Consider the following 72,089-nt stretch of genomic DNA (forward strand, 5'->3'; position numbering starts at 1 on the left):
GGCGTGGGATAGTTGTCTTTTGGACAAGCACGATTTATATCCCTATAGTCGATGCATATTCTTATTGTTCCTTGTTTTTTGTTAACCGGAACAATATTCGATACCCAATCCGTTAACGGGATCGGATAAATGAAACCTGCTTTCAACAACTTTTCGACTTCTGCTTTAATCGCAACTGCTTTCCTAGGGTGTATCTGACGCAGACGTTGCCGAACGGGTTTAGCGTCTGGGTAGGTCTTAATCTCATGAACAACAATGGAGGGATCAATTCCTGGCATTTCCTCATAGGACCAGGCAAACACGTCGCGGAATTCTTGAAATAGGACCTTGTATGTTTGAATTTCGTCATCTGTACACGAGGCACCTATATGAATGTTCTCAATAATTCCGGTTTTGACTGAAATGTCAATGGCAATAGTTTGGGAAATATTTCCCAAATTCAACTCTGAATCAGGATGTTTCATGGGATTCTGAGCGTCCTTGACATATTCAGCTGTAAAAATTGATGAAAAATCATTTTCAAAGTCATCACCCTCAGGTAAAAACGAAGATCTATGATGAAGATCTTCCCATGGTAGATTGTCTAGACTTAGGACTTCGCGAAGCTATTCGTCAGATGACACAACGTCAGGAAATGTTATCCATTCTGAGGTTGATGTGAAAAGTGATTCCTCACGGACCACATTCATTTGGTCGATTTGGGTTGAACGCGAGTCGGTAAAAGACTGCACGGCTTCATAAGCAATTTCATATGGACTCAAAGGCATGGCATCACCGAATGAGTCTATCTCAGATTCAGATGGGACAATCCAAGGATCATCGTAAATAATAGTGTCTGAAGTAATCATATGAATGAAAGCAAATGAAGGGTCTGCATTGATTGGAGGGAAAGGAAAAGTTCCCAGTAAACCGGAATCTTTAACTAATCCTACACCAACATTCTTGTAAGGGATAGTCGTTTTACCAACATGCTGGATACTCTCTGAAGAGGCTGTGTCAGATGAAAAGTAAGCCAGCTGGTCTATCGTCACGATCTTACCATTGTGTGGAAACTTTATAACTCTGAAGACCGATGACACGACCGCTGTCATAGCGTAAGACCAACTATGACCCAAAAGAAGGTTGTAGTCTAGAGGGGCATCAACCACCTCCACATCCAGACTAACGGTTTTTCCTTCAACCCCTATAGGCAAATCCTGTAGAATGCCAAACGGATGGAACCCACGGCCATCAAAGGCCTTAATAATCATCGGGGATTGGTTCAGTGAAGGAGAACCAAGCGATCTCCAACACTGAATCGACATAATACACGTAGAAGCTCCTTCATCAATTACAGTCCAATGAATAGGCCTGTTTTTGACTATCACTAGGATCTGGAAAGCCATCTGATGAGGGAGACGCGGTGTACTATTTTCTAGATCAAAGATTATCAGGTTCGGGTCCTGAATATCAACAACTCCTATAGCCGACAAGAGTAATTTTCGTTGTGCTGGACATGATTGCAGCACTTCCAAAGCCGACATTGCTGAGGGTGAAACAGCTAAATCCTCAACAATGTTATAATTATGAGCTGCTCTCGCATGTGGATTGAAAGTAGACTTTCGAAGTATACCCTTGGCGGGCGGTTTGATTACCAAGTCCGGGTTAGGTTTCTCGATCTGTAGTGGATCGGAACCGGGAGCTGAGGTTGATGGATTAGAATGAGAAGATTCTGCTTCTTTGCCATCAACAGGACTCTTACTACCGTAATCTTGCGATCGAGTCGCAATCCGTACATGAGACATCATCAATATGGGTTCTTCACTGGCACTCGAGGAAGAACCTATCATTTTACTCTCCTGCTTTGGAAATGGATCTTTCAAAACAGCAGGAGTTGGGGAACCTTTAACGATTTTCACAACCTCTACCCGATGAGGGCAATCTCTTGTGAAATGATCTTCTTCACAAATTAAACAAGGATAGCGAGGTTTGCGCTTTTCGTCATTAGATTCCGACTTCTCTTTTTTCTCCTTTGGAGCCTTATCTGCTTTATCCTTCTTCTTGCCTTTCTTCTTCCCACCGTTTTTTGATTTAGCCGTAGATGACTCTACAGCGTGAATATCGGTGGAAATTTCAGGAGAAGACTCTCCTGTCGGGGAATTTGGTAAGGTTATAATGGGCGAAGAATTCTTTGAAGATTTCTTCTTGCTTTTAGTATTTACCGTACCAATCATGCCATCAGTAGCATGAGATCCCGAAGGAGCAGCAGCGATTTGATTTGACTTTGGAAGATCTGGGATCTTTTCATGTAACGTACCTGACTGAGTGTAAACTAAGTCAAGGTACTGCGCTTGAGCAATTACTTGCTCTTCAGTAACTACTCCGGCCTTAGCTACATCTTCAGTAATCTTCGGTAATAATGATTTAACAAACCATTCAGCTAAGATTTGGTCCGGAATAAAAACTTTCACTAATCGCCGTCGACGTCTCCATTCATGGATATGGTCGGAAATATAAGTGGACGTCGACTGTTTTAGTGAAGTTAGTAGTTCTGTGCCATTATCATATCTGACCGGCAACTGAAAATGAGTTAGGAACGAGGTAGCTAACTGACTAAAATTGTAAAAAGAGGCCCGAGGTAGCTAATTTTACCCAAGATACGGTTGATATTGATAAACCGGCTATTGGACAGCAGGCCCGTATTGGTACTGTCCCTGGTACGGTTGATAAGCGAATTGCGGTTGACTAGTGACAACTGTACTTAAACTAGGCTGTCCTACAGGCATCTGAACCGTAGTTTGAATCGTAGATCCAGACAATGGGAAAGATGTCTGAGGAGTAGTTGTAGAGACAGTAGAAACCAGAGCTGTCGATACTCCAGAAATAAGTGTGGTGGAAGGAGCAGATGTTGCGGTAGTTGCAGCAGTCGTTTGAGATGGAGTACTAGGTGCAATTGGCGACTGAGTAACTACCGAAGGTACAAAAGTTTGAACATTAGACTGGACTGGTTGCTGGGATGGACCAGCAACTAAGGATTGTCCAGCTTGAGATGACAACTGTACGTTTGGCTGCAACACTTGTTGACCTTGCGATGGATTCCACACTATGTTCATTCCAAGGTATTGACCCATGACAGGTTAAGGATATTGAGATCCATAACCGGATTGAGGGTAGGATTGATAACTGAAAGGCACAGTTCCCATACCTTGAACATATGATTGACCTTGAGGTGGTTGATAACCTTGACTCGAGTATTGACCTTGAGGTTGATACCCTTGAGGTAAATACTGATACTAGGGTTGACCTTGACCTTGAGGTTGATACCCTTGAGGTAAATATTGATACTGAGGTTGACCCTGGGGTACATATTGAGGCTGGGGTTGACCTTGAGGAATGTATTGTACTATGGGTACATACTGTCCTTGAGGTTGCCCCCCAGACGCAACTTGTGTACCTTGAGGTTGCCCCCCAGGCGTTACTTGAGGCTGACCCCCAGGCGGTAATTGGCCACCTTGAGATTGAGAACCGGGAACTGAACCTGACATCATATAAATGTCTCCTAAACCCAACGGTCTATTACCATTGTTTCCAGCTAATAACCCATGTTCAATGGGTTGAGGAGATGCTCCCGCAAAAGTACCAGAAAGTGACTGATACCCGGAAGGAACAGAAGGACCGCCGTACAAGAAAGATTCAAGAGATTGATTGAACACGGACGACTGACTAGACATATTTACAGGAGTATAAATACCTCCAGGTGGAAAAGGAGTTCGAGGTGGAGAAAAACCTATCCCTGAGTTGTCTAAATAATTGGTTAACAAAAGGTACCAAGTAGTACTTCTAGGAGGACTGTAAAAGATAGATTCACGCTCTCTGAGATCAATAGTAGGTTGATCTTCAAGGATAGATACGCCTAATTCTTCCTCTGGAGCAAGTTCTTCAATAGCTATCAAACCAGCAGGAAGATTTTCGGTGATGACTCTTTCTACCCTAGGTGAATCAGGTGCACTAGAAGTTGGAGTAACAGGTTCAGATACTTCAGGTTCTTCGCCTATGTCACTAGTAGATGAAAAACTACCAGCAAGCTCGGAAACTGCAACTGCTTCAGGATTATAACCTGTTTCTAGACCTTGGTAATCTGAATGGACTACCAATGACGATTCTCCTTCTTTAGGTGAACCTACTTTACTACCACTAGGAGTTACAAGGACCTTTAAACCTTCGTAATGACTCGGAACCTCTTCGGGAGGTTGGCCTCGAAGTCTACGAGACCTCCTCAACAAATCAGCCACGGTGACAACTTCAGGAGACTTGCCCCGAGATCCAGGGGACTGTCTCGTTAATTCAGCCACAGTTAAAGACTTTTAACTACTGCACACGCAAACAAAGTAAAATCTCAAAGCAAACTGCCTAAAGTCTCTAAAGAACCAAACAAATTTGAATCACATGCCTGAAGAATCTAGGGCGTCAAACCAAGCACAAACAGTAGCCTTCCGGACCAAAAACGCTAGTTGGAGATGAAACCCAACATCGCTGGATTCAGTACAGAAGTGGCGGGTGGAACAGTTACCCCGACAACCTGCTTAATGAATAGACCGGCACAAGTTCCTCCACTTTAACCGTCTCGAGTGAAGTGAACCCCCTGGAAAATCCAAGTGAGTCTAGCTGATGTCTGCTCCAGGTACAGTGAGATCTTCCCTCCACCGTCACCTCGGTAGAATCCTAAAGATAATGGTCACTAAGGTTACCAACAGCAACAAATGCACCTGGGGGAACAGTCTACACTCCGACAGCACGCAAGGGCAGAGTATCAAGCTCAATCCCCTTGCTGGCTCCTTGACAATAATCCAAGGTTTACCGACAAGTGACCCCTGGCTCCCCGACAATGGTTAATCCGAGGTTTACCGTTTATAATACGTGCGTGTCTGGCGTTGTTCCCAACGAGGGAGGATTGATCCCCTCACTGGTTCGGACACGAGCTCATGCTTCTCCTTTAAGATTAGCTTTCCCAGAGTACAAATGAAACAATTGGATTTATTCTATCACAAGATAATCTACTTGTTTGGTTTTGTTGTCTTGGAGAGTTAATTACTCTCCTACTCCAAGACACTAGCCTGATCTATATTGGTGTTTCAGAGCCCTAGTAAATAAAAGTTACTAAGTTGATTTTACTTTAAGCGTTAATTTTATGGTTTTTCTTAAAGACAAAAGGTAGTGGAGATGAAACTGGTGGTGTGTAGACTCGACTCGCAACCACTACAAAGATGCACCTAAGATGATTTACACTACTTTTCTTTTTCAATGAATCTCCTAGCTAAGAGAGTTGGAAAATGCAAATTTTATAGAAACAACTTTCTTGGCAAAGACAATCAAAGAAACAATGTCTTTCTCTTTTCAAAACATACAACTCATGACCACTAATTACTTCACGAAATTTCCTTTCTCTTCCAAAAGACTACAAATGTTACCAAAGCAAACTTTTTCCAAAAGAATTTTTTGTGTTTTTTCTATATTAATAAAGCATGTAAAACTATTTATCAAATCAAATTTAACAAATCTTAAGACAATCAAATCAAATTCACTCAAAAGAAAATTAAAAGGAAATTTACCTAAAAGCAAAAAATAATGAGGACAAAAGCCTATAAGGATAATTCCCGGATGTTTTACTCAGTCAAAATGCAACTAAGGATCAGTTCATGCAGAATCATAAACTAATCAAAAAACAAAATCGAAATCTTTTTGTTCTTTTTCTCAAGGATGAAATTCAAAGCTTTAACCAACAAACTTTTCAAGATTCGCAAAGAGAAGACACAAAGGTAGGTCTCTCACAAGGGTGACTTCTATGACAGGCCCGACTCCTAAGAGGACTGAACAAAACCAAGGAGATCCAAAGTTTGACAATCTCTAACGCCAAAGTCACTACAGGACCAGTTAAAAATCAAACCCTAAGGAAAAATCCCTATGAATTCCACCAAAACTCTCGACACTAACGGGACAAGTTCAGGTGAAGATCTCTGACAGTAAACCAATGGATCTGGGCAGTAAAAACAAATTTAAAACAAAATCTAAAGAGCAAAAAGAGGAAAAATGAAATTTTCTCAAATTTGACAGGGGTACGCAGGTGATCTGTTGACACAGGCACGGGTACGCCCTGTGCACAAAGACGCAGTGCATACAAGTACGCACTGTGCCAAACTCAGAGGCTGCGTACTGCTGGCAAAGCTAAGAAAAATAAAAATCTAATTTGACTCTAAGCTAACCCACCCAAACACACAGTTAGACAGCCAAAAATCAGAAAACAAGCGATTTTTCTCAGACCAAAATATCAAATAAAAAAGAACTCAAACACATTCATGGATTCCCCAGTGGAGTCGCCATTTTGTCATGCGGAAAGAGTCGTTAGTGCGGACACAACCGACCTCCCTAGAAGCCTAAGACTTTCTAGTGACAAACAAGACAAAGAAGAGCAATCCTTCTCTAAATATGCATTTACAATATGAGAAATCAAGTGTTTAGATCCTACCTGTAACCCAACGCTGTTGTAGTAGTCCAGCTTCGTTGATCCGGATGAGCTCCTCCTTTTCTTCGAAACCTACATTCACTAACAATCAAACGATTAAATAGCACCTGAATATCACATAAAATAAAACATATTTAACATATAGACCAAGGAGTATATGAAACAACTCATAAATAACAAATTGTTGAGAAGAATGGACTTATTTGTATTAATAGGTAACAAAAGGAACCATTACAGCCTGAGCCTTGGTGTTGTGCAGGTCCCTCCCAGGGTCCAAAAGAGTTCTCCTTTACTCTGATCAGCTCACCCACTTCCAAATGAAACAAGCAAAGATGGTAATCTCTCCTCACAAGCTTCTACAAGGAAGTCCTAATTCCAGCAGCATCTACCCTTAGGAATGTTCAGCTTTCAACCTCCCCTCCCTTTGGCCCAATGCCTGTATTTATAGTGCTCTAGAGGAAGTTATTCAGGTCCACCATCAATGGGATAAGCCCCTCTTTGGATGGGATAGCTCCCCTCTTGATGGGATAAGTTCCTCTTTGGTAGGGATACATGAACCATCTGGAGGCGCTTCATACACGTCAAACAAGTTTCTAGAAGACTCTAGAAATGACGACAAGTAACTTTTTTAAGATGAGACTCGCGCCTTTTGACCTTTACAGGGGTACGTACCTACCCCTTTACATACAGAGCGTACAAGTACGCAGGTATTATGAACTTGGGTTGCGTACACGCAGGTAAGGCTAAGAGAAACTGCGTACCAGAGATAATTGACTTTAAATGACTTTTCTCTCTTTCTTGAAGTTTGACATGAAGAGCAGAGGCATGAGACTTGCCAAGGAGGATAGTATGATAGTGGATGGAGCCATACTAACTGCAAATAGTCATGGTGACATTTTTTAGTGTAACACCCATAATTAAAATTTGTTTTTTTAATTAGAGTTTTGGGATCCGATGGAGGTGGCGGGGATCATGGATGACCACCTAATATATCTATATCTATATCTATATATATATATATATATATATATATATATATATAGATATATATAGATATATATATATATATATATATTAACAACTAATAGTTGTTTTTAAATATTTTGAAAATAAGGGATATTGGGCAATTTAACGAGGTCACAATTTCGCCCATTTTCAGGAGCCAGATTCCATGCTCGGCACTGTGTCAATTTGGAGGACACTTAAAACTAGCCCACAGTCCAACTTTGACCAAAAATTTGACTAGCTCGTTATCCCTCATATGAGCTCAGATCGACGAACCGTTCACACCGTTGTGATCATGACGACAATATCTACGCTTTGGTGATGGTTCAAAAGAATTTTAATCACTTTGATTTTTGAGCATCCATAAGCCCTCTTTGTCCTTTGTGTGTCCCTGGAGCCACCTGGATCAATCCTCCCCACTGAGGAGCTTTTGGTCCTCCAAAAGCATGAAAAATAATCCGCAACTTCTCTGTACCTCGTCTGCATCACAAGCGTCCTGAAAAGGTCCCTCTTCCATCTCCTTCACCTTCGTTCTTCGGAGCCTTAAGCGATAAGCCGAAACCTGCAACCTCTGCAACCTGTAGTACATTGTTTTGAAAATTACATGCTTGTCTTACATGACCAACCAATGACCCAAGCATCTCATACTTGCCACAAGTTTATAACACATACTCGATGGTCAAGTTTACATCAAAATGGAAACAATATCCCAGCTACAAAACAAGGCCAACATATCATTGTTGCTTCAACAAGTGATGGAAAACACATCATCACTGCAACACATGATTTATAAAGATAAGGCCAACCACTATTTTTGCTTTTATAAGTGATGGAAACATGACATCACTTTCATAGTTTATCATGTAACTCAAAATAAGACCAGACATCATTGTTTCTTAACAAGCTATGGAAAACACATCATCGCTTTTACATTTTAAAATGCAACAAATGATTTAAAAAAGCATGACCACGACAAGCTAACATATCTAGAAACCATTTTTCACTTATCACTGTGAATGGGTCATCCCCCTGTGGTAGTTTTTCTTGTCAAACAATTGTTTCACCTGGTTCATGCACTAACGCTTTGTCTTTTAGGCGCTGCTCTAGATGGAGCCTCCAACAAGTGGCTCTTTGATGGCCACCTTTGTTGCAATGACTGCAATACATCTTCTTCCTCCATATCTACTTACCATTTTTCTTTACCTGCTATTGAGAGGGTATTTCATGCCTCCTCCTTTTGTGTGCTGCTATTCTTTTCCAACACTTAGAAAAGGTATGGTTATGTAATCCAGAAAAGGTACATGTTTTTTGATGCCATGTTTTATGTTCATCTTTAACAACATGACTATAATCAAAATGAACATTCGAAGATCGAAACTGGTTATAGCTTTCCTTACCATCTTTGGTGCCATTATGATGATAAGAGCTGGCCTAAACTCTCTCCCTGCAATGGCCACTTCCATGGGATGATGGTGATGTGTTCTCATCATTCTCTTTCCTTGATGATTTCGATGATATTTCGGAAGAATTTGAAACCTTTGAGCATTCTCCTTCGGTGTATCCCAAGCCTCCAAATCGAGGTCTCTACTTAACCTCCAATGGTTGAGTTATGCCTTGGTTATTAACACCCTCTTCTTTTTCCTCCTCGTGCCTCATCCTGGTAAGGAGCCTCATGTTTTCCCCTATAATTGGTATCTCCATATCTCCAATAGAAATCATACTATGTGAAGATGAAACTGAAAGGAAATCAACCTCTTTTACCTCCTCTGTCGATTTGGAAAGAAATGATGAGAGCTTCTCATTATCTGTTGTTATTGGTTCACTAGTTGTCTCAGCGCATTCCCCAACTTCCTTTCTGACATGCCCAAGTCCTGCCTGATGAGGTAATTCTTCTACTTTGATGAGGTTGACAATGCCTTAGCCATTAATGCCCAAGCCTTTTCCTTCATACCCCATTCTCTTCAACAGTTTGGAGCCAATCCCTGTGGTATGATTTTCAAAAACAGTGAAATCATCATCAAGAAACATACATGAAGATGGAGAATTACTTTTTACCTCACATGGGTCACACTGCAGCTTTTCCAATGCCTCATCCTTAGCTTGCAACTATTGGAGCAAACTCTATTTTTCCTCTTTCTCTTCATGTAGAAGAATCTTCAATTCAACATTCTTTATTTGAAGATTCTATTTGTTGTGCTTTAGTTCTTCCAGGGTCTCTTCCGTGGCTCGCAATTGAAGCTATGATCGCTCCTTTTCCTCTGTCTCTTTCTGTAGAGCTTCATATATTATTTCCACCCTTTTGGAAATTTTGAGCATGGTCTCGTACATCACCATTTCATCCTCTGTCACTGCACGTTCCATTGTTCACACTTGCAATTCACATCCACACAAAGGCTGCTCTGATACCAAACTTGATCTGAGTTGACTCAACTCTTGGATTTAACCAAGACATTTTACTTTCATGATGTGATTAGGGTTGAATTTAAAATAGCATAATTGAACATATATGCATGCTGTAAAGAAGAAGGAACATGACAATCATCAACAACATAAAATAACAAGATGTTGATAATGGAGTTCGTCCAGGAGGGACTACGTCTCCAGGCCGCAGTGTCACGATGGTGTAGGCCACTACATTAAGTGTTGTCAATAGTGATGATGTACATAGGTAGCGATGTCACTATCATACAAGGAAAATTCCCTCACGCAAGAGTGACTCCAAGAGAGGTTCCGTTGCAGGAACTCTCATTCAAAAAAGACTCCTATCAGTATGACCTAAACTCATGCATGATGATAATGATCATCCTAACAACATGGCATAAAAGGGATCTCAATGCAAACATACATGGCAACACATGAGTATCCCATCAACATAATAACAAAGGGATATCAAACAAAACATGATGAATCATGACAACAAGTACATCCCACAAATGATTCTGCATCACATCAAGCAGGATCATGAAACAAGTAAGAAAACAAGATCCCACATCAAACATCAGACAAGTATCTATGTAGCACAATGCATCTCATAGGAAAAATAAGTACATGAACATAATGCATATACCTCACGTCCTGGGGCCATCTGAAGAAAAGGATGTCAAACTACTGAAGCTGGTCGTACCATTAATCTCGTGGCGTCGAATCGCATGGATTGATTGCTTGCACATGAATGCTAACACCTGCACTCCACTTTGAAAAGTAGTCGAAAATAGAATGATCAAATACAAAATCTAATTGCACATTATATTTTTGGCGTCGAATAGTGTAAAATCGACTGTCAAATTTCTGAATTCTGAGAAAGTGAAAATCTAGGGCTTAAGGACTCTTTTAGATTCCCCCTAGATTCCTCAAAGATTCCCTCCTCCGGGTCATCTGAAGATCTTTTGCTTAGATCAAAATTCTGATTGTGCCATTGGGTTCGTGTCACCGAGAGGTGTAAGATTGACATAAATTTTGTCCAATTTGGACACTGCAAAATTTTCACCCTCTTGGAAAATTGGCTCCATCATGGTTTCGCCTGTGCTTTCTCAGAATCATGGTTCCACCTGGAAAAATTAATAAAAAATTACATGTCTTGAAAACCATGCCCAAGGTGGACCCGTCTATGCTGCCATGCCTCCGTTCCGTTTTTCTACACCATCGTTCCGTCCTCAAATCCGTCGTTTCGTTCCGGTGCTTCCTCCTCCCTCGTGCAAATGAAACAAAGGGTTAAATATTAAAAGGTGGGTGGAGTTATCAAGGTTGAGCCCTGTGGCCCAATAGTGGCGAAGTCGTTTAGGAGGGTGGAGGTTCCGGTTTCAAATCCCCGCCCCACCAAAATAGTGTGATTAATTTTGGCGTGTTACATTGTTTTTTCGATGGCGCGTTAATAAAGTTTGGTGTGATGTTAAATGGAGCCGCCGCATGGTGGCGGGCCAGCCCATGTGGCTGGCGTGGGTTCGATACCCATTGGCTCCTCATTAAACTCAAGGCATATAATGGTTGGGTGTTGGGGTGTGGGCCAGGTCCACTGGAGGTGGCTCGCCCACCCGGTTTTAACGTTTAATATGGGAGTTGGTTGGAGGGCTTAGCAGGGTAATGGCCATCGAGCCATATTTAAATTTAAATTATGTTGTGAGGTTGAGGGAGGGCCGGCGGGGGTCATGGCCTATTGGCCCATAATTAAACTTTATTTTTTTAATTAGAGTTTTTGGATCCGACGGAGATGGCGGGGGCCATGGCTTGCCACCTAATATATATATATATATATATATATATATATATATATATATATATATATATATATATATATATATATATATATATATATATATATATATATATATATATATATATATCTATATATATATATATATATATATATATATCTATATATATATATATAGATATATATAATTTTTTTAACTAATAGTCATTTTTAAATATTACGAAAATAAGGGATATTGGGCAATTTAACGAGGCCATAATTTCACTCGTTTTCGGGAGCCAGATTCCATGCTCGAATTGGTCAATTTGTAGGACACTTAAACCTGGCCCACAGTCCAACTTTGACTGGCTAGTTCTTCCTCATACGAGCTTAGATCAACGAACCATTTGCATCGTTGCGATCAAGATGACAAGATCTACGCTTTGGTCCTAGTTCAAGAGCATTATGATCACTTTGATTTTTGAGATTCCATAAGCCCTCGTTGTCTTGTCTGTGTCCCTGGAGCCACCTAGATCATTCAGTGTCTTCAAAAACCTACCAGTGTTTGATATTGTTAGGAATGGAAGGTCTATATTCTACTTCAATTTGATAGTGCAATTGGAGAGGACTGGGTATTTTAAAAGAACGAGTAGAAATTGCCAAAGCATGAACATGAATATTTTCTTCTCTTGGGATTGATGTGATATTTAAGACTTGAAAACAATTATTTGCACAATCCAAAACTTCATTCCTATAAGCTCTAAGCCTAGGATGCTTAGCTTGATAAAGGTTTCTGATTTTTTTTTCAATCAAATTTGAATCACTATATACTACCAAGTTTTCAGCTTTGAGATTCTTAGCTAACTCCAATCCTAAAATTAGGGCTTCATATTTTTCCACATTGTTTGTGACTTCAAAATCTAATTTAAAAGATTGCGTTTTGTTTTTATTATTAGGAGAGATGAGTACAATTCCAACCCCAAACCCCATCTTTGGAGAATGCCCCCTCAAAATACATTTTCCAAATGTCATTGTTTAGAAGTTGAGGAGTATTGACAATTTCTTCAATGCCAATTTGAGGATTTGGAAGATCATTAGCAGCCAAAGTAAAGCATCAAAAGTCTTGATCAATTGCATAAATGGGATGATTAATTGCTTTATTTTCTTTACAAACTGTATTGATGAATCTTACTTCTCTATATAGCCTTAAATGTTCACCTCCATAAATTGGGATTGTAGCATAAGACATGTCCATTTGCATAATTCCCCCTAACTTGGCACAACAAGATCTTGACAGTAACATTCCAAATTTTGGGGAAATATCTATAAAAACAATGTCCAAGACTATAATCTTCACATGGATCTAACCAAGTGTTACAACTAAATCCTTAATTAATCTGAGGTAAGGTACTTTCTTGAAATTAAAAGTATACAGATCATGATATGGTTTAGTGATTTGTAATTGAAGTTGATCCATGATTACTTTATGAATTAGATTATGAGAAGCACCAGAATCTAACATGCAATTATATAAAAGGTAATCATGAATTTTTAAGGTGATATAAAAAGGAGGTACACTTTCATCAATCATATCTAAATTAGGACGAAAAACAACTTGAGTTTTTTCATCCTGTAAACTAATGATATCTCCCTCTGCATCAACACTTGAAGATTGAATCCATTTAGAGACTTGATGCTTATAAACTGTATTTTTGGAGAGTTCAGATAATGGGATTGGAATTTTAACTATCTCTAACTCTTTTTCAACATTAAAAATAATTGGAACAAATTTTTCAGAAGTATTCTATTCTTGTAACCGATTTTGTGGTTGAATTGATGATGTTTGTGTTGCAGCTAATTTTACTTGAGGTTCATCAAAGGTAACCCTTTTGACTAGTCTACCAGGTCCTGGTCTCGGTTTAAGGCTATACCTTCTATTTAATTCAACAATGAGGAATTTAGAAAAATCTTGATACTTGGAAATTTGAGAATTTTATTTATTTTGAATCAGAGACTGATCTTGTCTGATTGGAACAATAACATTCTATGATGATGTATCTTCAAAATAATTGATATGATTTGTATTTATATTAATAGTTTCTTTATGATCTTGATCATCAATCATTAGGGGAGGTTGAATTTATTGATCAGTGTTTGGTCTCTGCCAAATTTTAGGTTGAAAAGATCTTCTATATTAAACTTGTGGTCTCTTTTCAACTTGTTGGGTTATTCTAGGTTGAGTTTCCATTCTTGAGATTCTATTAGACAGATTTCTATGTAGAGAGGTTATTTCATCAATTTTGTGTTCTTCTTCTTTAGTTTTTTATGATGAGGCACCTTCTTCTCTAACTTTCATTCTCTTTTCAACCTTTTCAACTTTAGCTTTCATCTAGTAGATGCTGATCTATTAGCTTCAACTTCGATTGCATTAGATTGGATGTTTACTAAAGTTTCAGATTTTCTCTCCCTAAGAATTACAACAAAGTCATCTTCAAATTCTTTGGAAAACCTAACCTTAGCAGTAGTTGCTAGAGATTTTCAATATAGGGGCATCTTGTTATAAACTTTATTGAATCTCTTAATGAAATCGACTATGCGTTCACCAGGGTTCCTTTTCAAGTCTTCAAATTCTGTTAAGTAGTAAACAACATCCTTTTTGATTCCCCATTGATTTTTGAAAATGTTGACTAGTTCATCCCATGAATTAATGGAATTAGCTTGAAGTTGTCTAAACCATATTCTAACATTTCCTTCAAGTGATTGAAGAAAAAGTCTTGTGTAGACATATTCATGCTCAATATTCATGTTATCAGCAAAATTTAGAAATGCAGCTAAGTGATCTTCAATAGATGACTCTCTCTCTCCATTAAATCTAGGTAAATATTTTAAATACCCATCAGGAAAAGCATGAAGTTGGGCTATTGGTGGAAGGACTAAGGTTGCATAATGTGCTGCCAAAATTGGTTGAATACCATCCATTTGGTGTTGTGACAGAGTTATGTTTTTAGGAGAAACAACTTTACTAGAAGAAGGGGATAATAAAGGTTTGGGTTTCTGGAAGAATTGAGGATTAATAACCAACTTCTAAACTTCAGGTAAAACCTTTTCAGGATCCTCAAAATCTAGAGGATTAGTATAAATACTAAGTTCCTCATTAGATTTAGAGGAAGTGGATGGATAAGTATGTACAAAAGAAGACTTAAAATAAGAAAGATAAAGTTTAGGATCTTCTTCACTATCAGAAGGTTCCAAATGTGAATAAGGAAATTCAAAAGCCTCGAGTTGATGAACTAAATGTCTAGTTTGAAGATCTTCTATGCTAGAAAGGAGTTCTAAAACTTTTCGAGGAAGGTCTGATAATTCAACGGGTATTGGAGTTGACTGTAAAGGGTCAGATTGTTAGGGTACTTCATATAGAAAAGAGGTAGAAGTAGAAAGAGAGGCTTCTAACCTATGTCCAATAGATGCAATTCTAACTAATCTCTTTGGATCTGACAGAGGAGAGAAAATCTTTGGATATGACTGAGATCTAGTATGCCTACCTGAAGCCTGATTTAATATGTAGAGTCACTGGGTGAAGGATTTTAGCCTACTGACCTCTTATTCACCATTAAGAGGTAGGTATGATAGTTGTCCCAAGGAAACAAACTTCAATCTCCATTCCTCGGCAATGGCACCAATTTGATGTTATCTTTTGTAGACAATTCTAGGCTGAGGAACTGTGCCAAAGCATTTAAAGTAAGGTTTTTTATTTTAAATGGATGACCAATGCTATAAACTTTAAAACAAATGTAAATTATAAATATTTATGAGAAAATATAAGGGTTTATTCTTCATTCTTAACATAATTAAGCTTTAAAATGATTTAGAAAGCATAATTTAAGAAGATATATAATTCCTTAAACATTCATATTGAATATCTAATTTGTTATATACAATAAATGTGTACAGAATTTTTCTATAGCTAAACAATACATGTCCAAGAGATGACAGAAGGAAACAATTAAAATATTTAGAGCAATTAACTAAGACAGATAGTTTGAGTTAATTATTCTCTTTTAATAATGATAACTTTGTAGTGGTTTTCAGAGAGATTGACATTCAATCTAATCTTACCCAAAATTCTATGTTACATTGAACATGTGCAAAGAAAATAAAAAATAGAAACATAATTGAATAACTAGAAGAACTCACGGAGATACAAAAGCTGCTGAAAATGAAACTAGCACTATTCTATTAACTTTAGAAATAGCTTAGAAAATTACAATCATGTCACTAGTTCATCACAAGGGCTCAACCCTTGTTCCTTTGAATTGAAAAATACTTATAGAGTTTGACTCAAAATATCTAAACTTGAATTAAAATTTATTACAAAATATAATATCATCCAAAATAATTGGTATATTACAAAAATAGTAAATCTGAACTGATTTGAACACTTTGCACATATTTCAAGGGTTGTTGTTTGATGACTGTAGCAAGAAATCTTCTTATTTGTTCACTACTCCTTTTAATCTATTGTCTGCTCCTGAAATTTAACATTATGTTCTATTAGATGAGCTCACATAATTTATACCATCTCTTTTCATGAGGGATAGAAAACTTTAACAAATTTTTGTATGACTCATCAACTTCAGTATATTTTTCAAAAGTAGGCCTAGTTAGAAACATATGCTTAATTTCATGCTAAATTAATAAATCATAACTTAAACCTTCGATGAAATATTTTTCAGTTATGAGTCCTTTTATTTTGGAAAACTTAGTCTTTTCCACTGTTATCTCATGTAACCTATGTTGATAATATTCAATTGGAATCAATTTTCCACCTATACCCTGCAAACCTGGGAGTCTTTTCTGATGTAGAGAATTGAATTTTCGGTGAATTTTTTTTATCTGAACCTTTAAGTTATGAAATTTATTCTCAAGGTGTAACATCAAATTACTCTTGGTTAAAACTATTCTTACCTCCAAGACAACTTTAGTTTTGTCTTCAATCCTGAATTCTTCAAGCTCATCCTTTGTTTTGGAGTTTAAGACTTTAATTATTCTTACGACATCTCCTGGTTTGTTGTCTAGGTTTTGTTTTATTTCTGCTACTACTTCTTTTGATCTCTACAATAAATCTACTTATTCAAAAATAATTTCAATTGAAGGCCATAACTTAGTCACTAATATATTAATATCAGTCTAGATATTTTCTTTTGCCTGAGTAATAGTCTATACAATCAAATATTCATTCTCATAAATTTCTAATTGCTGAGTTAAGTTATAATTCTTTTGAATCTATTGATGATGCTCGACCCACCAACATTCAAGGGGGTCTCCTTGGTAAGAAGCCTCAACTAGATCTCAGACCATTTGGAGTAGGAGTCCTAGAATGGGTGGTAATGTAGTGCCTTAATCATGGTAGTGCACAAAGATAAGTATGATGACTTTGGTCGGAAGTAAGTGTGTGATGTTGTAGCGAGTCAAGTGAGATGCATGGGGGTTTTAACACATGGAGGGGAAAAGGAAGTGTGCCCCTTAGAAGCCTGTAATAGTACACAACCTAAAAGGAACACATGAGTAGAATGACATCACAAGCTAAAATGCGGAGTAGTCCACAAAACAAAGTGACGGATTAATCCAACAACACACCTTCAACCAGATTGATACAATTGCATACAAAGTAATTTATAAGAAAATGTGTAAGTTAAAAAACATATATTTCTAAATAAACCACAGTAATCCAACTATAATAACAACATATGCATGAAAACATGTTGTCTCAGTGATTATTATTATAAGTGAAAGTTCGCTCTACGCTATGGAGAAGCCAAGGCTCATCACAATACTCCCAAGCCTTCTCTAAGCCTAAGCCTAGCCAAAAGCATGGCTCCTAAAACCTTGGCGATCTCTAGCCAAACTTGGTTCTTATCCTTAGCTTCAATGAGGGAATCGATTGATAAGATCTTGTGCATTCTCACCATGATATTCAAACTCTTGTACAGCTATGCATATGAAGCTTGTATGCTACTAATGAATGGGGTGAGCTTCTCATAGTTTTGGATCAACGTCTGAATCCTTTCTTTGTCTAGCTCCGCCTATGGCTTCATCATCTTAGGAAAGTGAAGCGGGTCTCCTTTTTACCTCGTTTTCCATTCTTGCACATGGACAATACTAGCATGTATGTCCTTGAGAGTTTCACAAATATTTATGCTCCGTCGCTAGAAACCATATAGATGGACAATTGCCTTATGCATGGTGAAAAATCCATCATAGAGTTTCCACATGGTTGCCTCAAGAATTGATACTTCAATAAGTATCACTTTCCTCATCTCTGCCATTGTGAATCTCGCAATTTTTCAGAATTCTGCCTAGTTTCTTACAAGTTATTTGCCATCTACTCATTCTCTGCTAATAGGAGCTTGACATTTGAGCTTGTGGCTCCTGCATAAGCCATAGTGGCATTGACCATTGTGACTAGATGCTTTTTGACATATGACATTATCACCCTTTCCTTCATAAATTTAGGTGATGCGTGATCATCCAGGAAATACTTTCTCCGCACCTGTACAATCTTTTGTCGCAGATCATCAAATGATATATTTTACACATCCATCACCTAATCATCATTAAGGAGAACAACCTCTCCTAGCTCTCTCGAGGCTGGTTCTGATACTAGAGGTGGTGGAGACTGAGGGATGACCTCATATTCTCTCATTATTACATCAGTATCTTGGTACTGTGGTTCATGTCCCAAATCCATGTTCTTTGCTTCAACCATTTGCTCAATCTACTAAGAAAGCTCCTGATCCTACATCTTCTCACCTTCTTCTTCATCTTTTGGTCATTCCGACTCCTCAACCTATATGGGTGCAGTTTTCTCTATCATTAGCCCTTGCCCTTCTTCTTGTTCCCGTTTCTTCTCCTCTTCCCTCTCTCTCCTTCTTAGCTCACATTCTTCTGTCAACTTCTTATGTGTTTCCTACAACTTCCTTTATGCTTTCTCCAACCTTTTCTTTTCTCTCTTCCTTTTCTCTGCTCTCTTTATGCATTGTTGCCTATTTTCCTTCACTACCAAAGCTTCTTTCTCAATGAGAGGATATCCTTTGAACTTGTAGTTTTGCTCGACCTTTGGGTTCTTGAAAATATTTCTCTTACCCTTCTCCTACATCAGCTTATTGCTTATTGCTGATGTTGTTGTTGCTTCCTGTGGTGCTGCCACCGACAAAGAATATTTCCATGTTGTGTCTATACTTACTGGGTCATTGAGCTTGGAGTAGTTGGAACAATACCTCCAAGGGTCCTCCTTTACCCAACGACATGTCCCGTGGATCCATGGATAATACACCTTCACACAATGGTCCTTGAAAATAGCATGGGGATAATATGGATTGAAGTCTTTGGTGTCGAACTCAAACTTTTCTATCTCCTTACGTTCGACATGCGCATCTTTCAATCTCTTAATCTCGTACAACCCAATTTTCAAAGGAAGAGTAGGCAATGGTGCCTTATTCCTCCTATGCAACCCTACTGATAACCTTGTGGAGATGTGATATGGGACCTCTTGCATGACCAACTTGTCCATGGAATACCTTGGTAGAACATGCAAAGGCTTCTATTTGCCAAACATCTTAATGAAGGTGCCACTGGGTGAGGCATACCAATTTGCAATGTTAAGTATTTCCTCCATCGCTTCTTGGGACATGCAAGGTGGATCTTACTCAAATATCAACTTGTACACTAGGATGATGAAATCATCAACAAAACTCGTCATAACTCCTTGGTAGCTACACTCGAAAGGAAACTTACAATAAATGTTGATAGCATTCTCTTTGGGTGTCCATGTTCAACCCATGCAAGGAAAATGTTGTTGGGCATTGATTGTATCATGTAAATATGTGGACATGTAGAATCTCACTTTCTCATCATTGGGTAGATTCTAGGCATTAGTCACATGGAATTTCAACTGAAGAGCCAAGAGATTCGACCAGTTGAATGGCCTTCCGTCATTCACCAACTGGTCCAACACAACCACCCAATTATATGGAAAGGTCTCTGTGCTCTTTTGACCATATAATCAACATGCAAAGATGATCAAGAACTAGTAAGCCTTTCTTAGTGACTTTATCTTGTAAACATGAGTGGGTGTCTCTAAATTTTGACGGCTCTTTCATCGAGTGCTTTATAACATCTCTAGTCTTTACAAAGTTGTGGGTGGCATAGAAAATTGTATCCATACGGTTCACGGGTTGAGGTGAGTGATACATCTGATGATAGTTCTCCATCCTAAAGGTAGAAAGTTGTGTCCCACTGGAACTTCTCAATGCCATAGTCTCTAGATCTATGTATGAGACAATACGGTGGATGATGTTTGCACAAGGGAAGGTAGGGTACTTTCATGCAAACTTATGTAAGCCTGTTGTGCTATTCAACAATCCCCCCATTTGTTGATATAATAGCCGATATTTTATTAATAAGTGGGGACCCTCGCTGAAATCCTTCAAAAATAAATTTAGCATTTAGACACTTTCTTTTAAGATTTTTAGGAATAAAGCAAGATATCAAGTCAAAACCCTTTGAAAGCTAGCAATTCTCACCTTTTCACATACCGCTAGACCAAGTGTATCAAAAGCCTTAGTAAGAAGCAAAACCCGTGAAAAGCGATCAAAAGGATCACCACGCTTAACTTAGATATCATTGTTCTTTTCATTTAAAACTAAGATCTAAGGAATTTCCTATTAAATAAAGCCCGTATCACATATTGTCATTCACAAAGGGTGCACTCTCACAAATCATGTTGAAATGTGTGAAATGCGATATTGCGATAAGATGGCCAACCTTATTGCATCGTGTCGGAACACTTAAGAAAGATATGAAATCTTACGAACTGCACGATGTTGTGAAATGCAATAAAAGCTTGGACTCGATAAAGGCCAATATCATAAAATGGTGATTAAGTCTGCCGCGTGATGAAAATCACTTTGTAAGGTAAATAACTTTAAATAACAAAGAACACACCGCTTATCCTGCATCTCGCATCCGGCAGGAACCTAAGGAACTTTGAGAGGGCACACAATCAAACATGCGATAATGCATTGCAATCACAAAATCAGAATTCTCGCAACTTAAGTCTTCCACCATAAAAGCCACCCTTCCTATTTTGCAATGTGTTACATTAATGAGCAATAAAGACAACGATAAGGGATCATTAGTGATAGATTAATGGCATTTATGTTAAAAATCAGCTCGACGTGACACGACATATTTTCATCTGCATTTGATTAAAAATCATTTCTTGTCATCTTTTCAAGTTATCTGTATCATTCATTCATTGTAATTCTCACTTGTGTTTCTCTGATAACTTCTGATTTTCTCCTTTCCAGGAAAATCCACAGGGAGAATTGTTGGAAACAATGGGAAAGAAGGGAAAGGCTTCTATGTCTGAGAAATCAGAAATGATTCCTCTTTTCTCCAATACTACATGTAGCAGAGATGGAGGAACTACAACCTGAGAGGCCATGTACAACTTGTTAGAAGAGGAGCACCCCAGGCCACGACAGATTCCCAGGAGTCATCTGTTTCCTCCTATTTCGATACGGCATGCTCTTTCCTGCACCGCATAGTTTCATGACCAAAGATAATCCCATTTACTGACATGGTCAAATGGGTAATTGACGAAGCATACATTGTAGACTGAACATTCATGAATCATAGGAAAGAGTTCATGGGGTCTTTTTCAGCAGAGAGCCTATGACTCATGTACAAGTTACCAGAGCTGCAGAAGCTCTACAATAAACAGTTCGTTGAGAAATTTTCTAAGGAAAATGAAGACCCAATAGACATCATGTAAACTTGGACAAAAAATGAAGGAAATTTCAAATGGGATAGAATGGGTATGTACTCTACGACATCCATTTCTCCCCTCCTAGTTTTGCAGTAGCATTACTATGTAGATTGTCCAGTAAACCTGATAGCACTAAGTTCTCCCCAGAATGACTCCCATTGATAGATGTAGCAGTGAATGCAAAAATAATGAAATGGGCTTAAATTCTATCAGATAATTTGGCTAATGATATTATAGAATATAGAAGGAAGAGAAATTCTTCCCTAAGAGTGTTTCCCCCCTTTTTCATGATTTCTTTTATAATGGATGCAATCTGTTTTAATTCTAAATTTCCCAATATGGGATGGAAGTGGATTGTACAAGACCCTCTTCCCATCCATATGTACCATAAGATTTTATAGGAATCTCAATTTCACCCCAATTTTTATAAAATCTGTCAAGGAGTTATGCTACCCATCCATAAAGCAGTATACAATAGAACCACCCCTAGGTTTTCTAAAGAGGCCGAGATAGATATTTTGCCAGTAGCCAGATAGTTTGGGGAAGAAACCTTTACCTACATTAGAGTATTCAGGAGTATCGCTTCACCATATGTTCTCCCATATTACATCCCGGAAAAATTAATGTCTAGAGAAATAGCCTACCAAATAGCGGGGGAAGGTGGATTAAGCAGAGCATTGAAAGAGAAAAAGAAGGCCATTTGGCCTACATTCCAAGGGAAAATGCGGTGCATTTGTGCTACATGATTTTGGACATCATGCAAAGAAGAAAATATTATTAAATCTCTTAAATTAGCTACACTTCCAGGAAGGTAGTATGACCCAAACGTCACTGTTAAGAATTTTACTACTATGGTAAAAGTAAAGCCGTTCACCCACGAAGGGGATGCCTTTGATGACCTCTTCCTACAAGGATAAAAATATTCACAAGTGTTGCATTTAGCATCAGAATGTTTGACCCAAGATGATCTTAGGGATTTCCATGTATATAGGGAAAAATGGTTATTGAAAGTCCCATTGGACCTATTGTAGATAGAATCAATAAGGGAGCCAACACCCAATGTAAGCTTGGAGGACAACTCCAGAGAAAAATTTGAAGAATATACCCAAGAGAGATCTATGAATGAGTTGGAGCACTCAGAGAAGCAATCTCAAAATGGAGGAAAAACAAATAAAGAGTCCGAAAAGGACACAACTGGAACTACAGAAGAGACGCCGAGCAAACCTCAGTAAAGAAACAAGTAGAAATTGTCTCTTCTTCAACTCAATCAGGTAAAAGGTCAATTATTGACTTGGAACATGAATGGGAACAGTTCAATAAAAGCTTCACATAGATTCAAACACTAAGCAATCATCTGAGAGACAGACTCCTAAGAAAACCCAACATAAATCAAATATGGAAACGACAGAGGAAGGACTTAAGGGCATTGAGAATGTTGAAATCATTCCTGTGACTCCTACTTCAGAAATTGTTTTGAGAGTTGAAGAAATACCTCACTAGATGTATTTTATAGCCCTACCCACAAAGATGTAGTCAAGAGATAGAGAAAGAAAATAAAGTTGGACGCTCTAACTGAAACAACTTCCAAAAATGAACCAATGGACATCGTTTGGAAGGACTTGCCCATGGACCCATCTGAAAATCTCACAAAATTGTTGCAATACACAAGGGCCTATGCCACAAAAACTATTGAGAAAGTGACAGAGGTCCAAATGCTTCTTAAAGAAAAAGAACAAACAATTCTGTTGTTAGAACAAAAATTAGCTCAGGAAAAATTGAATCAACAAGCAGAATTACAAGTAGCCCAGCTCTAGCAGGAATTTGAACAGATGAGAATACAACTTCAGGCTAGCTTAGCAGAAATATATGCATGGATACAAGCCATGAAAGATAAGCTTAAGGATAATCCACAAATCGATGAGTTCATAAAGGAAGCACTCAGTCTTAATTCCCAACTAATGCAGCAAAAGGAAGTACTTTTCCAGAAGATCTCGCAGATAAGTCCTTACTGTGAAACCAGTGATAAGCTAACAAACCAAGTCGTTGACATGAGACTTGAGTATGACAAAATCCATAAAAGGATTTCCGATGTTATCACATGGCAAGAATCAAAGGATGGGAGAAAGGATGACCTATCGAAGTTGGAATAATCTCATAAAGACATCTTTTTCACAGATTGGGATTCTTGGTTGAAACAAGTGGAAAGGGAAACAACAATAACAACAACAAACAACATAATTGAATCCATCAATGAAAATATTCATGGCACTAGATAAAATCTTCATGGCACCAATTTGGTTAAGGAATGTAAACCAGGATTTCTTCCAAATGTCAAATAGTTAGAACAACAATGGAGACAGGCAGCACAGGAAAAGGAGGAGGCAATCAGATAGCTCAATAGGCTTAATTGGGAAGCATACTGGCAGTTTTTAGTGAAACCATATAGTCAGTGGGAATTTGAGATGCTTAACAACCTCAACACAAAAGATGGTGCCAACACTAACAAACGTTATATTTTCAGGGCAGTTAAAATCCGCGATCGACAAACCGACCCAGCTGAAGCCAATGACTGATATTTGCGATCTTAGAGATCAAGTGCAAAGGAGTTAGTCATTTAATTTATTTTTGTTTTAGTTTTGTTTTTGCACATACTAAGGAAGGTCGTTTAAACCTCATTAGCTATTTTTTGTAATAATCTATTTTAGGACCTATAGTTTAGTATTTAAACCTCTCTCATGCATTTAGAGAGGGTTCCAGAAATTTTATCAGAAACATTCTTTGAAAAATTTCACTTCTGTACTCTTGAGGTTTTGATTGAATGAATGGAACAAGATCTACTTTCTTTCAAATATCTAGCATGCTCTACTGAAATTCACTTTTGTACTCTTAGAATGAGTTGGGTTGATTGAGATTGGATTAATATTGTTGAAGCACATGAGCAAGACTCGTGATATATGGTACTTTTATCTTATGATCTTGTTTTATTTATATATTAGGAAATATTTCTTCTTTAAATTGTTTTATGTGTGAAAGTCAGAATTACAATTTAGCATTATTACACTTTCATATGATGTTAGAATTGAATCTATTCTGAATACATGAACAATTTTGTATGCGATATATCTTTCACAATCATTTTGTCTAACTATTTATCCAAAACAATTACTGTTAAACGATTTCATTTCTTATTGCAGTTGAATGATATTTATTATCAATTGTTGTAGGACATCATTGTAGATCACATATTGTATTTAATTCCCGGGTATATTATAGCTAGATAGTGTTAAATTAGGATATATGCATGTGTTTATTAGTTAGATTAGATTACACTTAGCATCATTTTCCCATTACATCATATATCACCTGATCAACACTATCAAAATCTTTTCTGGGAAACTGGTCCCATTATCCCCAGTCAGAGCCACTACAGCAAACAGAAAAGGAGCTGCTAACCAAGGTACGGACTGGGTGGTTATCCCCCATGTTGTTGCAATGATTTTCGAGGCTTCAACATTTTGGCACTAGAAGGAGGGAATAAATATGAAGTGCATGTAGATTCAAATCAATAGGCCAGTCTAAGAGTAAAACCCCCTCACCATCTCCTCCAACTTCTTGATCCCATTCTAAATCTCCAAATCCTAAGTGAGAAGTTGTAAAGAAACCTTTAGAATCCACTACTGGGATCTCAAAGAAGTCAGATCACTCTTATTCTATAGAAACCCTTGAAGTCCAATCTTTGATCCATAAGCTGCAGGGGATTTCAATATATAAAGAAGAATCCAAGTTATCCCAAGCTAGTGTTTGTTAAGTCCCTATAATACTAGTGTAACCCCTTATTGTTATTAGTACAACCCCCCTTATTATATTGTTGTGCCCATGTAGTCCCCATATTGTTATTATTGTGCCCCATAAAAGCCCACTATTGTTATTATTGTGCCCTTACATTATTATTGTTATGTCGACTCTGATTATATCATGACCCCTTAGACTCCTATATATAGAAAGGAGGTCTTTTCATTTGTATCATCTAAGGATTGTTCATTTGTGTAATGTAAAGGAGGTTTCCCCCTTGAAGAGGCTTATTTCCAAGGCGTTGATCTATATTTTCTATCTTTCTATGAGATGGCTTCATAACATTTGGTATCAGAGCTTTGGATCTAGGGTTTCACTGCTCCAAATAGGTCATCGTGGCATTTTCGCTATAACTTTTTTTCTGCAACGTTTCATAGGCCAAAATCATTCTGACTTTTGGGTCCAAATTTCAGAGCTTGTCTCGTTATATTTGTGGAGATATGATCTGAGGAAGTTATGGTTTTTGCAGACTCTCGAATTACATTCCAAACAGGTGGCCTGGGGAAAATTGTCATAACTTTTGTTTTGAACATCAGATTGAAATTTCATAAGACATTTCAGAAAGAGGACGGCCTATAGTTTTCTGTGTATCAATTTCAGGTACTAAGGTCAAAATAGTGACACGTGGCACGTGATACAAGTTCACTCTACGGAACTAGTCTATAATCAAGTCACCGTAGGAGATTTGGCATAACTCTTCCTTGGAGAATCCAATCTTGATCAGATTTGCGGGGTTAGAAAGAGGACTTAGAGGGTTATTACAGACCAAAAGTTCAAAACTTAAAGATCCAAAAGTACATATTTACAGTCTTTTCAAGATCGAGCTCCTAAAATCAAGAAAAAGCGATATGAGGAAGTTTGATGGCAAGGATCCAGTAAATTGGATACTACAGATGGAGAAATATTTTGATCTACATGGTGTACCATTTCTATAAAAGGTACATATTGCATCTAATTATTTAACACCAAATCAATTTTTATGGTATAAAGAGCTTTGTTCTTGTAAACCACTTGTCACATGGTCAATTTTCACGGAGGAAATGATAGCACATTATGAGGATACAAAGAGAAACACCTTCTTTAGCAAATTGATAAATATCAAACAAAAGGGTTCAATGGCAGAGCACATTGAGGACTTCCAAAAATTGAATATAAGGGTAAATGATATTCTAGAGAAGAAAATGGTTGATGTCTTCATAGGGACTTTAAAGGATAACATTCAACATGAGGTTCGTCTTTGGGAACCTGATTCATTGGAGAAGGCATTCAGGTTGGCAAGAAAAATTGAAAGTGAAATTATGGAAACAAGGAATCCCACCACTCACGATTATAATTATGGAAGTTTTTTTTATCCTAACCTTCCACAACCTACAAGGTTTACACCTCAACAATTGGAAGAAAAAAAGAGAAAAAGGACTTTGTTACAATTGTGATAGTAAATACACTAAAGGTCATAAGTGTGCTGAGAAGAAATTATTTTACATAGATTATGAAGAGGAGGAAGAAAAGGATCAAGAAACATCAAAAGAAGAGGATATACACTAGGAACCCACCCCAGAGAAAGAAGAAATGAATCTGACCATATTTTATAAAGCATTGGAAAGAATTACCACTCCTAAAACTCTCAAGATAGAAGGACATATCAATAAGAAAAAGGTTCAAGAAGTGAAAGATCACATTGAGAAAGAAGAAATGAATCCGACCATATCTTGTAATGCATTGGCCAGAATTAGCACTCCTCAAATTATTAATATAGAAGGACATATCAAGAAGAAAAATGTTCAAGAAGTGAAAGATCACATCGAGCATCAAGAAATGAATCTGACCATATCTTGTAATGCATTGGAAGAAATTACCACTCCTCAAACTCTCAAGATAGAAGGACATATCAAGAAGAAAAAGGTTCAAGCAGTGAAAGATGAAATCGAGCATCAACAACAAGTTCTCCAACCTTTAAAGGATAACGTTACTTTGGTGCCAAATCGAATGAAACAAGAGGAAGATCAACATCACAGTGACAGAAGTTTTGATGTAGGCAATTGGGTATTTTTATGGCTACATCTCAAGCAAGCTATTTATGAGAAGGAAATGTTGGCAATACTACATGCACTTAAGAAATGACGACCTTACCTAATTGTAAGACATTTCAAGGTAAAAATGGATCATGATAGTCTGAAATACATTTTAGAACAAAGATTATCTCTAGACGAACAAAAAAAATGGGTCACAAATATCTTGGGTTATGACTTTGAAATCATCCAGAAAAAAGGGAAGCAAAATGTTGTTGCAGATGCACTTTCAGGAAGGGATGAGGATGTGGAAACATTCTTTTGTGCTATTTCTATTATCCAACTAGATTGGATAAATGAAGTAAGGGATGAACAGAAGAAGGATGAAGAAGTGTGGCCACTCATTCAAAAGTTGCAGAAGATACCAGTTCAAACAATATTGCTACAACTTGACAAGGAAGGAAAAATCATATTGGAACCTGAAGCAGTCACAGAAACAAGAACCCGGTAGCTACGAAATCGATCAATTCCAGAGTATCTCATCAAGTGGAAGAACTTACCCACCGAAGATTCCATGTGGGAGGACAAGAATTGAATACAAAAGCATCAATAACTACTCAAGCATTGAGGACAACACTTTTTGAAGGAGAGGGGCATGTTAAGTCACTATACTACTAGTGTAACCCCTTTTTATTATTAGTACAACCCCCTTATTATATTGTTGTGTCCATGTAGTCCCCATATTGTTATTATTGTGCCCTTACATTATTATTGTTATGTCGGCTCTGATTATATCATGACCCCTTAGACTCCTATATATAGAAAGGAGGTCTTTTTATTTCTATCATCTAAGAATTGTTCATTTGTGTAATGTAAAGGACGTTGTCCCCTTGCAGAGGCTTATTTCTAAGGTGTTGATCTATATTTTCTATCTTTCTGTGAGCTGGTTTCATAATAGTGTTTCTTCTCAGTTTCCCTCCTCTCAAAGGTTAACTAGATCACATAGAAAAAAATTTGGATCCCCCCATTTGAATTCCCTCTACCAAATCGAAAGAGAGATAAGAAGACACAATTTGAATCCCATAGTGAGGTTCTCTCATCATCACCTCAAACACCTCATTCATTCTATCCACTTCATCACAAAATCAACCATCTTCCTCACAACTCAAGATAGTGGTTTACACAGGTACTGGAGCATAAGCCTCCTCTACCCAATCACCTTCAACTACCATAACATCTTCTTCTACATAGATACCTACTATGGCTCAAAGAACATGGACAAATCTAGGAGCTTTTCAGATTGCAGGACCCTTACATCCATTGCCTGCTCATGTAGAAAGGTGGTTACCAAAGTTCAATCCCAATGATGGCCTACCAGCTGAAGAACATATAAACAATTTTATGTTATCCATAAATATCAATGAAGAAGTAGAAGAAGATTCTATTGTAAGATTATTCTCGTATGCCTTACAAGGATCAACCGGATCATGGTATTTTTCATTACCATCCGGTTCCATTAATAGTTGGGATGCTTTTTGTTAGTGTCAGCGTTTGCATCTTGCCATAAGTGATCAAAAATCATCTTTTCATATCATTTTAAGGGTCCGATTCAGTTTATTTATTTATTTTTATCATTCCACTAGGTCATGCAAAAAATTAGTCGCTAATGGTAGTCTTAGTCCAAAAACATCACTCTTCCTTAAATGTGATTACTTGCTAGCATAGTTTCATATCTTGTTGACTGTACATCATCCATAAAGTTATTTTTATCATGCCATTTGTTTTAGTCATGAGGTCACTATTTCATCTTGAAATTCAGTCCTTCAAAGTCTCATTAGGTCTTTAGGATTTAAGGTTTCATTAGGTCATTAGGGTTGCCAAGGTTCCATTCCATTGCATAAGACCAGCAAGTAAAGGGTGATCAAATAACATCCCTTCACCATGAGAAGATGATTTGTAAAGAGAAATGCTTATTTCATTATGTAATTTTATGTCTTTAAAATGTAATAATTTCACCATCCTAAGTTGTTAACTCAGTGTTCCAAAGATGTTGGACCATCAAAAGATCATTTTTTCAAAGGAAATAGTCAAGTGAAAGGGTAAAGTTTCAAAGAGTTAAGTGCATACCAAAGGGAGTTGTCTTTTCCCAAGGGTGTCCAAATCATGATTTTCCACAAGCACTAAACCCTAATTTCTCTCACCCGTTGAGCTAGGGTTGGCTATGAAACAGAAAAATCTGAGTATATGAGGCATAAGGGAGGTCATTTCAGCGAGTATGAGGCCATTCCAACTCATACACATCATGTCTCCATCATTTTTCAATAAGTCATTCCAAGGGACAAATCATTTTCCACACACAGGGCCAGTTTTTCTTCATACTATGTTTCAGACCAAACAGGGTAGAATTTGGAAAAAGTGAGAAACATTTTTTCCACAATAGGCCAAGGAAGAAAAACCTCCTTCACTTCTTACACAGGTGTCATGGTTTTAGAGAAATGTCAAAAATATAGTTGTTACAAGAGAGTTTCTGGACTTCTGGAGTGACTTTGGGAAAATAAATATTTCTCCTAGCTGGAGTGACCAAATGACTTGCTTGATGAGTCAAATGATAACTAAACATAGAGAGATTTTCAATGAGCTATCATGAGCTCAATTTTGAGTTGAGGAAGACCTTCAAAAGTTGATTACAACATCACTGTGCATTTTGGTAGCCTCATTCTGCACATTTTGACCAGCCTTGGGAGCTTGAGATTTTGGCAGGGCAAATGAAATCCAAATTGAAAAATTCAAAATGTTCTGGAAATTAGACTCGATAAGATTTCTAACGAGCTATCCCGTGCCTAATTTTGACACCGGGAATTCAGTCAAAAATTGTCTTGAAGTGGTGCTATGCACTCGCTTTAGGCGCTGCGCGTTTACCCAGTGCTGCGCACTCCCTTCAAGCGCTGCACACTTCCTTCAGGCATTGCACACTTCCTCTGGGTGCTGCGCGTTTGTCCAGTTTTGCCCATGTTCATTCTTCAACATTTCTAATACGTCCTCAACCTCAAAAAAAGTAAGTATCCTCTTCAAAACCTCATTTTCCCTCTCCTCAAAGTTATTTCCTCAATGTCTAAAGAATGAAATCAAGATTGTTTTTAGTCTCACATGCAAAACCCTAGTTTTTCTCCTAGCCCTGATTTTTGCAAGCAAGCTTCCCATTTCCATAAGATACCGGATCAATACCTTATACCCCTTTTCAGAGACCTCTATCCCTACACCCATTAGACCCCCATCTACCTTTCCCTTTTCTTTTCTCCTTCCCAAACACTTGCATTCCCCTACCATTTACTTAGGTTTTCATAACAAAGACACCATGGCTGATGAAGAATATAGGCCACACAGTGCAGAAGAGAGATCAGATAGAGAGGGAAACATAGAGTAGAGAAGTCCACATAAAGGAGGTAAAATCAACAGGTTTGAGCCCATAGATCTCAAAGAGCTCCTAGCTTCTCCTATGAGAGTGACATCCTTCAAATGGTTAGCGTGTTTTGAGTTTTGTGAGCAGGTGAAAGTAGTCCAGTACCACCCTGAGTTGACTAGGCTTTTCATAACCAAAATTCAAGATAGCCGAGTAACTCTTGCAGGCATAACCTTCACATTGTCTGTTGCCATCATATCAGCTGCCACTAGGATTCCAGAAGTTGGGGAAAAATGGTTCAAGTAGGGTGAAATAGAAGCACACTTTTATGAACCATACATCAAACCTAGGTACAAAAGGAGAAGGACAAACTTGACACAGTTGCAGAGGCTTCACCCCATGCCTAGATACACCAAACATCAGCTCCTTGACCAATTTTGAAGACTCTTGGCACATTTTAGCAAATATTGTCTTTTTCTGTGTTTTTTGAGGCAATTTTATATCAGCAACTTGGTCAAACGCACAACGCCCTAGGCGCTGCGCACTTTTTGGAGGAATGGCCACCACCATTGGATTTAGAAGGCCCAATATAGTCAGGAAAACCATGTTTCCAGCCTTGGAAGGCAAAACTAGTTGGTGGAAAAAGAAAAAAACTAGCAAAAAATCACATTTTTGCCTCATTTTTGGACCAAGCACTGCGCATTTGACCAGTCTTGGGAGAATCCATTTTTGGAGGGTCAAATCAAGTTCATTTTGAAACCTAAAGATAGATCTGAAACTAGACAGGATAAGATTTCCAATGAGCTATCTTGGGCTCAATTTGGACATCGGGAAGGCAATCAAAAGTGGGTTTGAACATGGCACTGCGCACTTCCTTCAGGCGCCACGCATTTGGCACTAGCGCTGCGCACTTGACAGGCAACCAATTTTTTCACTGTTTCTCTCAGAAAATACTTTTCACCTGTGGGATTTTCAATTTTTACTGATGTAATTCATAATGATGATGAAATTAAAGAGTGTTTTTGTTACCTAGGGTAGATACATCAAATGAATGGCCTAAGTGGCATGTAATGAATCAGTTTGCTTCATATTAGGGATGAGTCAGTTTGACCATCCTAGTCTTTAGCTATTAGTTCGGTCTTTTGTGAAACTACTCCTCCTCTCATGGATTCGACCCCTGAGGCTAGGATTAGTTCTTTTGAGGCCTATATCATGTAGTTCCTTAGTCGTTATACAGGTTGGACCACTTGGATGCTCAGATCTTGATTTTACATCATTGTAAGCAGTTTGGCAAGGAGATTAATAAGATTTGCAGCTACTTTTATGGGATCCTTGTGGTATGGAGTTTTAGTATAGTTTCTTCTTTTGTAATCATTTTTTTACACGTTTTATGTATGACATAATTCATTTCATGCTTCTAGTTGAATGCTATCAAGTTTGATAGGTAGAATCCATTGTATCAGTGCTCTGCCTTGGGAAATCATTCAATATTTTATGTTTTCTACTGTTTGAGAAGGATCCATGATTGTCACATGCCCTTATTAGCTCCTCATCAGTATTAAACACCTCACACCATTAAGCCTAAAGTGCTAAAGCCTATGCCTACTGTGGAGCGATAAAAAGGTGTCTTTTGAACTCCTAATTACCTTCACATTAATTATCAACCCAGGGACAACTTTGTATTTCAAGAGTGTACTCAGTCTGAGGCGGCTATTTACTCAAGAGTAATGTTTTGCAGTATAGTGCTTAAAACCCAAAAGTAAATGAATGCTTGAAAAAGAGATCTAATTGGAACAACAAGAAACTGAAATGTTCTAAACTAAATTATTCATTCAAACAACCATCAATCGAGGATACAGTGGCAATAACTCATTCGTCTAGAAATTGATGGAATAGAGTATGGACCAAAGATCTGGGAGCTAAGCAGCGACTTGCTGACTCACTACAACTTTAGACCTTCTCTCACACCAAAGCAGCAATTGCAAGTAAATGGAATGGCAGAAAGTAAAATGAAATAGCAAAAGGAAATAGAACAGCAGTAAATGAAACAGCAATCAAAAGAACTAAATCTCGCGAGTCAAAACCAACTTACTCACACTCTGCTATGAAATAACACTCTTCACTCCTCAAGCAAACTGGATGGAATATACTTTATGAAACAACACTCATTAATGAATTATGGAACGACAATAATCGATCATATATGCACACCTCACACTAATATAGTAATCTGACAATTAAGGATAATACGGCTATGTTTCCAAATAGAATAACATTACTTTCGGATTCCCATAATCAGGATTTCAAATGAATCAAATGACAGTAATATTCAATACAGACGCTCTGTAACAGAAATAACTGGTTGAGACTAAAAGCATGCGATCAACTCTGAAAAGATTCAATTATACAATGCAGAGTCATTACACAGATTTCCTGAGAAAAACCATTAGTGCATTGATCATAACAGAGCATAACATAGCATATGAAAGATATATCAGATTACCGAGTAATAAAGATAAGTAAACCACGCATAAATCACAGTATAATGATACAGTAGAAATTGTAAAGATATGATACACAACAACAGCAGCGTACTCCACCAGAGGCTGGGCCCTTAGCCGCCAGCGGACACTGCTGGGTTACTTCAGAAGGAAAAAAGTGAACAGCAACGCCCAAATCATGTATTAATCATTAAATAGTGAAATCATTACAATAGTTGAAGCTTTGAGACTTACAGCATAAAACAATCCTTCCTTCCTCCTATCCTATCATGAATCCTTGCTTCTGAATCTCTAATTCAAATCATCAATTCGCCATCATTCGAATCCCCAAAGTCATCCTGAAGTCTCCCCCTCTCTGATCTTTGTTTTCATTTAAATAGAGAAAGATCAAAGAGCAGTTATAACATAGATAATTACAACATGATTTCTTTTACAAATTTGGGTTGATTCTAACCAGATGATCAACAAGAAAATATATTCCTTTCATCTCTCAACAAAAGCAAGACGAATTTGGGTTTGCAGCTGAGATTTGGAGGATGGTCGCAACAACAAATCTGAGAAAATCGTGCTCAAAGAACCCTACGTTTCTCTCTGTACAAGCCAAATTTGGGCAAACCGTTCTTTATCAAAGTTAATTGGGCCCGTTCTGGACAAAACCCATGTTCCAGATTTCTCAAATTCGTCTTCATTTGCTCAGAATATCAACCGCAAAACTGTCACTCCTTAAACCAGCGAATTTCTGAGTTGGCAGATTTAAAAATCAAATCTTCAATCTGGAAGTTACCTTGGAGGCTAAAAATGGTGAATAATGTTATAACCAACTTATTAGAACTATCATTGATAAAATAATGCATAATCATCAATTTATTAGAAATAAAGGAGAATAGATAATATTCATTCATAAGAGCATAAATCATTTATAAAATGGATTTAAATGATAAATTATAACAAATGATATGATGAAGAATAGTGGAAATGGGTGGGATAAGTGTTGAAAAGTGATAATAATAATGGCATATTAACGACCCAACATACCCCCACACTCAATATGTTGCATGTCCTCATGCAACGAAAACTGAATATATTGCATGTTCTCATGCAACCCAAAGACAAAAAATCATGTGTTAACCAAGCAATAACAATTTGAGAACAAATGAATGCTTCCTTAATTAATGAATATTCAATTTTAGCAATCTCGATGAAGGCATAACAATTTTTATATTGACATTCAACTATATGTATGAAGTTGCAACAAAATATGACATAGATAACAGCAAACTTCTTTAACCATTTTCCCAAAAACTACAAACCAGATTTTGTTGAAATGTTGCAAGTAGATTTGTAATATATGAAGGCTTCTATGATCCAAAAATCAGATCGTTTTGATGCATGGATCATGAGATATAAACAAAAGGGCTATAGGTGCGAGTGCATGATTTCCGCAATTTATGAACCAATATTTCTTGAAATTGTGTGGGTTTGTATTAATGATACATATGTGTTTTCCAAAAATTAGAAGAATTGAGTTCATAGTTTTAAAAATATGTGGAAATCAATTTCTGCACTGTGTAAAAATGAAATTGTATGCCTTAAATAAGGAAGAAAGTAGAAAACATTCATCATGCATAGCAATTCCTCCCCCTCTCTGAAAAATTAGCATGTCCTCATGCGATGCTAGAAAACAAAGAGAGGTGGTTGCTACCAGCTGTTGAATTCTATGCTTGGTGTAAAACAACATGAAATAAGGGAGGTTTTGAGAATGAATAAGAATAGCAATGGATGATAAAGAATATGAATGACGTGGTCATAAGAAAGAAATGAAGGAACACTCCCCCATACTCGGAAATGATATGCTGCTGAAAAATGGGAAGTGGTAAAAACTATGAAATGAAGGATGGTAAATAATGCTCAAAATGGATGTTCAGTAAATTCTCCTAAATTCGTAATAAATCAGAAAATTATGCTATTTTACCTCAAGTTTTACCTCCAAAAGAAAAATGTGGAATGACATATATGTATTGACAGTTGTTGAAGCTGATGTAGGCAAAGTTGGTGCTGAAAGTGATGCAAAAGGTGGAATCCAGGTAAGCACATAATGTCTGAAGAGTTGTTCATGTTCGCAAGTTGCTCGAGCCGCTTCTGTTAGTTGCAATAGTGTGGTCATGCTGTGAATATAATTTCCCCTGCATACTTGTTGTTCTCCTGTAAACAAATCATACTTGTGCATACAATGTTCTTGAATCCATAGTGTTGGTTTTGAATAGCAACAGATAAAATGCATGCAAAAATTTCAATTAGAAAAACTTATCAAATCAACAAGTTATGGCAGAGTGTAGTAATCATATCACATGCAATCCCATAATGCATACATTCCCCCCCTCCAATTGGAAAATGGGTTCCATAACCATAAAGCATATGAGAGGGGTGGTGCCGACGGTAAGGCAATGGAATGAACAATATATCAGTGAAGCAGAGTACACTTATCAATGATAGGACGGTGAAAATTATGGTTATATTGAGAGCAAAGTGTGTAAAGATAGTTATGAATAAGAGATAGGACGCTTTGGATTGATGATAGTTTATACAAAACGAAAAAGGACAACAATATGCTAAAAAGATGCTTTGCTGATGGTATTCTAGCTGAAAATGATGTGATTGATCATAAAACAATTTCTCATGCATAAAGGTTCAAAACAGGGAAAAGGTTAAGGAAATAACTTCTCTGATAAAAAGAAAAATAAGAAAAGGGTATTATAATAATAATTGACGATAAGATATAACTTCAATACCATAAGCAGAGCCGCTGCTGCCAGCAAGCGTCCATAGCCTCGGCAGGGTTGCTTTTTAACCCATATGAGCCAGAATCCTCAATTTATAACTAGAGAGTTTCAGTGTTGTTCTACAGAAGAGATCAATGTGCTGGCATGGTAACTAGATAACCACACTGCCATTCACTAGGATGTAGCAAGAGTGATCAAGCCGGCTCGTGATGAGACCTCCTGTTCCATGGATAATTTGGCTATCTAATGGATCATAACCCTGGTGTGGTGGCCATAACGGGAATGTCATTCTGTTACAGCCTTATGAACATGGTAGGCTGGCTCGTAATGAGACCCCCTATCCCCCATCTGCGAACAAAATTTTGTTATTATTACACCTGTTGATGATAAAAAGAGGGAGGCTTAGTACTCCTTAAGAGCAGGGATGGTGGAAGAAGTTGAACATGTCAATAGAAAAAAAATATACCCATAATCTCATTTATTACAGACAGAGAAGATTATAACCAGGAAGGGTGGAACCAGCATGGTATTAAGATGGTCAATCAATATCATGTTCAATAGAAAACAATGCAGTAAAGTGATATATAAATAATTGTATCCCTTCTGAAAAAAATCTATCATCAAGGAGCTGTCCGGTTAAAGATTATAACGTGAATGATATTAACTTTGCTTCAAAAGAACCCATAATTCTTGTCCTCATAAAAATAGTGTACTTCATGCCATGAAGGGGAATTAGTAAAATGTGGTTGAGATGGATTAGGAATAATCTCACAAGAAGAAAGAAGGGTTGCTCTTGAAAATAATCCCAAAGTGTTGCTCTTTTGCATGAACAGCAAAAACACTCAAAAAGTGGTGTTCCGTGTAGGAAACAGCAAAGAAAATGCACACCAAAAAAACAAAAATACACACAAAAAAAGCGTGAAAATGGAAATGCCGTTCCTTTGGAAAAAGGAACAGCAAAAACGCAAGTGCCGTTCCTTTGAAAAAGGAACAACAAATGCAAGTGTCGTTCCATTTCGAAAAGGAACAGCAAAAACATGAAAGTGCAAAAGTGCTGTTCCATTTCGAAAAGGAAGAGCAGCTGTTCCATTTCAAAAAGGAACAGCAAAACGTGAAAGTGCAAAAGTGCTGTTCCATTTTGAAAAGGAACAACAAAACGTGAAAGTGCAAAAGTGTTGTTCCATTTCGAAAAGGAACAGCAAAACGTGAAAGTACAAAAGTGCTGCTCCATTTCGAAAAGGAACAGCAAAACGTGAAAGTGCAAAAGTGCTGTTCCATTTCGAAAAGGAACAACAACTGTTCCATTTCGAAAAGGAACAACAACTGTTCCATTTCGAAAAGGAACAGCGAAACGTGAAAGTGCAAAAGTGCTGTTCCATTTCGAAAAGGAACAGCAGCTGTTCTATTTCGAAAAGGAACAACAAAACGTGAAAGTGCAAAAGTGCTGTTCCATTTCGAAAAGGAACAGCAAAACGTGAAAGTGCAAAAATGCGGTTCCATTTCGAAAAGGAACAGCAAAATGTGAAAGTGCAAAAGTGCTGTTCCATTTCGAAAAGGAACAACAAAACGTGAAAGTGCAAAAGTGCTGTTCCATTTCGAAAAGGAACAGCAGCTGTTCCATTTCGAAAAGGAACAACAAAACGTGAAAGTGCAAAAGTGTTGTTCCATTTCGAAAAGGAACAGCAAAACGTGAAAGTGCAAAAGTGCTGTTCCATTTCGAAAAGGAACAGCTGCTTTCGAAAAGGAACAACAGCTGTTCCATTTCGAAAAGGAACAACAAAACGTGAAAGTGCAAAAGTGCTGTTCCATTTCGAAAAGGAACAACAAAATGTGAAAGTTCAAAAGTGCTGTTCCATTTCGAAAAGGAACAGCAAAACGTGAAAGTGCAAAAGTGCTGTTCCATTTCGAAAAGGAACAGCAGCTGTTCCATTTCGAAAAGGAACAGCAAAACGTGAAAGTGCAAAAGTGCTGTTCCATTTCGAAAATGAACAGCAGCTGTTCCATTTCGAAAAGGAACAGCAAAACGTGAAAGTGCAAAAGTGCAGTTCCATTTCGAAAAGGAACAACAGCTGTTCCATTTCGAAAAGGAACAGCAAAATGAACTGTGAAAAAGGAACAGAAAAATGAATGGCTGAACCAAAAAGTGCTATTCCTTTAGAAAATAAATAGCAAAACGAAAATGATGTCCCTTTGAAAAAGGAACAGCAGGAACGACAAAAATGCACACAAATGCTGTCCCTTCAGAAAAGGAACAGCAAAATACACAACCATAAAATGCAAACACGCAAAGAATGAATTAGCTGTTCACTGCATTGATGCTGAGGATGAGTTGCACTTTGAATGAAGCAACACCTGAAACACAAAATATAAGAGAAATTAGAAAAAAAACAACAAAAAGCAGTATGTAAATAAATAAATTGAGTTACAACAGCTATGATGTTATGTCAAAAAAATGATCTATTTGAAAAATGTTTTGGCAACAGTGACAAGACATGAATCTTCAAATGAAAATCAATTCTTCATTTCTTCTATTATGAATCCATTGGGTAATGAGTTGGATGAAATTCCTTTGTTTCATTTAAAATTTCTTTCAAAAATCACTCGTCCATAAATTGACCTTCTTTATTTTCCCAAGACCTGCAAAAAACGAGTATCTACCTGCAATAAAACATTAAATCATGAAGAAAGAGAGGTGTACAGGCTCCCCTAATCCAAGAATTATGTAAAAAACTAACAAGTAGTTACTCTGTAGAACAAATCCACAGAGAAAATAACAAAGTAAAATTTATTTGTTACCTGCGGGAGAGCAGTGGCCAATCATACTAACCTGCAGTGTTTTAATCACAACTTCTTTGTTTTTCGTCGAAATTGAGTGATTCCAAAGCCAAATGAGAGCTAATTCAAAGGTTTATCTCCATTAGAAACAGGTTTTAAAGATTCAATGATATGATATGTCAATTTTAGTTAGAACAACCTGCATAATAGAGTCATTGTCGATTACCCGGCTTAGACCAACAGTTGATATTTCAAGCGTAACTTTTTCGTTTGATGTCGGATTCGAATGATTCAAATTGGAAATGAAAATAGATTCATTTATTTATCTCCAATAGAAACAGGTTTTGAAGACAAGAAGAATTGATAGGTCAAATATTGTAAGGAACAGCCGGAAAGGCATAGTTTTAAGAGTGCTGATTTACGATAGACAGACAGTATTTTGATCATAACTTCCCCATAAGATATCAAAAATGAGTGATTCAAATTGCATTGTAAACTAGATTCATAGGGGAATCTACCATAGAAACAGGTTTTAAAAATATGGTCATTTAGGCCTCCAAAAATTGACTGTCCCAACTCTGTTCCTGAGCTGCCTGCTAGATATCCGGTCAATGTTTTGGTTCTAACTTTTTTGTTTCAAATCCAAATTGAGTGGTTCAAATTGAGTTAGAAAGTAGACATCAAGGGCTACCTAGGGTAGAAACAGGTTTTAAAAATATTCACTTTTGGTCCCTCAAAACATGACTGTCCCGACTGTTTTTGCAGAAATTCCATCAAGCCCACAAGCCAAAAACATATGATATTCAAGCATTTTTTCAAATTGGTGATAAAAGCTAATATGAGTGTTTGTAGAGCTATTATTTCCATTATAAGTCATCTACATACACAAAAGAATTAAAAAATTATCACCAATGTTGATTTGCATAGCATGTTGCAACAAAAACACTAGTTTTACATGGAAAAACAAAATGCATTTATTTATTCCCTTATTTATTTTATTTTCTACACTAACCTATTTTGATTTGAAAAATGAATATGACTACGTATATGAGTACTTCCAGTGAAGCCATTTTCGAAATAAGGCTTCATGTATACACATACCCAAATTTGAAAAATGCATATTAATGAAAATTAGGGTATGAGAAGCCATCTTCCCTTGAAAAAATGATATCAAAAATTGTTGAAGCATGGAGTGATGTTGCAAACAAATGATGGAGTGAAACCAATCTTCAATGTATCCTTTATTTTCTTGATTTCCCATATCCATCATATCATGAAGTTCTTGAGCTTTTAAAATAGTTTGTTGATGCATAGTAAAAGAAACCTCATTTTCTTCCATAGCTTCTACAATTTTTGCATTTGAAACATTCTGAATCTCATTGTAGGTTTTCTCTAATAACACATGTGAGATAGAATCGGTGGGAAGGGTGGGTAAATTTGCCAGTTCAACATTGTAAGTATGTTGTACTGGTTTATTATGGTGAGGGTGTGGAATTAGTTGAGCAGGAAAATGTGTAAGGAATGGAGCATTTTGATGATATGGTTGATTGGGTTGTGTGAATGGTTTTGATGGGCAAGCAAGATATTGTGGAAGAGCTGGTGGAGAATATGGAGAATGTGCTTGTGCTACAAGATGAGGGAGAGTAGTCATGCAATCATAAGGTGAACCATGCCAAGCTTGTAGAGAAAATTGCTGGTGGTTATATTGAGATTGACATGGCTGCCCTAACACATTAGTATTCCATAATGGATTATGCAAGTAAGAAAGTGGAGAGGGAGTGTTTTGAACCATACCTGTAGGCCATGATTTCCGTGGTTTTGACCTTGTTGCAGCTTCCTTACCTCTTTGATATGCTACTTCCATCCTAGATAAGGAAGAGTGAGTATCTATGAGATGCTCCTTTTGGTCCTGAGGGTAAAACACTTCATCCAATTCTTGATTTTTATGAACCTGCAAAACATCCAATTTTTCATTTAGAGAGCTAAATTATAAAATCAACTTTAAAATTTTCAAATAACACATTGATTTCAGCTCTTATGTCTCCTATTCTTGTAGCAGATTTGGAAAAGAAAGAACAAACATCTCTAGAATTCTTACCAGCCTTGGAGATTCCTCTTGAATACCTTATGCACAACTCACAAACATCATCATATGATAACTGAAAAACATCACCTTTTCCTATTATATTTAAGCGTTCTAAAAATTCATCTTTGATCCCTTTAAGAAGGAGTGTTTTTAAGGTCTCTTTCTCCAAATGCTTATATTTTGATTTTTGAAGGTTGTATTGAAATCGATCTACGTAGTCCTCCAAAATTTCATCTTCCCCTTGTATCATTCCGAAAATATCTTCATTGGATTTGCAATAGTCTTGGTACTTCAAGAATATGTTCTTCATGTCCTCCCATGATTGGATGCAATTCCCACCTAGGCTCATGAACCATTGGAGAGCTGCTCCTTTTAGAGTAAGAGGAAACATTTTCAATCTTTGATCATTAGTACAATAATCATATCCTCTACAAAGTATTTCGAATTCAAATAAGAATGTATCTGGATCTTCATTTGCTAAACCATGAAAATTTGGTAAAGATGGGGGAATTATGTGCATTTGTGTCACTCCTCCTAGATCTTTGATCGGAAATTCAAATGTAGAAACGTGAGCCATTTCTTACCATAATATAAGATTTTCTTCATGTGTTTCTTCGAGGCTCCTTCTTCAAATGTTCCTGTCAATCGGTTAGTGAAATGGGTGGTGCTTACATCACCACTTGCGTGAGATCATGTGATTCATTTTTTTAAAAATTTCTATCTTTTTCCTAATCATTCAAAAATTCAAACATCTATTTCTACCCTAGGTTCTTTAACAGTCCTGCTGGAAAGCGGACGGGGGAGCAGGGCTTTTACATGCTCCGTACGCAGGTTCTTACCTTCCGTTTTTAAGATCCAACTCTTCCCTAGCAGGCACTCATCAGATTCACACTACTCTTTAGAAATGGCTACACTCTTCCCCGGCAACGGCGCCAAAATGTGGAGCGATAAAAAGGTGTCTTTTGAACTCCTAATTACCTTCACATTAATTATCAACCCACGGACGACTTTGTATTTCAAGAGTGTACTCAGTCTGAGGCGGCTATTTACTCAAGAGTAATGTTTTGCAGTATAGTGCTTAAAACCCAAAAGTAAATGAATGCTTGAAAAAGAGATCTAATTGGAACAACAAGAAACTGAAATGTTCTAAACTAAATCATTCATTCAAACAACCATCAATCGAGGATACAGTAGCAATAACTCATTCCTCTAGAAATTGATGGAATAGAGTATGGACCAAAGCTCTGGGAGCTAAGCAGCGACTTGCTGACTCACTACAGCTTTAGACCTTCTCTCACACCAAAGCAGCAATTGCAAGTAAATGGAATGGCAGAAAGTAAAATGAAATAGCAAAAGGAAATAGAACAACAGTAAATGAAACAGCAATCAAAAGAACTAAATCTCGCGAGTCAAAACCAACTTACTCACACTCTGCTATGAAATAACACTCTTCACTCCTCAAGCAAACTGGATGGAATATACTTTATGGAACAACACTCATTAATGAATTATGGAACGACAATAATCGATCATATATGCACACCTCACACTAATATAGTAATATGACAATTAAGGATAATACGACTATGTTTCCAAATAGAATAACATTACTTTCGGATTCCCATAATCAGGATTTCAAATGAATCAAATGACAGTAATATTCAATACAGACGCTCTGTAATAGAAATAACTGGTTGAGACTAAAAGCATGCGATCAACTCTGAAAAGATTCAATTATACAATGCAGAGTCATTACACAGATTTCCTGAGAAAAACCATTAGTGCATTGATCATAACAGAGCATAACATAGCATATGAAAGATATATCAGATTACCGAGTAATAAAGATAAGCAAACCACACATAAATCACAGTATAATGATACAGCAGCAATTGTAAAGATATGATACACAATAGCAGCAGCGTACTCCACCAGAGGCTGGGCCCTTAGCCGCCAGCGGACGCTGCTGGGTTACTTTAGAAGGAAAAGAGTGAACAGCAACGCCCAAATCATGTATTAATCATTAAATAGTGAAATCATTACAATAGTTGAAGCTTTGAGACTTACAGCATAAAACAATCCTTCCTTCCTCCTATCCTATCATGAATCCTTGCTTCTGAATCTCTAATTCAAATCATCAATTCGCCATCATTCGAATCCCCAAAGTCATCCTGAAGTCTCCCCCTCTCTGATCTTTGTTTTCATTTAAATAGAGAAAGATCAAAGAGCAGTTATAACATAGATAATTACAACATGATTTCTTTTACAAATTTGGGTTGATTCTAACCAGATGATCAACAAGAAAATATATTTCCTTTCATCTCTCAACAAAAGCAAGACAAATTTGGGTTTGCAGCTGAGATTTGGAGGATGGCCGCAATAGCAAATATGAGAAAATCGTGCTCAAAGAACCCTACGTTTCTCTCTGTACAAGCCAAATTTGGGCAAACCGTTCTTTGTTAAAGTTAATTGGGCCCGTTCTGGACAAAACCCATGTTCCGGATTTCTCAAATTCGTCTTCATTTGCTCAGAATCTCAACCGCAAAACTGTCACTCCTTAAACCAGCGAATTTCTGAGTTGGCAGATTTAAAAATCAAATCTTCAATCTGGAAGTTACCTTGGAGGCTAAAAATGGTGAATAATGTTATAACCAACTTATTAGAACTATCATTGATAAAATAATGCATAATCATCAATTTATTAGAAATAAAGGAGAATAGATAATGTTCATTCATAAGAGCATAAATCATTTATAAAATGGATTTAAATGATAAATTATAACAAATGATATGATGAAGAATAGTGGAAATGGGTGGGATAAGTGTTGAAAAGTGATAATAATAATGGCATATTAACGACCCAACACCTACCTTGCCCCATAGAACACCTTGCATTCTGACCTAATTTCCCAGACCTAAACTGCTTATCTCCATCTGATCCAGTGAAACACCAGCAAAATTCAATCAAAATATTCGAGCTACTATACCTAGCCTAAAATCCTTTACCTAATCTAGTTATCTTGACTGAGATCTTTAAGGAGAGAGCCCTCTCTCGGCCTAGTAGGGTAGCTACTAGGCTAAGCTTGGTTTGTGGTTACCCTGGAATTTCCACCCTTCAGCCTGAGGTCAATCTAGGTGATAACATAGTGGCAACCATACTGAGGAACGCAGTTTTATGTTCCTCAGGAAAATGTATCAAGTTTAGATTTGATTTTTGATGGTGGACAACGATTAGACACCAGAAGGCTAAAATCATTCACGTGGCGACTCTAAATCAGTTTCGAGATCAGATCCAAGGACTCCACTGGAGGATGAACCCAACCAACAAAAACATGAAAGGACTGTTGGAAATAATACTGAGAGGGGGGGGGGGTGAAACAGTATTAGAAATTTAACAAATTTTTATTTCCACAAACAAATTGATATAAGCTACTTATGTTAATTAAACCTGGGCATATACGCATCTGTGTTTAGAGAAAACCACATATATCTTACAGACTTATAATTTAGTTAGTTGATCTTAATCTGTATATCGGAATCATAAAACAGTAATCAAGTGCAGTAAACAGTATAGGAAATCACACACATGAACACAAGATATAAGGTGGAAACCCAATGTGGGTGAAAACCACCTGCTGCAATTCGTCTCTATCTTCATTTAATAAGAAACTTCTTTTTACAATATTTATGTACTGGTGTAGTCTTATACCGGTACGCAGGCTTCTATTTGCAGAAGGCTACAACCTTCTCTCGTTCTCCAAATTCTCCTGGAAGGGAGCTACAACCCCCTTAGCTCTTGTACTAGCTGATGTACTAGTACATAGCTACTGGCCTACAGAAGGCTACAACCTTCTCTTTTCTTCCAAGGACCATGTTTCATAAATTTTCAGACTGGATCCATCAATAACATCAATCAAATATTAAATATACCTGCATCAACCAATCTTCTTTTCACCAACCAATACTGAATCAGACAATCACTTCTCTGACTGTTGTAGCCAGAATACATTAACAATAACTAGAAACCAATCTTGAACCTAGAACACTGCAGCAATAAACAAAAGTAGCTAAAAAATATTTTATGAGACGTATGCTACTTTAGTATGTAGAACCTACGTGCATACCCTTCTATATGGAGGTAAACCTGCATATACGTTGTTTTGAATTACCGCACCAGCGTGTATACACACCTTTTCTATACTGAACCTGCGTACAGATCTGTAAAAGATAATTTACCCTTTTCAACTATTCAGACATCAGTTATACCCAGATTACCATATTTACAGATCAATACATGCACCAAATATAAAGGATCAAAATCACACAAAGATGCTTCTCATCAATCCTTAAGATCTTGACCCATCAATAGAACTTATCCTTCTTCTAGCGCTCAAGTTCCTCGATTCAGATCTAGCTATTCACCATAACCCAATCACTAGTATTCTAGATCTTCCTCTTCATTAGATATTCAATGCTTGAGTGCCCTTTCTTAATGATATCCTCCTCCTTTTATAGTCTTAGGCCTTACTCAATACCATGGTCCGAAGCAATACCTTGGACCAAATACCTGGAGTCAACACTTTGGTCAAGATACCTTGGATCAATACCACAGGTCAAAATACCAGGGTCCAAATACCATGGACCAAAACCAAGTTTTCCAACATGTACACGCTTTTCCTTGCGTGAAAGTGCATGTATACGTATACACGCCTTCTAGACTTCTAACCCGCATGTATACGCGGCTTGGTCAAGGGTAACCTATGTATATCTCTTTTCCTTCATTCTGAGAGCCTGAATTGTGATCTGTCATCTGAGTGAGTTGCCATCAAGGACAACACCTATGTCATAGCACCAAACCTTTGTCATAATGCCAACATCTCCCCTTTTGGACTTGATGGCAACCCCAAGTCACTCAAAGTCATTCTCCCCCTTTGTCATCAAGGGCAAAGGGTTATGCTCCCCCTGAGTACATGCTGAAATCTTTGCTCTGCTGTGCTATCCATGCTCCCCCTGACTGTAGGCAAGGTCTGTAAAACGATGCTCTACAAGAAAGAAAATGACTCTATACATCATAAATGACCTTCCTATCACCAAAGACTCATACATACATCCATCTCCCAACCAAGTGGGGATATACCAAAATTGACTCATCCACCCAACCACGTGGGGATATACCAAAAATTTATACATGATAAAACAAGAATATTACATCATCCATCCCAGGCATAGTGGGGAAACAAAATAGGTCATTACATGACCTTGATAATAAAAGAAATACATGACATGGAGACCAAATATCTAAGACAAGACTATGATAGTCATTAGCAACTATCATCAGCAACATCTATCAATCACCATCCAGACCTGCAACCATGATCTCCCTCTGCACTTGTTCCACTTGAATAAAAAAAAACTGTGAAATTGTACCAAGATCTTCTAAGGTAATGCCAACAATGCACTATTAGAAGTATATGCTCCCCCTGAACCTGTGCCAGATGATCATACCCACATCAGACTCTTTTCATCCTGAGTTTGGCCCACTGATATTCTTCAAACCAATATATACGTGACTTTATCCATAGAAACTAGTGTATGTATGCAGATACACTTCATGAAACTTGCGTACAACCACTGTTATCTAGAATAGATAAGTGTCAACAACAAGATGATGAATCAACTACTCCCAGCTTCTGTCTGAGGTATTCAAATGTCTCTCTGGGAAGTGGTTTGGTGAATATATCAACAACCTGTTCCTTGGAGGGAACATACTCCAATTTGACTTTTTATTCAAGCACTTGTTCCTGAAGAAAATGATATTTGATTGGTATGTGCTTGGTCTTGGAATGCATGACAGGATTCTTTGAAATGCTGATTGCACTTATATTATCACATAGAATGGATATGGGTGGAGTACAAGTGATTTGAATGTCTTTCAATGTTTGGATCATCCAAAGGAGTTGTGTGCAACAAGATGCAACAACCACATATTCTACTTCAGCTGTAGATAATGCAATTGAACTTTTTTTCTTGTTGAACCAAGACACTAATATGGAACCCATAAAGAATGCGCCACCACTAGTGCTTTTTCTGTCATCCACGCTTCCTGCCCAATCTGCATCTGTATATGCATGAAGTGTGGGATTTGTATCTCTAGGATACCATAAGCCATAGTTTTGAGTTCCTTGAAGATATTTGAAAATCCTTTTAACTGCTTGAAGGTGTGGTTCCTTTGGATTTGCCTGAAATCTTCCAACTATTCACACTGAATGCATGATGTCTGGTCAGGTACCTGTTAGATAGAGCAGACTACCAATCATGGATCTATAGGTTGGTTGATGTACTGCTGCTGATACATCATTTGCTCTAAGGTTGCATCCTATTACCGTAGGGGTACATACTGGTTTCGAATCTTCCATGCCATATTTCTTCAAGATCTGCTTGGGGTACTTGGTTTGTGATAGAAAGATATCGTCTTGTTTTGTTGGACTTGTAAACCAAGAAAATATGTGAGCTCACCAAGCAGGGACATTTCAAATTCTTTCTACATTACCAAAGCAAAGTTTTGACTCATGGCTTCTTCGTTGCTACCAAAGATGATATCATCAACATACACAACAAGTAGTAGCAATTTATCATTGTCAATTTTTATATATAGATTGCTATCTGTTGATCCTTTGGAAAAACCTTGTTGATGGAGGTATTTTTCCAGACGATAATACCAAGCTCTTGGAGCCTGTTTAAGACCATAGAGAGCCTTTTTGATTCTGCATACAAGTTTTAGATCATTTCCAAGGATAAATCCATCTAGTTGCTCAATATAAACTTCTTCTTCCAAGTCTCCATTTAGAAAGGTAGATTTCACATCCATTTGATATACTTTGAACTTCTGAAAGCTAGAAAGAGCAAGGAACATTCTTATCGCTTCAAGTTTGGCAACCGATGCAAAAGTTTTTTCAAAGTCTATACCTTCTTGTTGAGCATATCCTTTACAAACAAGTCTGGCCTTGTTACTAATAACATCTCCATTTTCATTCAACATGTTTTTGAATATCCATTTGGTCCCTATGACATTCTTATCATTAGGTATAGGAACCAATTCCCAAGTGTTATTCTTTTCAATCTGCTCAAGTTCTTCATTCATGGCCTCGACCCAACATTCATCTTTGCATGCTTCACTTATATTTCATGGTTTGTAGGAGGATAGCAATGCTAGATAGATTGAAGATTTTGTAATAGTTCTTCTTGTTTGTACACCTGCCTCTTTCTGCCCAAAAATTTGAGTCTTTGGATGGTTCTTCTGGACATACCTGGATGGAGTCTTTTCTTCTACTCTTATCTGTTCTTCTGGTGCCTCATAAGTTTCTTCTTCAGCATTAGACTGATTTGATGTTGAAGGATAGTCCTCATCATCTTCAAAATCTTCGGTTTTTATCTGTTTTGGATTGTTGCCTGCTTCATCAATCACCACATCAATACTTTCAACAATTTTACCAAGTCTTTTATTGTAACACTTATATCCTTTACTTCGGGAAGAGTAACTAAGGAGAATGCCTTCATCTACTCTAGGTTCAAACTTGCCAAGATTTTCATCAGTCCTTTTGATGTAACATTTGCTTCCAAAAACTTTGAAGTATTTTACAGTAGGGGTCTTACCATACCAAAGTTCATGAGGATTTTGAGTGCTGTTTACCCAGACGTTTGTTTTGTTGAGAATATTAACGGCAGCAAATCCAGCTTCACCCCAGAAGGTTGCAGGAGTTCCAGAATCATAAAGCATATCACGAGCCATTTGTTGAACCATTCTGTTCATCATTTCTACTACTCCATTTTGCTGAGGAGTCCTTGCAGTAGAAAATTCCCTTCTTATTCCATGTTCTTCACAAAAGTTGAAAAATTCATCCTAGGTAAATTCCCCTCCTCGATCAAACCTGAGACATTTGATTTTGCGATCTGATTCATTTTCAACCAAGGCTTTGAAAGCTTTGAACTTTTCGAAAGCTTCGTCTTTATGCTTCAGAAGTCCTATCCAACACATCCTGGAAAAATCGTCAATGAACAATATAAAGTATTCTTCTCCTCAAGGTGACTTTTTCCTTGATGGACCACATAAATCAGTATGGATAAGTTCAAGTGGCTTACTAGTCGATCCTTCCTTTTCAGGGAAATGTGTTCTAGTTTGCTTACCAAACTGACATGATTTTCATATTGTATTGTCTGGAATTCTGATGTCACGAAGATCACGAACAACCTGATATTTGCATGCTTTCCTTATCTGAGGGAAGCTCAGATGCCCCAATATTTTTTGCCATAGCCAGTGTTCATCATTTTTGCTTAGATAGCATTGTTTCTGTCCTCCCTTGAGTATGCATAAATTATTTGGAGTTCTTATGCCTTTGATCACTGTTTCTCCTGTATCAAGCTCACGAACAATACATCCATGTGATCGAAATACTAACTCATTTCCTTGATCACACATTTGACTAACACTCAATAGATTATGCTTTAAGCCATCAAGATACATAACATTTCTAGCTTTGACCTTTTCTTTTAAAAGGACAAAGCCTTTACCTTTTATGAGTGTAGGGGTGTCATTTCCAAATGAGACCTTCCTTTGCTTTTCTAAGGCACTATATCAATGAAGTTTTTCTTTATCACCTGTCATATGTTTCGAGCATCCACTATTGATGTACCACTGATTTTCTTGTCCTTCTGCATATAAGGCTATACCACATTTTTCTGTTTGTGGTTCTTTCTTTCTCCATGTTTTGGGACCCAATGAAGCTTGCTCCTTCTGAGATGTTTGCTGAAACTTACTCATACATTCTGAATCTTCATGACCAAAGTTGTTACAAATAGAGCATTCTATTTCATTTTCAAGAGCAGAAAAATTATTGTAGGTCCTCTTCATGATCCCAGTCACACTCCTTTGATTTTGTGTTTCTCTAGCCATGATGGTCTTGTAGGCAACACATTGAGTAGCTTTGTGTCCAAAGTTATGACATGAGAAACATTGGCCGTTAAAGAAATTCTTGCGATTATCAAATCTACTAACCATGTGATTGTAGTTTCCATTAACATTCATTCTTGAAGAAAATTGGGAATGATTTACTTGTGGTTGGTTGTATCTTCTATTCATCCTTGAAGTAGATTGACCCCGATTTACCTAGTGATCCGCTTTATGCCCTTGCTACCGATTGTCAACCTGTTCACTTCTCCTTGCTGCATCAAGATAACTTTTGGAGGTGGATGGCTTCTGTGCTTGAGATGCTCCTTCACTATATCCAATAACTGTCTTTATTAGAGGAGAACGCTGCACTTTGATAATCTCATCTAAAGTTTTAGATCCTTTAGCAAATATAAGATTAAGGGCTTTTGTTTTCTCAATATCTTTTCTAAGTCCCACAATTTCACATTCTAACTTTGCATTGTGTTTTTCCCTTTCAGCAAGTTGGAATGTTAGAGTATCTATAATCATACTCTTTTCTTCTAAACAAATTTTAAGTTTAGAAATTTCTTCGTAGAGATCATCTTCATCTATAGCATCCAAGAAATCATCATCTTCAAAAGCCATCAAAAGTCTATAATCATTACCATGTTCATCTTCATCACTATTTGAAAGTCCATCGTTGTCTTCATGTGTATAATAGCTCTTCTTATTTACCGGTTCCTTACCTTTATCAAGCTTATCTTTATGAGGACATTTGGCTGCATAGTGACCGATTCTTCCACAAGAAAAGCATTTGAAAGGTAACTTACCTCTGAATCTTCTAGAACCCCGTTGAAGGTTCTTGACAAAATTTGATTCTTCCTCTCCTTCTGACGTATGTTCTGACTCATTGTATTCTCTTTTTCCTAAAGCTTTGAATGCGACTTCTCTCATGTCTGATAGACCCCCTTTTCTCATTTCAAAAGCAGTTAGGATTCCGCGTAGCTGTGACATAGTAATACTTTGAAGATTCTGCTTTTCTTCTGTGGCAGAAACTTTTGATTCAAACTTAGAAGACAAGGATCTTAGAACCTTTTCAACTAAAGTGACTTCTTTTATCTCTTCACCCAGATTTTTCATGCAATTAACAATCTCATCTATACGTAGGAAATAATTAGCTACACTTTCATCATTGTGCATTTTGAGAGTTTCATATTGAATTATGAGAGATTATAGTTTTGCACATTTTACTTGATCGTCTCCTTCATATCTTAGAATGATCTTGTCCCATATTTCTTTGGTAGTTTTGAGCTACATAACCTTGACGAATTTTTATTGTGATAGACTTCCCGATAGCGTATTGATAGCCTTTGCATTTGTTTCATATTGCTTTTCACCTATCGTATCTATAGGAGTTGCTGCTGGAAATGTGTATCCTCCTTCCACGATATCCAAAACTTATGTTCCAAGAGATTGAAGATAGACTGTGATTCTTACCTTCTAATAGACGAAGTTGCTCCCATCAAAAATTGGTGGCTTGATGGATGCCTCTTTTTCGTAGTTGCTCATGATGATAGATCATCCTTCAAGCGATCAAGCTTCTTCTGAAGGACCTGCTCTGATACCAATTGTTGGAAATAATACTGGGGGGGGTGAATCAATATTATAAATTTAACAATTTTTCATTTCCACAAACAGATTGATATACGCTACTTCTGTTAATTCAACCTGCGTATATATGCAACCGTGTTTAGAGAAAACTATATAGACTTATAATTTAGTTAGCTGATCTTAATATGTGTATTAGAATCATAAAACAGTAATCAAGTGCAGTAAACAGTACAGGCAATGACACACATGAACACAAGAAATAAGGTGAAAACCCAATGTGGGTGAAAACCACCTACTGCAATTTGTCTCTATCTTCCTTTAATAAGAAACTTCTTTTTACAATATTTCTGTACTAGTGCAGTCTTATACCAGTACGCAGGCTTCTACCTACAGAAGGCTACAACCTTCTCTCGTTCTCCAGATTCTCCTAGAAGGGAGCTACAACCCCCTTAGCTCTTGTACTAGCTGATGTACTAGTACGTAGGTGCTGGCCTATAGAAGGCTACAACCTTCTCTTTTCTTCCAAGGACCATGTTTCATAAATTTTCAGACTGGATCCATCAATAACATCAATCAAATATTAAATATACCTGCATCAACCAATCTTCTTTGCACCAACCAAAACTGAATCAAACAATCACTTCTCTGACTGCTGTAGCCAGAATACAGTAACAGTAACCAGAAACCAATCCTGAACCCAGAACATTGCAACAATAAACAAAAGTAGCTAAAACATGTTTTATGAGACGTACGCTACTTCAATATGTAGAACTTGCGTGCATACACTTCTATATGAAGGCAAACTTGCATATATGCTGTTTTGAATTACCGCACCAGTGTGTATACACGCATTTTCTATAGTGAACCTGTGTATAGATCTATAAAAGATAACTTACCCTTTTTAACTATTGAGACATCAGTGATACCCAGATTATCAGATTTACATATCAAGACATGCGCCAAATATAAAGGATCAAACAAAAAGATACTTCTCATCAAGCCTTAAGATCTTGACCCATCAATATAACTTATCCTTCTTCTAGCACATAGGTTCCTCCTTGATTCAGATCCAGCTATGCACCATAACCCAATCACCAGTATTCTAGATCTTACTCTTCATTAGATATTCAATGCTTGAGTGCCCTTTCCTAATGATCTCCTCCTCCTTTTATAGTCTTAGGCCTTACTCAATACCATGGTCCAAAACCACTTAGAAATAATACCTTGGACCAAATCCCTAGAGTCAACACTTTGGTCAAGATACCTTGGATCAATACCATGAGTCAAAATACCAGGGACCAAATACCATGGACCAAAGCCAAGTTTTCCAACATGTACGCACTTTTCCTTTCATGAAAGTGCGTGTATATGCATATGCGCCTTCTAGACTTCTAACTTGCATGTATACGCGGCTTGGTCAAGGGTAACCTACGTATATCTCTTTTCCTTCATTATGAGAGCCTGAAATGTGATCTGTCATCTGAGTGACTTGCCATCAAGGACAACACCTGTGTCATAGCACCAAACCCGTGTCATAATGCCAACAAGGACAATATGGAAAGATCAGGTATTCAAGTTGGAATTTCATCCAAGACATTACGTTCTTTGTTATAAATTATTTCTTCTCTTTTCCCAAGAATTTCAAGAACGCCTTACAAAGTATATTGTATTTGAGAAAAGATCCTAGACCCTCATTTTATTCTTTCCCTTTGAAGATTTCGAATACAAAATATTCGCATGCCTTTGATCTTGATCAAGACCCTTCTTGTGAATCTTATTATGACCGTCTTCAAACTGATCAGCCTAAAGAGACCAAGACTGATTCTGCAGCTTTTGTATATACTCCTATACCTTGTAAAATTCCAGATAGATACAAGCCTCTGATTTTACCTCATATATCCCATGCTTTCCCTAAAAATCATTACCTATATCTACCAAGATTTGATGGTGACTGTGACAACATCACTTCTGAGAGACATGTACTGAATTTTGAGTCTTTTCTTAACCTTTTTGAAGTTGATGAAGAAGATGTCAATATTAGGATTTTCGCTCTTTCTTTGCAAGGAAAAGTCAAGAGTTGGTTCAAAACCCTGCCCGATGCGAGTATTGTAGATTTCCAGTAGTTCGTCAAAGTTTTCTCGACAAGTGGGTGGTCAGACATAACCACTTCTTGATTCTAGAAGAGTATAACCAACTGAAAAGATATCCAGGGGAGACAGTACAACAATTTTCTGCTAGGTTTAGCCAAGTCTATTTTTTGATGCCTGCTAATATAAGGCCTCCTCCTGGATCCGTTCTCTTACACTAACTAGAAGCCTTTGATTTGGAAATGGAGTTTCAGCTGAGGGAAAGGAACCTTGCAACACTTGAAGAGATGCAGAACAATGCAGTAGATGTAGAGGCTAATTTGTTGATCAGAAGGGCAAAGTTGAAGGAAGAAGAGAGGAAGAACATAGATCCAGAGGAATCAACATCTTTAGAGGTAAAGCTCGACATTTTTGTAAGTGTAGTAGAAGAGATGATGCAAAAGATCACCACAAGGAATGAGTATGATTTTCAAGACCATGGCTCACTGATTGAAGAAAAACAAGTGGCTGATCCAAAACATTTTCTTTCTTATCCCAGTTGTCATAGATCTGATAATGATTGTTTTATAGATCATCTTGGAAAAGAGAGATCTGTTGATCTGACATGTATTCTTGATGATGTGTTTTATACTGATGATTTGCCTAAGTTTGATCAGTATGATGATGATTATGTTCTCCAAACAAAAGCTAGTATTGCAGACAAATCAACAACTCATTTGTGGAAGGAGGAAGTTCACTTTCAGTAGCTATGGAAGTGAGGAGGAAAGTGCAAAATTTTTTGAAGTAAGTGAAGGATATTTGCCTCTTTGTTTTTCTTCTTTTCAGTACATCAAAGACAACTTTCGTGCAATTAGAAATCAACTGTCGATAAGTTTTGATCTGGACCATCTAGAGGGCAATGAAATCCTTGTTCAAGACTTCTCATATCTAGATTTGTAGCCCCCGAATGCCATTGATTGTCAAGTTGCAAATGAAGACTTGGAAGCTAGAACATATGATCAAATGATGCAAGATGATCCTGTACCATTATGTCTTGAATCATTTCATTTTTTGAAGGGAATTTTGCATAGTATATCTTCAAATGAGCAACCTGTCGAAAATCATGCAATCTAATTGGAACCAATAGAAAATGGGTTGCAATAGTCTTTTCAAGTTTTTCACGATCCAATAGATGATGTGTTGGATGATGTCTACAGTCAAAGTCCTTCTCCATTAGCTAACTATGAGCTTAAAAAAAGTATTAATACAAACTTGATCTGACAGCCGATTTCTTTGTCATTTTCAGCAGGAGTCTCATCACAAAGCTCAGATGAAAGTTTGCAGTCATGGTATGAGGAGAGGCAAAATAATCCATTGGACGAGCTAAGTCCCAGTGCACATGAATTTCAAGATCCTCATGCAGTATTTTTGGAGTCAGATAGAGAATCCATATTATTCAATCTAAGAAAATTTTGATCTGTTTACAAGTTTTCATGGGAGTTGCCTTTCAGTAGTTCTCTCTTATTGTTCATAGGCAAGCACTTGCGAAGAATTCAAATAGCAGCCATAATGCTTACTTGGTTGCATTGGTTGTTTCATTTCACTTGATCAGGTGATGAATGGAACAGTTAGAGTAGGTTTTATTGAATAAGCTCCATTTCGAGCATCTTTTCTAGTTTGTGAGTTGTGTTTTAATATTCAGTTAGTTTTTAGTTAAGTTAAAGTAAGTTTGCGTCTTTGACTCATTAGTATTCAGTCATGTATTTTAGATTGAGTTTTTTTACTTCATGCCCAATGGATAAGGCTACTTGGTCTACGATGTTCTTGGCACCTCCAAGGAGCTACCATCCCCAATGGAGCCAATGTTAGTGTCAATAGTTGCATCCTGCCATCTGTGAACAAAAATCCTCTTTTCATATCATTTTAAGTGTTCGATTCAAATTTTTTTTTTTATCATTCCACTAGGTCATGCAAAAAATTAGTCACTGATGGTAGTCCTAGTCCAAAAACATGACTCTTCCTTAAATGTGATTACTTGCTGGCATAGTTTCATATCTTGTTGATTGTACATCATCCATAAAGTTATTTTTATCATGCCATTTGTTTTAGTCATGAGGTCATTATTTCATCTTGAAACTCTGTCCTTCAAAGTCTCATTAGGTCTTTAGGGTTTAAGGTTTCATTAGGTTGTTAGGGTTGCCAAGGTTCCATTCCATTGCATAAGACTAGCAAGTAAAGGGTGATCAAATAACATCCCTTCACCATGAGAAGATGATTTGTAAAGAGAAATTCTTATTTCATTATGTAATTTTATGTCTTTCAAATGTAATAATTTCGCCATCCCAAGTTGTTAACTCGGTGTTCCAAAGATGCTAGACCATCAAAAGATCAATTTTTCAAAGGAAATAGTCAAGTGAAAGGGTAAAGTTTCAAAGGGTTAAGTGCATGCCAATGGGAGTTGTTTTTTCCCAAGGGTGTCCAAATCATCATTTTCCAGAAGCACTAACCCTAATTTCTCTCACCTATTGAGCTAGGGTTGGCTATGAAATCAAAAATATTTAAGTATATGAGGCATAAGGGAGGTCATTTCAGCGAGTATGAGGCCATTCCAACTCATACACATCATGTCTCCACCATTTTTCAATAAGTCATTCCAAGGGACAAATCATTTGCCACACATGGGGCCGGTTTTTTTTAAAACTATGTTTCGAACCAAACAGGGAAGAATTTGGAAAAATTGAGAGAGGTTTTGTCCACAATAGGCCAAGGAAGAAAAACCTCCTTCATGTTTTACACAGGTGTCAAGGTTTTAGAGAAATGTCAAAAATACATTTGTTACAAGAGATTTGTTGCACTTCTGGAGTGACTTTGGGAAAATAAATATTTCTCCTAGCTAGAGTGACCAAATGACTTGCTTGATGTGTCAAATGATAAATAGACACAAAGAGCTTTCAAATGAGCTATCTTGAGCTCAATGTGGAGTTTAGGAAGACCTTAAAGCGTTGACTACAACATTACTCTACATTTTGGCAGCCTCATTCTACACATTTTGAACAGCCTTGGGAATTGCGATTTTGATAGGGAAAATGAGCTCCAAATTGAAAAATTCAAAATGATATGCAAAGTAGACTCGACAAGATTTTTAATGAGCTATCCCATGAATAATTTTGACACCAGAAAGTTAGTCAAAAGTTGTCTTGAAGTGGCACTACGCACTCGCTTCAGGCGCTGCGCGTTTACCCGGCACTGTACACTCCCTTTAGGCACTGCGCACTTCCTTCAAGCGCTGCACACTTCCTCTGGGTGCTGCACGTTTGGCTAGTTTTTCCCATGTTAATTCTTCAACATTTCTAATACCTCATCAGCCTTAGAACAAGTAAGTATCCTATTAAAAACATCATTTTCCCTCTCCTCAAAGTTATTTCCTCAATGCCTGAAGAATGAAATCAAGATTGGTGTTAGTCTCACATGCAAAACCCTAGTTTTTCTCCTAGCCCTGATTTTTGCAAGAAAACTTCCCATTTCCATAAGATACATGATCAATACCCTATAACACCTTTCAGAGACCTCTATCCCTACATGCATCAGACGTCCTTCTACCTTTCCCTTTTCTTTTCTCCTTCCCAAACACTTGCATTCCCCTACCATTTACTTAGGGTTTCATAACAAAGACACCATGGCTGATGAAGAATATAGGCCACACAGTGAAGAAGAGAGATCAGACAGAGAGGGAAACATAGAGCAGAGAAGGCCACATAAATGAGGGAAAATCAACAGGTTTGAGCTCACATATCTCAAAGAGCTCCTAGCTTCTCCTATGAGAGTGACATCCTTCAAATGGTTAGGGTGTTTTGAGTTTTGTGCGCAGGTCCAAGCAGTCCAGTACCACGCTGAGTTGACTAGGCTTTTCATAACCAAAATTCAAGATAATCGAGTCACTCTTGGAGGCATAACCTTCACATTGTCTGCTGCCAACATATCAGCTGCCACTGGGATTCCAGAAGTTAGGGAAAAATGGTTCAAGCAGGGTGAAATAGAAGCACATTTTTATGAACCATACATCAAACCTAGGTATAGAAGGAGAAGGAAAAACTAGACACACTTGCAGAGGCTTCACTCCATGCCTAGATACACCAAACATCAGCTCCTTGACCAATTTTTAAGACTCTTAGCACATTTTAGCAAATATTGTCTTTTTTTGTGTTTTTCGAGGCAATTTTATATAAGTAGCTTGGTCAAACATGCAACGTGCACTTTTTGGAGGAATGGCCACCACCAATGGATTTAAAAGGCCCAAGAAAGTCAGTAAAACCATGTTTCCAGCCTTGGAAGGAAAAACTAGTTGGTGGAAAAGGTAAAAAACTAGCAAAAAATCACATTTTTGCTTCATTTTTGGACCAGGCACTGTGCGTTTGATTAGTCTTGGGAGAATCCATTTTTGGAGGGTCAAATCAAGTTCATTTTGAAAAATAAAGATAGATATGGAAACCAGACAAGATAATCTTTCTAATGAGTTATCCTGGGTTCAATTTGGACATCGGGAAGGTAGTCAAAAGTGGGTTTGAACATGGAACTGTGCACTTCCTTTAGGCACTGCGCGTTTGACACTGGCGCTGCGCACTTGACAGACAACCAATTTTTTCACTGTTTCTTTCAGAAAATACTTTTCACTCGTGGGATTTTGAGTTTTTACTGATGTAATTCATAATGATGATGAAATTAAAGAGTGTTTTTGTTACCCAGGGTAGATACATCAGATGAATGGCCTAAGTGGCATGTAATGAATCAGTTTGCTTCATATCAGGGGTGAGTCAGTTTGACCATCCTAGTCTTTAGCTATTAGTTCAATCTTTTGTGCAACTACTCCTCCTCTCATGGATTCAACCCCTGAGGCTAGGATTAGTTGTTTTGAGGCCTATATCATGTAGTTCCTCAATCATTATATAGGTTTGACCACTTGAATGCTCAGAGCTTGATTGTACATCATTGTAAGCAGCTTGGCAAGGAGATTAATAAGATTTGTAACTATTTTTATGGGATCCTTGTGGTTTGAAGTTTTAGTATAGTTTCTTCCTTTGTAATCATTTGTTTACATGTTTTATGTATGCCATCATTCGTTTCATGCTTCTAGTTGAATGTTATCAAGTTTGATAGGTAGAATCCATTGTATCAGTGCTCTTCCTTGGGAAATCATTCAATATTTCATGTTTTCTACTATTTGAGAAGGATCCATGATTTTCACATGCCCTTCTTAGCTCCTCATCAGTCTTAAACACCTCACACCGTTAAGCCTAAAGTGCTAAAGCCTATGCCTACCTTACCCCATAGAACACCCTGCATTCTGACCTAATTTCCCAGACCTAAACAGGCCAACTCCATCTGATCCAGCGAAACACCAACAAAATTCAATCAAAATCTTCGAGCTACTATACCTAGCCTAAAATCCTTTACCTGATCTAGTCATCTTGACTGAGATATTTAAGGAGAGAGCCCTCTCCCGGCCTAGTAGGGCTAGCTACTAGGCTAAGCTTGGTTTGTGGTTACCCTGGAATTGCCTCCCTTGAGCCTGAGGTCAATCTAGGTGATAACACTTTTCAAGATCAATTCTTCACTAAGTTTGGAGATGAATGATCAACATATACTCTTATCAATGATCTCTCTAGCTTGAAAGCTGAACCAAGAGAACCCATTAAGGACTTCAATTCACATTTTAATAATTTATTAAATAAAATCCCAACGACATCAAGCCCATCAATGAAGTCCAAAATGAATGGTACATTTTTTCTCTTCCCTCAAACACAACTATTTTTGTCAATAGAGCCGCCAAACCAACTTTGGAAGAAAACATGAAAAAAGCCATAGCTATAGAAAATGAATTTTAGCCTTAGATAAGAAGAATGCATTAGAAGAATGAAAATCCAAGAAAAAACTGCCTAAAGATCCTTTTGATCTTGAAGGTCTAGAAAAGGTCCTTAAGACCATGTTTAATGAAATGCTTGATATCAAGAAATAGGTAGCAGACTTCTTCAAGGAAAGCTTTCAGACCATACAAAATAAAACCTACCTCTGATCCTAAGCCTCCAAGTAATGTATCAAATGCATAATCAGATGTGGAGGAAGGAGAAATATCAACCGTTGAAGAAGAAATAGATGTTGAAGAAGTAGCTGAGTTACAAGGAATGTGGGATTTTATTCTTCTTGATCAAGAAGCATAAGAAGCATTACCTGTCACAACCAGGAGTAGAATCCCTATTGATTTGACACAAACAAATCCAAAGTAGAAGGCATCAACCTCGACTCCCGAAGGAAAAGCAATAGGTAAGAAATCTTCGTCCAAATCCACTCAAACCACTCCTCCTCAAACAAATTCTTCACCTTTAACTAAAACCCTACTAGTCTCTGATGAAATGGAATACAACATCGTCGAAGATATGAAAAAGACCAGGGAAAATATCAGATTCCATGAGCTGAGCATGTTAAAACATCAACAAAAGTTATTGCTCAAATATCTAAAAGAAGTCCTTACTTCTCTTCCCATTGCTGTAATCTCTCAAGCAGCTCAAGAAATGGGAAGGCATCCTACTACCTCATTAGACAAGATCGATCCTACTGATATTGTTCTAATATGAGGAAGATCCAAATACCATACTCCTCTGTTTCTTTTGACTTTTGAAGTTTTCAACAAAAATATACACATTGTTTAGTTAATTCTAGAGCTTCATCTAACATTTTACCAAGAACAGTTTGTGTGAAATTAAATGTGGAGCCCAAAAATATGTTGTTCGCATTGTGCAATTAGATCGATCTCAAGTCGAAGTTATAGGAGAACTCAATCAAGTCATTATTAGACTATCATCAAACCAGAAAGTGTGTCAAGTCATTGACATCCTTGTGGTTGATATCCCCAAATTCTATGGCCTAATCCTTAGCAAAGATTGGTCAGAAAATCTTCATGGCTATTTCGCAAATGATGGGTCCCACATGTGGCTTCCTTATAATGTTAAGCCAAATCAAATAAGGGTTGACTGAGAGAAACATCAAAAGTATATCATCACATAATTAGAAGGGGAAAACAAACCAGTTGCATACAACAACAACATCATTGGAAATTACTCAGTCGAATCATTTCTATGAAATTTTAATGCAAATACTTCACCTTTCTTGGAAAATTCTGTTACATCGCAAGTTGAAAATTATTCTCAAACAGATGCTTCTAAGTGTATAAATTTTGTAGATAAACCTGTAGTTAGCTCTTTATTTTGGAAATTATTTTTTGATGGATCTAAATCTAACAATGGAGCCAGAGCAGGATGCATATTAGTTAGCCCAAAAGGGGAAAAAACTATGTTAGCATGCAGGCTTGAATTCGAATGCACAAACAACATTGTTGAATACGAAGCATTGGTTCAAGGGATGTATAAAGCCATCGGCCTTGATATCAAACATCTTCAAGTATTTGGAGATTCATAAATTGTGATAAAACAGGTAAGAAATACTATACACTATTTTTCTGGACATTTGAAACATTATCAATCATTAGTCCAGGACCTCACTTCTCATTTTACAGCATTTAATATTTCCCCTATCCCAAGACTCCAAAATGCAAGTGCCAATCTTTTGGCTAATGTTGCATCCAAGCTCATTCCACCAAGATATTATAGCCCCGATCTCTTTTCTATTGAATTAATTTTTAGGCCTTCTATTCCTGACAATATCACCAATTGGCAAGTCTTTAATAATGATCCAGATATCATAATTTTTCTAGCATCTGAAGGCTCTTATGATGAGTAGATAATAGATGAAGATCAACATGAGAACCATATTAAGCAAGTAACAACTGTGAATTCCATACCTAATTCTGTGGTTAAGCTAGAGGACTTATATGATCTTAAGTACAGGTTCAAAAGACCCACTAACTCAAAACTTCAAAGTTCAACATTGAGGTTTGAACTAGTTAATCTTGTATCTAACCTTAAGCCTTAGAATATCAATCTAGGACTTGGTCTTACACCAGATGAAAAAACAACCTTCATTCATTTGTTGGAACTATGAAGACCTTAAGACATATGACACTTCCATCATTCAACATACCATTCCCATGATATCAAATGAAAAACTCGTGCAGTAAAAGCTGAGAAAGATTCACCTGAATTTAGAAAATCAGATCAAATATGAATTGAATAAGATGCTTAAAGCCAAAATAATCTTTCCTATTAGGCATTCAAGGTGGGTTTCCAACCTTGTCCCAGTCATAAATAAGAATGGTGATATTCAAATATGTATAGACTTTCGCAATCTCAGCAAAGCTTGTCAGAAGGACAACTTCCCATTACCCCCTATGGAACAGATACTGCAATTAGTTGCAGGCTCAGAACTAATGTCTTTTCTGGATGGATTTTTAGGTTATAATTACATTCTAGTACATCCAGATGAGTAGATAAAGACTACATTTCAAACCAAATGGGGCACCTATGCCTATCAAAAGATTCCATTTGGCTTAATCAATGCTGGTGCCACATTTCAGAGAGCCATGGACATAACTTTCAAAGGTTTGGTGAATAAATCAGTGGTAATCTATTTAGATGATATAACTGTGTACTCAAAAAGGCATAGTAATCATTTAAAGGATTTAAAACAAATCTTTGAGCGTTGTTAGAGGTATGGAATTTCTCTTAATCCCAAAAAATATTTCTTTTCTTTAAATGAAGGAAATCTCCTTGGATTTATTGTATCCAAAGGAGGAATTCACATTGATCCTCATAGGATAAGAGAAATTTCTTAAATCCCTTTACCTCATAACAAGAAATCCATGCAATCATTCCTAGGTTAGATAAATTTTGTCAAAAGATTTGTCCCTGACTTTTCGCGAATTGTTTTACCTCTCCAATCTACGATTAAGAAAAATTATCTTTTTAAATGAGGACATATTGAGCATGAAGCCTTTGATCTGATTAAACAAGCAATCATAAATGTTCCCTCATTAGCTACCCCGAATTTTTCTAATCATTTCATTTTATATACCTTTTCTTCTGAGAAATATAATGCAGCCATATTAACACAGGTCAATGATGACAAAGCCAAAGCACCAATTTCTTTCTTTAACTCCAATTTATAGGGGGCTGAATCAAACTACTCAGATGTTGAAAAATAAGCTTTTGTTGTTTTCAAATCAATAAAACATTTCAGATCCTTTCTCCTCAAAACTCGCACCAAGGTAGTAGTCCCATTCTCAACAGTGAGAAATTTATTAATACAAAGAGACGTAGGTGAGAAAAGGGCAAATTGGGTAATATCATTGCAAGAATATGACATTGAGATCAGACCAGCCAAAATTGTAAAAGGTCAAGGTTTTTGCAGAATGTTAGCAGAAGCATCCAACTTACCAGCACTACAAGATTCAGGTGATGATATACAAGTATATTAGGTAAGCCTCAATGACACTGAATCCAAATATGTTGATATCATATTTATTTTGAAAAATGGATATGACCCTACGCAACTAAGTTACAAAAGAAAAAGGGCTTTGAGATTAAAATCTAGACAATATCAAATCATCAATAATGTGTTGTTTAGATTAAATTATGACTCTGTTTTGCTTAGATGTCTTGAAAAATCTGAGGCAGAAAAGGTTTTGTAGGAACTCCATGATGGACCAACTTGTGGACATTTTGGAGGGGACAAAACTGCACATAAAATCCTACATGTTGGATATTATTGGCCAACCTTCTTCAAATATGCACATGAATATGTAAGGAAATGTAAAATTTGTCAAACAGCTACTGGGAGACAAAGGAAACCCGCATTACTATTGCAGTCAGTCAACATTGAACAACCATTTAAATGATGGGTACTAGATACAATAGGTGAGATCGTTCCTCACTCCTCAAAGCATCATAAATATATCCTTACAACCACCGATTACTTCACAAAATGGGTGGAAGCAATTCCAGTTAAGGTAGCCAATTCTAATAACATCATTGCATTTATTGATCAATTTATTATCACTAGATTTGGTTTACCATGTACCCTCATGTTTGACAATGCGTCTTATTTTAAAGGCAATGCTATGACATAATTTTATCTTAAAAGAGATTTTAAACTTAAATACTCGGCTAACTATTATCCCCGTGGAAATGGCTTGGCCGAATCTACAAACAAAAATCTCATAATAATCATCAAACGAACACTTGATCAAAGTTAGAAAAAATGGCACAAATCTTTAACATTTGCTCTATGGGCAGATCGAATAACTCAAAAGGCCTCAATAGGCACTTCTCCTTTTAATTTGGTCTATGGGAAAGAAGCTATCCTCCCTACAAATGTAGTTATTCCCTCTCTAGCCCTAGTTCAATTTATTGAAGAAACCCATTCCTCTTCTATGCAATTAAGACAATTACAAATCCTCAAACTCGAAGAAGAAAGGGAAAAGGCAAAATCACACATGCACATCATCAATAGTTGGTCAAATATTCATTTGATGTGAATTCTGTAAGTTCAAAATCCTTTCAGCTCAAAGACCTAATATTGAAATGGGATAAAGCACACAAGGAAAAAGGTAAGCATATCAAATTCCAAAGAATGTGTCTTGGCCCATTTCAGATTGTGGAACAACTAGGCCCATCAACCTTTTTATTGCAAGATTTATTAGGTAAGAGAGATTCTTTGCCTGTTAATGGGCAGATTCTAAAAAAATATTTTTCATAGAAGATAATCTCTTCTATTCCTTGTATACTATTGTTTTTACTTTTTAGGAAAATAAAAATTGAGTAGCATTTACTTTTGGCCTTTACAATAATAATCTCTTTTATATTTTGACTTTTCACTTGTATAAGTAGAGATTGTTGAGAAGATGATTTTTACATTTGAAACATAAGCTAAGTTCTATTACTCTGAAATTGCTTGTCCTCTACTAAAATTACTTGTCCTTTGATAAACCTCAACTTTGTAAAGAAACCTTTGTTCTACCATTAGTTAAGAAAAGTATCTATAACAAAGCAAGGGCTATATGCAAAGAAGCATCTTTAACTCTATAATTATCATCCAGAAAAACTTAAGGAGTCAATGGTTCTCCCCATCTAGTAAGCTTTCACTTTATAGAGTGTAATTCTAAAATATGCTTAAGGTCTCATCAAGAGACGACTTACCATGATCATAAGGAAGTAACAAGCTGACATTACCAATGTTAGAGTCGGTATTTTCATCCCTCCGTCAGAGATCAAATCCTCTTGTTGCATTTCATATTAGGTGTCCCACCCAGTCATTTGCATTCCACTAGGCGTTTGGATCATCTGACGGTAGTGGCATTCCTACAGTTTCCCTCATGTTATCTACCTGTTGGCTCATGTTTGTTCATTAAAAAAGCATACGCAGTCTTCTTTTTATCTTAAGATTGCAAAGGTTGTCTTTAGGGTTTGATTGTCAATTAGGTCTAGGGTTCCATTAGGGTTTCGTCAAAAAATGTTTCAAAGTGTCCAATAATTACCAGTGGGCCATGAGGAGGTTTCAACATCAATAAATTTCATCACCAAGTGTTTGAAAATGTGTTTTTCCTCAAAACTCTGTTTTGAGGAAAAAACATAGTATTTTGCTTTTGTTGTACAAAAAATCATGAAATTTCGTTTTCTTCCTTGTATATCACTCCATCTGTAATCCTGGTTTCTTTCCTTAGCCCCAGAAGCTCCAACACCTACAAAACAAGCAAAGCTCAGGTCATTTAGTTCATCACAAAACTCAAATGAAGTGAAAAAGTCCAAAAAACAAAGTTTGAAAATAAAGTCGTTTGCAAAACATTATGAAAGTGGGTTTGGAAAAATTAAAATTTAAAAGCTCCATGTATAAATCATTTCTCCAAATGTTTAAAGCTCATTTGCACTCCAAGAGCAAAGAGAAGCAAGGCAAAGTGATTTTGGTGAGCAAGTGACAAGTTTGGGTGAAAATTGCTCCAAGTCGCTCGGTGCGGCGCACTGGGCAGGAGGCGCGGTGCACGCACCAGGCGCGGCGCATTGGGCCGCATTTCGCCATGTAAAACAACACGGGCGTGGCGCATAAGCTGGGCACAGCGCACACAGCCAGATAGCATGAAAACTTCTAGAACTTCATCCAACCGCCCAAAAACGCATGGATTCTCACTGCTCCAAGTAGGTTGACCCTTTGTCATTGCTCTTTGTCCAAGTTTGATGATTGGTTGATGGTGTGTGTTAAATGGTGAATGGCTAAAAGAATCAAATCCTACCATTTGAAATTCCTCAAAGAAAATTGCTGCCTAGGGTTTTGTATTTGGCTGTTTTGCTACCAAGTATTCCCTCACCTCATCATTCCATTATTTCCTTGATTTTCCTATCCCCTAAATCCACACATTCCTAAATTCACTAATCCCCTATCCCAATTTCCCTTTCCCAAAATCCCAAATGCACCAAACCCTAGTCTCATACTTAAAGTCCCAAACTACACTCTAAATCCCTGTTCCCTTAAATAACCCTACCCCAACAGTCCTTAATTCCATATTTCCCTAAATTACCCCTCCATAGTCCCTCACTTCACTGTTTTCCCTTGGTGGCAGAGGTCAAACACATCATCAAAGACAATTCAAGACAGTTTGACATATCAACACCTACTTTTCCAAGGCAGTTTATCTACCAGCAGCCATGGCATCTGATCCTTCATATGATTATGACGAGGAGACCCAAAGTGACTCACCCACAGAGGGACATGCACCTAGGAGGCATCATAGAGGTGGAAAACATATCAGAGAAGAACCAACCACTCTTGCTGAATTACATGCCTGCCCTCTTGCCATCCTTTGTTTCCAGCATCAGTCATGTTATGAATTTTGTGAGAAGGTTGCTAATATTCAGTTTCATCATGAGTTTGCCCGCTTGTTTGTACTGTATTTACATGGTGATCAAGCCACTCTAGCTGGTGTCACTTTCACATTAACACCAGAATCCATTTCATTAGCAACCGGCATACCTAACATTGGAGAGCCATGGAACAAGAGGCAGAAAATTGACTGGTAGCACTATGAACTATACATCAAGCTAGGCTTTTTGAGACCACTCAAGAGAGTGTTTCCTTTTTGGTACCTCAAAGATGAATATGCTCCTTTAATGAAACTCATCATGAAGTATTTCAGTTGTGAGGACCGGTTCTCCCGCTTATATGCTTATCATATCAGGATGCTGATGCATTTTACCTGGGTACGGATGATGAACATTCCTTACTTCATGTGTCGAAACATAGAGAAGATGACCACCCTTGTGCAGTACAAGACTCCTCAGCAGTAGTTCAATAGTATTTATCATTTTGCTCTCATAAAAATTGTGGTCGTTCATTAGCTTGGTTTACAGGGAATCACTTGGGATGACTTCATCTTTCTTGAGTTTTTCAGAGCTTCATAGGGACCTTCAGAGGCTTGGAATGAGACAGGTGGACCTTCCTATCATCATGAGGGCCATGAGACACAGACCGCTAGTGTGCCAGTGTTCATTGCCTATCAGAAGGGCACTAGACGGTTGTTTGCAGCAGCAAAGCGAGTGTTATCTCCACTCGGGGTGGAAGGGGCCTTGCTTCCATCATCAGCACAACAGGTTCAAGACCAAGGCAAGAGGCCACTACAGGAGGAAGGACCATCATGTGAGTGGGAGACTGATTTCATCCTCATTGAGGGTGATGATACTGACATGGGCCCGCAAAGCACAAATCTTAGAGAAATCATTAAGGAGAAGCAGGCGGACATTGATGCCTTGTCTACCAACTTGGATAGAGTCCAATGGACTATACAATACCTGGAGCAGAGGAATAAGTAGCTTGAGGACCAGTAGGTGATTATGGAATTGCAAAACATTCGAGAGAATCGCCAAGCTGCCCAAAGGAGGAGGGTGGAATTCACTTCATTGGAGCAAGAGATCAATGCCGACATGGATTCATGGCTTGAAAGAGTCAATATACACTTGGAGAGGAAGCTGGAGAAATCCATCAATGAGAAAAATATGCTTAGAAACCTGTCATATCATTACTTGTCACGGAACTTGGTGTGCCGAGTGAGAATCAGGAGTTTGAAAGCAAAGTTGAAGAGAGCATCAAGGAGGCAAAAGGAGGATGAAGGACTTTAGATATTGGCTAAGGCTTCCTTGTTCCAACATCATGCTTGATAGAGAATACTCAACCCAAATTTCAAGAAATTTGGAGCAATTTTTGCATTTTGCAAATTTTTGGCACAAAAAACAGGTTTTTCTGCCCTATGCGCCACGCCACATGGCGCTCGCTTTTGCTAGGGGCCTCCAAATCACAAAAAATCAGCATTTTGGATTTGTCATGAAAAATTATGCTTTCCTACCTATGGCCAAGAAATTTTGTCAGGTTTTGAGCCCTCAAAAAGGTCAAAAACACTCAAAAAATGACCTCACTGCCCCTATTTTGACACACAGGAAGCAGTGTTGGGAGAATGGACTTTTGGAGGGGAAAATGGAAGCCAAATTGAAAACTTCCACTTGGGTTGGAAAGAAGATAGGTAGACGTTTCTAGAAAGCACACGTAGAGATCATTTGGACATCGATAAGGTATCCAAAAGTGGGTCCAAACAGGCGCAATGCATAGAGAATTAGGCGTGGCGCATAGAGGAAAAATTGCCAGTTTGACCAAGTTTTGCTCTGTTTTTCGCCCAGTTTTTCCTAGTTTGACTTCTTTACTTTCATATTGGAAAATTTGTGATGTAATTTGATGTATATTAATGGATCATGATGTAAATATATTATATTTTCACTTGTAGAGGTAGATTCATCAGTTTAAAGGTTGTTTGAAACTAAATGAATTAGTTCCCTTGTTTCTAGAGGCATGCTGTTATGTTGCCAACTTTCTAGTTCTCAGTTTAGAATTAGTTGGATCAGCTCCTAAACATGTGATCTCGACCCCTAGAGGCAAGGATGAGCTATGTTTGTCTATATTATGTTGTTTTTCGGTCATTAGCATGGTTGGACTCTTGAGGAAGAAAAGAACTTCATTGTACACTCATATTTCATTTTGGCTAAGGAATTGAGACTAGGATTTGCAACACTCTTTGGGATTCATGTGGCAATTTGTCTTGGTACAATGCTTCTCTTTTTAATTGTGAATTTTTTTATGTGATTATATGCCATTATCTATCTAATTTCTTTTGAACTAAACAAACAAGAGTGTAAGTAGAATCCATTGAAAGTGCAGTGCTCTACTTGAAGTTTGCTTTAGTTATTTGATGTTTTCAGCTGTTTGGGGAGGATCCATGATTGCTCTTGCCCTCTTCAACACCTCACCTGTCTACTCCTTCCATCTCACTCAAATTTAAGTGCCAAAATGATTGCCTACCTTGCCCCATTGAGATCTCTGCAGAACTGATCCTCAATCCCCGCACCCAAAAGCTATCTTTCCATCTGAGCCAACAAAATCATCATTTTATCAAATCAAACCATTTTGTACTCATACCTAGCCTAATATCAGAAGATATTTTAGTCATCTCAGGCCCTCATCGATCATTATTTGCTGAGATTGACCTGGAGAGAGCCCTCTCCCGACCTGGTAGGGCTAGCTACCAGGCTGAGCGTGGTTTGATGTTGGCCCTGGATCCTACCTTTTTAGCTTAAAGTAAATCTAGGCACTAACATAGTGGTGAACATACTGGGGAAGAAAATTTTATTTGTTTGTTTGTATTATTTGTTTTATAAACTATAGACGGAGCCTGAAGATTAGCCAGGTAGCCTTCGAAACGCTTTTGCTTTGCATTAGCGCAAGTAGATAAACGCTACTTCAGTCAATCTCCGGTCTAGTCTTATAAACGAAGTATCTAACTTGCAGATCACCCCAGTAAATCTGATAATTCTAAGCTTTTGGATGATAAGTTTAGGATTTGATAGGATGAACAAGTTGTTAATGTCCATTTGATTTCTTGGAAATAATAGCACACTGGCTTCCAGAAGACATACCAGAGAAAATCCAGATCCTGATCCTCCTCCTGTTTATGAAAATCCCAATCTTATTCCAAGAATCCTTCGCCAAGGAAGTCCGATCATTCCCGTGTTCAAAGCTCAATCGTGTCCTGTTGGTTTTGAATATCTCGAGGATCTTGAGTTTGATGAATAGTTTGAGTTGTCTTTGTTTGAAACCAAATCTAAAAGCGCTGTTGCTTCAACTGACTTAAATCTTGAGTTTGTGAGAAATCTTGAAACTGAAAAGGCCAATAAATCTATTGATGATTATATTTTGAATCAGCTCCAGACTACGATTGTGGCTTGTAATATTGCTAATTTCTTAGAGACTGCTTCTACAACCCTTGGGTCTGCAATTGCATCTAGCTCAAGAATTCCCACCGAACCTCCTTTCATTCCTACCATTCCAGTGCAGCCTATTGTTTCTGATCAAGAATCTGCAGTAGCATCAACTCCATCTACCCCTTCTACTCCTAAAATATCCAATATTGCTTCCCCTCTGCATACACCTCCTCATACTCCCCATACATCAGCTTCACCCACTCCCCCAACATCCCCAAGACCGATTGTAAATCCACCAAGAGAAATGGCTTCTCATTTTGCACCTCTGGTACTACCTCAGAATTTGGATGATATGCCCACCGATTATCAAAGAAAAATTCCTTTGTTTGATGGTACTCCTCATAGTGTTACAGCTCAACAACATGTGGATAGAATGACAGATTTCTTCGATCTCCATGAGATTGATGTAGAAAATGTAACCATGAGACTCTTTGTACAAACATTTGGTGGTGAAGTAAGGAAATGGTTCAGGGCCTTGCTGGCTGCAAGCATCACTACATTGGCCAATCTACAGAGACAATTCTTAGACCGCTGGGAAGTGAAGAAAAATCCCCTTCAGATCCTTTCCGAATATGAGCACATCAAGCGGAACGCTGGTGAGTCTGTTCAAGATTACTGTATTAGATTCAATTCAGTTTACAATGCAATCCCTGATCATATAAAGCCACCCATGGGGCTAGCCTTGATTAAGTTTCCAGACGGTTTTGATACTGATATGGCTTATCAATTAAGAGAGAGAGATCCAGCTACTTTGGAATACATGCAGAAGATTGCGGTTAGCATTGAAGCAAATCTCCTGGCCAAGAGAGCTAGAGTAAGAGCTGAAAATAAAGTCACAATAAAAGAAGAATATTCCTCATCAGATCAAGTACTTCGGAAGGTGGAATAGATGCTTGATAGAATGAAACTTGACAAGTCTGAACCACAAATTAGAAATCCTAATTTTTGTGGCCAGCAGCAGCCCTAATATAGGATCAAACAAAGAGAGCAGCGAGCCCAAGATCAAGCAGCACAGCAGCAAGTGCAGACACCTCTACAACAAAATGTTGTACTTGGTCTGATCAGAAGAGGAGGAGATTGTGATTGGAGAAGAAAATCATTTCTTTACGTCTGATGACATGCCAATTTACATCACTGAAGATGAGGAGTATTCCGAGAATCTAGCTAAACAAAGGGATGAAAATTTTATTTTGGCAAATGAGACCGTTCTTGAGGAAGAGTCCGATGGTTACCAAAGAGGATATATGAATGCTTTGTCAGCTCATCAGAGGAAATATTCACTTCGAAATAGAGATGTGCCTGTAAATCCAATTTAGAAAGGGAAGGAGGTAGCAGCGTCAAACAATGATCCTCCTAATGTACAGAAAAATGGAAAAGAGACAGCTGATCCTAGCACCAGCAAAACAACATCAACAAGTGAAAGACCAAATCAGCCAAATGTGTCAAAGGAGAAAATTGAAAGGAAGGATGTTCCAGCAAAAGAGGTAGAAAAATTTTCAGTTTTTAACTTAGAAAATGAAATTGCTAAGTTGAAAATATCCATTCCTTTGATTGAGTTGATGAAGAACATCAATTATAAAAGTCAGGTGTCCAAAATTTTGATTTTAGATCCATCATTTGACATGGTAAATGTGGAGGATGATAGTCCCAAGTTGATCTTTGGGCTAGCATTGGAAGGTCAGTCCCAAGATAGTGATGTCGCTCCTTTCTATATCAGTCTCAGGGTGCATGCCTTTGTATTACATAATGCTATGTTTGATTCCAGAGCTTCTCATAATCTCATGTCGAAAGCCATCATGGAGAAATTGGGATTAGATATCACTAGGAAATATCATGACCTTTACTCTTTCGATTCCGGTAGAGTAAGGTGCATTGGTATTATCAAATATTTGGTGGTTAGTTTGGATCAGATTCCGGCTAAAAATGTTTTGATGGATGTGGTGGTGGCGAATATACCTCCTAGATTTGGCATGCTTCTTTCCAGATCTTGGGGAGCAAAGATTAAAGGGACAATGCAACTTGATTTCTCCTATGCTACCATTCTCGTGTTCGGTCAGATGAGGAAACTATACTAGGAACAGAAAATGAAGTACATGATCACTAGCAAGGAGAAACCGGTAAATCATCCAATCAACTATGTACATATTGATCTAGAGTCATTTGTTTTGTATTCAGATAGTTTTAATTATGTAAATAGCCAAATAGTGGAAGTAGAAGAAATTCCCAAGATTACTGAAAATTTCAGAGAAGTCTTAAGACAAGA

The sequence above is a fragment of the Pinus tabuliformis genome, chromosome 5_1 (genome assembly GCF_031772625.1).
Source record: "Pinus tabuliformis cultivar Carrire ecotype Pingquan chromosome 5_1, CPIR1, whole genome shotgun sequence".
NCBI lineage: Eukaryota > Viridiplantae > Streptophyta > Pinopsida > Pinales > Pinaceae > Pinus > Pinus tabuliformis.